At 32.3% G+C, this 72089-nt stretch overlaps 2 long non-coding RNA genes across 66 annotated transcripts in view; both read left to right on the top strand.

The window, feature by feature from the left end:
- The first annotated feature begins 16090 nt into the window (after window positions 1-16090).
- LOC127087353 (uncharacterized) lies at window positions 16091-47587 on the top strand. Of its 50 annotated transcripts, XR_007789911.1 has the most exons (13): window positions 16383-16797; window positions 16890-16940; window positions 17028-17221; window positions 17305-17450; window positions 17951-18011; window positions 18130-18182; window positions 18582-18642; window positions 18728-18830; window positions 18969-19197; window positions 19280-19358; window positions 19945-20028; window positions 20112-20157; window positions 20359-20776. It is a non-coding gene; the product is annotated as an uncharacterized LOC127087353 (long non-coding RNA). The 50 variants fall into 50 exon arrangements; XR_007789907.1 differs by lacking the exon at window positions 20359-20776 and adding an exon at window positions 46886-47296 and having other exon boundaries at window positions 18969-19358; XR_007789908.1 differs by lacking the exons at window positions 20112-20157; window positions 20359-20776 and adding exons at window positions 46639-46684; window positions 46886-47296 and having other exon boundaries at window positions 18969-19358.
- Window positions 47588-70426: 22839 nt separating this feature from the next.
- LOC127087355 (uncharacterized) overlaps window positions 70427-72089 on the top strand; it is a 4874-nt gene continuing 3211 nt past the window's right edge. For 8 of the 16 annotated variants that reach the window (XR_007789920.1, XR_007789917.1, XR_007789925.1 and 5 more), the window contains exons 1-4: window positions 70427-71127; window positions 71220-71270; window positions 71358-71551; window positions 71635-71780. This is a non-coding gene — a long non-coding RNA (uncharacterized LOC127087355). Of the gene's footprint in view, window positions 71128-71219; window positions 71552-71634; window positions 71781-72089 lie in introns of all 16 variants that reach the window. The other 8 variants (XR_007789922.1, XR_007789930.1, XR_007789919.1 and 5 more) reach the window with 8 other exon arrangements.

Here is a 72089-nt window from a genome sequence, read left to right on the forward strand (position 1 = left end):
TCCAAATTACTTTCCAAGTAATAGATATCCACCCGGCCTACAATGTTCTATTAGGAAGGCCATGGATTTATGAAGCATGAGCTATAACGTCTACTTTACACCAAAAGTTGAAATTTGTAAAGAACGATAAGCTTGTCGTTGTTGGTGGAGAGAAGGCATTATTGGTGAGCCATTTATCATCTTTTACCTATGTTGAAGCTGAGGAGGAGGTTGGAACGCCATTCCAAGCCTTGTCTATTGTCGAGGAGAGGAAAATTGGGGCACCCATGTCTTCTTTAAAAGATGCACAAAAGGCTATTGAGGCTGGCAACATTGATCAATGGGGTCGTATGATAGAGATTACTGAGAACAAGAATAGGGTTGGATTGGATTTCTACCAGGTCCATTCAATCTCAAAGCTTAAGTTATGCAACCAAGTTTCCGCAGTGGAGGGTTCATTTATGGGAATGATCAACACTCAACTTCTATGATCGAATACGGTGACAATGAAGACAAAGCTTACGCCGACTTTGTGACGCATGGCCAGATTTGCAACAATTGGGTTATTGTTGATGTTACTACTGTTATTCATCACTCTAAGTAATTTGTTTTTCATTTTTAAGAAAAATCATTCTCCTATGCCTAAAGGAGAAGTGAACATTCTTGAGCGTTTATATTATTATCATCAATAAAAGACAATTTTATTCATCCACATCTATGGTGTTTTATTTTTACTTTTTGCTTTTCTGAAAATGGTGATCACAAAGAACATAAATAAATAATAATCTTCCATCTGCATAATATTTGGTCACAATTCACTTCTCTAAAATCAAAATATCAAATCATTATGTAGGTTTTTACTTAAACCCATTAAATACAATGATCCTACTCCCTTTCCAAACTTTGATTTCCTTGTGTTTGAAGCTGAGGAAGAGAATGATGATGAAGAAGTATTTGATGAATTATCTCGTTTACTTGAGCACGAGGAAAAATCCATTCATCCGTTTGAAGAGCAGATTGAATTAGTCAATTTGGGTTCCGAAGATGATGTAAAGGAAGTCAAGATTGGGTCTCAATTGTGCCTAGAAGCTAAGAAGGGGTTGATTGATCTTCTTCGAGAGTATTCTGATGTGTTTACTTGGTCCTATCAAGACATGCCTAGTTTGGATTCTGAGATTGTGGAGCATGGATTATCGTTGAAGCCAAAATGCTCGTCGGTCAAACAGAAGTTGAGAAGAACGCATCCTGATATGGCAGTTAAGATCAAAGAGGAAGTGCAGAAGCAGATTGATGTTGGTTTCCTTGTTACCTCCGAGTATCCGCAGTGGGTGACCAATATTGTGCATGTTCCTAAGAAGGATGAAAAAGTCTGCATGTGTGTTGATTACAAAGATTTGAACAAGGCTAGTCCGAAAGATGATTTTCCTCTATCACACATTGATATGTTGGTAGAAAATACAACTAAATTCAAAGTCTTTTCGTTTATGGACAGATTTTCCGGTTATAATCAGATAAAGATGGAACCTGAAGATATAGGGAAGACCACGTTCATTACGCCCTGGGGAACATTCCGTTATAGAGCGATTCCTTTTGGCTTAAAGAATGCTGGTGCGACATACCAGAGAGCTATGACTACTCTTTGTCATGATATGATGCATAAAGAGATTGAAGTTTATGTTGATGATATGATTGCTAAATAAAGGTAATGAAGAAGAACACGTTGAAAATTTGTTGAAGTTATTCAAACGTTTGAGGAAGTACAAACTCCGCTTGAATCCCAATAAGTGCATGTTCGGTGTTCATTCTGGTAAGTTATTGGGTTTTATTGTCAGCAAGAAGGGTATTAAAGTTGATACTGCCAAGGTCAAAGAAATACAAGAGATGCATGTGAAGGAGAATTGCCATCCAAGGCGCAGTGGAATTCAAAATTTTCTCCTTTAATGATCCTTACGAATGGGCATGATCAGTGATAGAATCGTTACCTCTTGTGGCGATTCAAACCTTTGGTGCAGATTTCTTGTAACGATCAAAACCTTGGATACAAATCAACGGAGCGATCACGAACGTTGAACGATGACAACGTCTCTACTCAGTCCACACGAATGGATTCCTTCAATCGCAATGCTAGCTGTTATGAATGAAGGCTTTGAGTGAGAGAAAGAGAGATACAAAATTCCAAATCTTCATTTGTGTTGTATTCCCATACAATGCTTCTGCACAAGAGTTCTATTTATAGAACCACTTGTGTGGGCTTCAAGCCAAAAAGCCCACTTAAGTGCATTTTGCCCATATCTCATAATATGCCAAAATCACTTAAGTATTTGGTACCTTACCATATTTCGTATTCTACTTAAGGGCACCATACATTACGGTATTCCTTAATTACTCTATCTCTCATCAATCCGTCCTTTGTGTGTGACCCTGTAGGTTTTCGCGACGTTGGCAATTATATTAAATCACGCATTTAACATAATAAACACTGAGTGGTATCTAGCAACACATCACTGCTACCCAAGACACAAAAATGTCATGTGATCTGACAAAACCTCCTGTGATAATAATTATGTGTATAATTACCCCTTTGCCCTTATGTCTATATTGAACACAGGGTATAGACCGTGTGATCCTTGTCCAGTTCAATATTGGGCCCATAGACATTTATCCTGTTACGCAGGATGGGCAAATTCCATCTAGGACACTCATGTACCTCAGCATGCTTTGTGGAGTACCCATTAACTGTCTTTATGGTTATCCAGTTACGGACAATGTTGGATCAGCAATAAAGCACTCGACTCTACATCTAGGATCCATAGTGGTTTCAGGTCGAAGAGTGGTATACACCATTATCACCATGAGAATAACTTATGACACTTTGCATAACTTTCTATATAGTATTCTCATAGCGGGTCAATCCGGTATAAATATTACTCTTAATATTCATACCTATGTTTAAGACTTGATAACTCTTTATCCATGATCCCTGAGATGTGATCATCAGTCTACAAACATAATAGTCTCAATGCTTTAATGTTATCCCACTTCACAATAAAGCTCGACTACGGATACTTTAAGAATAGTGTCCTTATGTTTAATGTGGTCTCATGATCAAGTCACACTTGATGCATTAAACGGACTAGCTATTCTAGGGACTTTATTAAACAACTGTAATAAAGAAAAAGCCTTTTATTATTAATAAATAATTCGATACAAGTACCAAAAGTATTGGCCTCTAGGGCTTACACCAACAATCTCCCACTAGCAATAGAGCCAATCAGGCATTCCCCTAATGCCCATTGATCTAGTATGGCCATCATGCTTCTGCTGCACAAGAGGCTTTGTTAGTGGGTCAGCAATATTGTCAAGTGTAGGTACTCTACATATTTTCACATATCCTCTATCTATCATCTTTCGAATGAGGTGATAATGCCTAAGTATCTGTTTAGATCGTTGGTGAGATCTAGGCTCCTTAGCATGTGCGATAACACCATTGTTATCATAGTAGAGACCAATGGGATACACAATGATAGGGACTATGCCAAGTTCACTAATGAACTTATTGATCCAAACAGCTTCCTTTGCTGCACTTAAGGCAGCAATATACTCGGCCTTGGTTGTAGAATCAGCAACTGTATCTTGCTTTGAACTTTTCTAGCTCACAGTGCCACCATTTAAGCAAAAACACATAACTATTGGAATCATGCATATTAAAGTGTCTCAGCACTTTGTCTATGTATGTACTCTGACTTAGGCCAAGCAGTTTTGTGATCTATCTCTATAGATTCTGATTCCTAATTTATAGGCTGCTTCACCTAGGTCCTTCATAGAAAAGCATTTCCCCAACTAAGACTTTACTTGTTGCAGGGTAGGTATATCGTTTCCAATGAGTAATATGTCATCTACATATAATACCAGGAACACGATCATGCTCCCACTAACCTTCTTGTAGACACAAGGCTCATCTTCGTTTTTGATGAATCCATGAGTAATACATCACCTTGATTAGATATCCATATATCTCAGGTAGGTGACTTATCCTGCCTGACCTACGCTGGTCTTGTTCTACTTGAGCAGGTTGCTCTTACACAACTATTTGTGTTTCCTGCTCTTATTCATCCATAGGTGTATCAATGCCTTGTGATTCTTGAATTTCTTCAAGCTCTACTTTCCTCCCACTGATTCCTTTGGAAATAAAATCCTTTTCTAGGAAAACTCCAGTTCGAGCGACAAACACTTTGCCCTCAGAAGGATTGTAGAAGTGATACCCTCTTGTTTCTTTAGGATGCCTCACAAATAAGCATTTGTCAGATTTGGGCTCAAGCTTAGTTGAAATTTGTCGTTTCACATAAACTTCGCAACCCCAAATCTTCATGTAAGACATATGTGGTTTCTTACCACTTCATATCTCATATGGTGTCTTCTCAACCTTTTTGGATGGAACACGGTTAAGTGTGTAAGCTGATGTCAATAGTGCATGTCCTCAAAAGGAGTTTTGGAAGATTGGTGTGACTCATCATGGATCGGACCATGTCTAACAGGGTTGGATTTCTTCTCTCAGATACACCATTCCATTGGGGTGTTCCAGGAGGAGTAAGTTGGGATAGGATCCCACACTCTTTCAGATGGTCATCAAACTCTAGGCTTAAATACTCACCACCTCGATCTGATCGAAGAGTTTTAATATTCTTACCTAGTTGGTTTTGTACTTCATTCTTGAATTCCTTGAACTTTTCAAAGGAATCTGATTTGTGTTTCATTGAATACACATAACCATATCTACTGAAATCATCAGTGAATGTGATGAAGTACTGAAAACCTCCTCTGGCTGGCATGTTCAGTGGTCCACATACATCAGTATGTATGAGGGCCAAAAGATCATTATCTCTTTCACCTTTTCCTGTGAATGGAGACTTTGTCATTATTCCAATTAAACAAGATCTGCATGTCTCATATGATTCATAATCAAAAGAGTCAAACAATCCATCTTTATGGAGTTTGGAAATGCGTTTCTCATTTATGTGGCCTAATCGACAATGCCAAAGGTAAGTTGGATTTAACTCATTAGGTTTCATCCTTTTAGTATTAATGTTATAAATAGGCATTTCAAGATCAAGGACATATAGTCCATTTTTCATTTGTGCAGTAGCATAGAATATATCATTCAAATAAATTGAGCAACAGTTGTTCTTTATTATAAATGAAAAACCAAACTTGTCCAAACAAGAAACGGAAATAATATTCCTGCTAATTGCGGGTACATAATAACAGTTCTCTAACTGAATTATTAAACCACTAGGTAAAGTCAATACATAAGTTCCTACGGCTAAGGCAACAACCTTTGCTCCATTGCCAACTCGTAGGTCAACTTCACCTTTTGCCAAATCTCTACTTCTTTTTAGTCCATGCACATTTATACAAATGTGAGAACCGCATCCAGTATCTAATACCTATGATGCAAAAGTAGATAAATTTATTTCAATAACAAAAATACCTGAAGTTGGAGTCTCTACTCCATTCTTCCTATCTTCCAGGTACTTTGGGCAGTTCCTCTTCCAGTGTGCGGTCTTACCGCAATGGAAGCAGGTGTCTTCCTTTTCTATGCCTCCACTAGGCTTCAAAGCAGCAATAGTGGGTTTGGGTTTGACAACTTCCTTGCCTTTCCCTTTATCATGTTTGAGGACACTCCTCGTGTTTCAGTACCAATCTAGAAAATTTGTCCCAGACAATTTTTCCTTCTCAAGGATTGATCGCAAGATGTTGTTAGAGGTGTTTGTTGTCATGGTAATCTACATAAGGATTAATGAAAATATAAGTATATCATTGACATATTTAATTAGGCCTTTAATTAAATATGCTCCCACTATTTTATTCAAAACAAATGACCCTCATCATTTGATTCGGAAAATTCCGTTGGAAGATTTTCTAGTGGGTCGAGATCCATATTTCACTTTGTTCTAAGTCCGCGTAGGCGGATTACACAAAACTAGGTTATTTAGGTAGGAACTCCTTCCAATTGTATCTCATACAACTCTCGAAAATTTCAGTTGGGTGAATAACTCCTTATTCCAATCCATCATATGGATCATTCCCAACTCTTGCTTCTAAACATATATATAATCTTATTATAATTTGTTTAGTTAAGTTTGACCCATTGTTTTAACAGTTGGATATTACAATTATCCCATCGCACCTTACTAATATAGAACATGCACCTCGCGTAGGCGAAACCTACATTATCCGATACTAGTCTTGATGAGTGTTAAAACTTGGAAAGCACAAACTTAATATTTAATTTGAGGGAATTGCAATTATTCTGATCTCACTGGCTTATTTATCATATAAATCGCCTCTCACATGCATTAATATACATTCACATGCATCAACATACATACATACATAATGAAACAGTTATGGCCCCTAGCGCAATTGTTCTCCCAAGCCAATGAGAGAACCTAAGCTAACCTACAACGATTTAATTTTCTCCAAGCAAGATCTTCAAGGTTGTCCTCCTTTGGCACTGACTTCTTTGCTTTCTTCATATCATTACATTACAAAAATAAACTCGTTTTACATACGAGGGAGTGAGATGAGAAAAGAAGTTACATTTGGGAGATAAAGAGAGAGGCACGACACGCAGGTCGTATTTTAAAACCCAAAGCAAAATAAAGGAAAACTAAGGCCATAACCGATCACCACAAGATAATAATAAACACTTTATTATTATTATTATTAATTCCTTTAATTAATTAAAACCAAATTAAATTTCGACGACCGATCACACTACGCAAAGCTGAAATTTTTAATGAACAATTCATTTAAAATCGACGTCGTTTTTCGCATCAACACTTGATACTTTTAAAGCACTGAGTTAGCCGAACGGGTGAATTTTGCCTTGCGTTAACCGGTTAACCATATGCGTTAACCGGTTAACACTGTTTGAAAAACTGTTAGAAAATTCTTTTATGCCTTGCGTTAACCGGTTAACACTGTTTTAAAATCTCTTGGAAAACTGTTTTCCGTCTTGCGTTAACCGGTTAACCAAATGCGTTAACCGGTTAACACTGTTTGAAAAACTTAAAAAAATTATTTCGCATTGCGTTAACCGGTTAACCATACGCGTTAACCGGTTAACACTGTTCCAAAAAGTGTTCAGAAAGCACAACTCTTGTGCAGTCACAACCCCAATCGCATAACTCTCTGACAACACAACCCTTGTGCCGTCACTAACCCTGATGCACCAATTTCAGATCGTCAAACACATCTCGATTGTTAATTCAGTATGATTGATCAACACGTCATTGCTTCACCATACTAATGTCGGATCAAGAAGCAAACGACCATTGATCGCTCAAAGGAAAACAATCATTGAGGGTTTGAATGAACGAAACGAGAACACTATATCATATATAATGTATTTTGCATCAGGATTACATATATCATATATATATAACTTGATCGATGTCAATTTAATCTTTGATTCATTCTGTCTTTAATCATATTATTACATAACAAAAACAGTTATCAGATTCATGGTTTCGTAAGTGGCTCTGATACCACTGAAGGAGAATTGCCATCCAAGGCGCAGCGGAATTTAAAATTTTCTCCTTTAATGATCCTTACAAATGGGCATGATCAGTGATAGAATCGTTACCTCTTGTGGCGATTCAAACCTTTGGTGCAGATTTCTTGTAACGATCAAAACCTTGGATACAAATCCACGGAGCGATCACGAACGTTGAACGATGACAACGTCTCTACTCAGTCCACACGAACGGATTCCTTCAATCGCAGTGCTAGCTGTTATGAATGAAGGCTTTGAGTGAGAGAAAGAGAGATACGAAATTCCAACTCTTCAGTTGTGTTGTATTCCCATACAATGCTTCTGCACAAGAGTTCTATTTATAGAACCACTTGTGTGGGCTTAAAGTCAAAACGCCCACTTAAGTGCATTTTTCCCATATCTCATAATATGCCAAAATCACTTAAGTATTTGGTAACTTACCATATTTCGTATTCTACTTAAGGGCACCATACATTACGGTATTCCTTAATTACTCTATCTCTCATCAATCCGTCCTTTGTGTGTGACCCTGTAGGTTTTCGCGACGTTGGCAATTATATTAAATCACCATGAGAATAACTTATGACACTTTGCATAACTTTCTATATAGTATTCTCATAGCGGGTCAATCCGGTATAAATATTACTCTTAATATTCATACCTATGTTTAAGACTTGATAACTCTTTATCCATGACCCATGAGATGTGATCATCAGTCTACAAACATAATAGTCTCAATGCTTTAATGTTATCCCACTTCACAATAAAGCTCGACTACGGATACTTTAAGAATAGTGTCCTTATTTTTAATGTGATCTCATGATCAAGTCACACTTGATGCATTAAACGGACTAGCTATTCCAGGGACTTTATTAAACAACCGTAATAAAGAAAAAGCCTTTTATTATTAATAAATAATTCGATACAAGTACCAAAAGTATTGGCCTCTAGGGCTTACACCAACAACATACGCCTAAAATTGAGAAACAAGTAAGAGGATTTCTCGACCGCTTAAATTATATCTCAAGATTTATATCTCATATGACTGCCACATGTGCGCCTAAATTCAAGCTTCTTCGGAAAGATCAGTCTTGTGATTGGACCGAGGATTTCCAGAAAGCTTTTGATAGTATCAAAGAGTATTTGCTTAAGCCTCTAATTCTATCTCCGCCTGTTGAAGGAAGACCGTTGATCATGTATTTGACTATGCTTGATGAGAGTATGGGTTGTGTTCTTGGTTAGCAAGATGAATTTCGGAAGAAAGAGTATGCAATTTACTAACTCAGTAAGAAGTTCACTGACTGTGAGACTCGGTATTCTATGCTTGAAAAGGGATGTTGTGCATTGGCTTGGGCTACTAAGCGTCTGTGCCAATATATGTTGAATCATACTACTTGGTTGATATCCAAAATGGATCCAATCAAGTACATATTTTAGAAGCCTGCTCTAACTGGGAGGATTGCTCGTTGGCAGATGTTATTATCCGAGTATGATATTGAATACCAATCTCAAAACATTATCAAAGGTAGTGTCTTCGCTGACCATTTGGCTCACCAACCGATTGAAGACTATCAGACAATGCAATATAATTTTCCTGACAAAGAGATTATGTACTTGAAGATGAAAGATTATAATGAACCATTGCTTGAAGAAGGACCAAAACCTGGTTCCCGTTGGGGAATGGTATTTGATGGAGCTGTTAATTCATATGGTAATAGCAATGTTGAAGTGATTATTACTCCTCAAGGCACTCATTTTTCGTTTACATCTAGATTAACTTTCAAATGTATAAACAACATGGCTGAGTATAATGCTTGCATTATGGCGCTTGAAGAGACCATTGATCTCAGAATCAAATATTTTGACGTCTATGGAGATTCAACTTTGGTTGTGAACCATATCAAAGGTGATAGCGTATATAGATTATGAGAGGAGGAATTCAACTTTCTTTATAAAGGTTGAGTTTCATCATATCCCTCAAGATGAAAACCGGATGGCAGATGCTCTTGCAACATTGACTTCCATGATTGTGGTGAAATTTTGGAATGAAGTTCCCAATTTGACTATAATGCGTCTTAATAGGCCAGCTCATGTGTTTATTATTAAAGAGGTCAAAGATGAAAAGCCGTGGTATTTTGATATCAAGTGTTTCCTTCAAAGTCAAATTTACCCGCCCGGGGCATCTTTGAAAGATAAGAAGACTTTGAGGAGATTAGCTGGAAATTTTTACCTGAATGGTGATGTACTTTACAAGAGAGATTTTGATATGGTTCAGCTCAGATGCGTGGGTAGACACGAAGCAGACTTATTGATGACTGAAGTCCATGAAGGTTCCTTTGGTACTCATTCCAATGGACATGTTATGGCAAAGAAGATGTTGAGAGAAAGTTATTATTGGCTGACAATGGAATATGACTGTTGCAAGTTTGTGAAGAAATGCCACAAGTGTCAAATATATGCAGATAAGATTCATGTTTCCCCGACACTTTTGAATGTCATCTCTTCTCCGTGGCCCTTCTCCATGTGGGGAATTGATATGATGGCATGATTAAGCCCAAAGCTTCGAACGTACATCGTTTCATTCTAGTGGCTATTTACTACTTGACAAAGTGGGTTGAAGCGGCGTTGTATGCAAATGTAACCAAGCAAGTTATTGTGAGGTTTATCAAGAATCAGATTATATGTCATTATGGCGTGCCAAGTAAGATCATTACTGATAATGGATCTAACTTGAATAAAAATATGATGGAAGCTCTTTGCAAAGAATTCAAGATTGCACATCATAATTTTCCCCCCTACAGACCTAAGATGAATGGGGTTGTTAAAGCTGCAAATAAGAATACTAAGAAGATCATTCAAAAGATGGTAGTGACGTACAAGGATTGGCATGAGATGCTCCCATTGGCTTTGCATGGGTATCATACATCCATCTGCACTTCAACAAGGGCAACCCCTTTCTCTCTCGTTTATGGCATGGAAGTTGTGCTCCTAGTAGAGGTTTAGATCCCATCATTGTGTGTCTTGATGGAAGCCAAGTTGACATAAGCTGAATGGTGTCAGAATAGATATGATCAGTTGAATTTAATTGAAGAGAAAATATTGACTGCCATATATCATGGTCAGTTATATCAGCAAAGAATGAAGAGGGCATTTGATAAGAAGGTCAAGCCTCGTGTGTTTAGAGAAGGTGACCTCGTGCTCAAGAAGATTTTATCTTTCAAACCTGATGCCAGAGGCAAATCGACTCTTAATTATGAAGGCCCATATGTTGTTAAGAGAGCCTTTCAAGGAGGTGCTTTGATTCTTACAAGTATGGATGGTGAAGAGTTCACTCGTCCTATGAATGTCGATGTAGTCAAGAAATACTTCTCCTAAAAATAGAAAAAGAACAACTCACTAAGTTGAAAACCTGAAAGGGAGACTTAGGCAAAAATGAGCGTCTCAGTGGATTGAAAACCCGAAAGGGAGATCCAGGAAAAAGTTAGAGACATAAAAATAAAAATTTATCCCAATAGATTGAGTACCCCACCTTGGGGCAATCTAGGAAAAATTAGGGATTATGGCAAGTAAAGAGTAGGATGGTGTCCTTTAAGGGCAGAGCGCCTAATGTGAAAGCTAATCCATTTCCTGCTCATGGTAATGCTTCGGTAAATATGGTAGATGGTTGTCCTGGTGAGTTCAAGGTTTATGATGTTCGCCATATCATACAATCTTTGGTGGCAATTCATAAAGACATCTATTTGGTTAGTGAATGTGAGCATGACCATGATGGTTGTGTAATCTGCAGTGTGAACCCTCGTGGATGTGTTATTGTCAAGAGGGATATTCAGAGGTTGATGGATGAAAGACTTATTCGGATTTACCAGTCAAGAGATATAGATGATGTGAATATGATCGTGGCAGTATTCAAAACCCCTGAGCGGGTAGTTATCTAGTCAAAACTAGGGTTCCCTAGACCCTATCTCCTACAATTTTTATCATATGAAAATGATTCCCATAGAAAATTTACTCTGAATGACATTCCAAACAACTTTCATGTTGATGTCTAGAGCTAGTTTTGCTTGGAAAGTCATTTTTTATGGTGAAAGATTATAGGTCATTTTGTCTAAACCCTAATTTGAAGGTCAACTTCCCAAGCCATAACTTGCTCAATTTGTATGAGATGAAATATTTCCAAGTTTCGCAATAAAAGTCTTTTCAGGGGGAAGATATCAGTGTATGTGTTTGTTTAGCAAGTTTGATGTCATTATTTGATGAAAAAGGTACATATCTATATAGTTTTGATCTCTGGATTAGTAGTCTTATGTGGGTTAATAATGTTCTAGGTGTAGTAAAACCAAGCTGAAATAGTCATTGGTTGTGGTGGTGATGCCATCTCAGGAGACAAAGCATGATCCACCTACATTTAGTTGAAAAATTGTCATTTGAAGGTGACAAAATTTAGCTTTCTTTAAAGTTAACTACTTAGTTTCTTATTCTCTCTAAACCCTGAAATGATCCTTGTTGCTTTGTGATTTAAGTTGGAAAGCAAGCATGAAGCTGCCTTAGCTAATGTTGATGTTGCACATTACTATAAAAAGTTAATATAAATGCCATGTTTGTGAGTGTGCGGTTATTTATAGCCACAATGCATTTGTTAGAGTGGCATCACTTGTATTATGATTAAGAAAGTAGAAATTTCAATGCTAATTTTCTTCTATATTAAGGTTGAGAAAGTAGAAAATCAAATGGTAATAGATTGAATGTTTCTCTATTTTATATATATTTTTTCTATATTAGTGTTGGATTTCAAACATCAATACATGTTATATCACCTTTAAAATGGTTATTTATATTAAAAAATAAAAAGGTAAAAATGTTATGTTTTTAGACCCTAAGATCAAAATCAAAGGGAGAGAGAGATATTTGAAAAATATAAATATTTATTGGGAAGCATGAATGAAGATGGAATGATCGAAAAAAAGAATTGAATTTTGATGATTTGTCTCCACATTCCTTCTTCAAGACATTTATTTTGTTTAATTTCAGAAAATATTATATGACATTTATTTTGTTTGTTTATTCCTTTTATAAGAATGTGCTTTCACAACTTCACTACTCTTTCTTATTATTGGTTGATGTAACTTTTCTGGTTACCAGTCAACTTCGATGTTAAGAGGGAAACCCAACCTACAACAATTACACAACTATTGATTCTGATCATGATATAGGTCACTTCTATGGTACAAAAACCAATTTTTTATTTTATCAGAGAGAATGAACTGCTTGAAGTTTTCAGTGCTCATCATAAGTCTGGAGGGGTACTACTACATGGATTATTTTCTTATTAGTGCATTTGTGCTCGCCCCACTCACTAATTAACCTTAAATATTGGTTTTCTAGGACTTTCAACCATTGTTTATCTTGTTTCCCTTCAAGATCTTACGAACTCTCCATTTAGAGGTGTTGATGAGATCAACCAAGGTTTGTTATTGTTTAAAGTAATTTTTTTCCTGAATTAACTGCATTCAGCACTCAAAAGATCTTCTTTGACTCTATTTTTTTGACCTAATAAATGAAAGGAAGATGTTTGAGCAATTAGTGAGAGCGTAAAGCAAGCCAAATACACCACAGTGAGTACCAACTAATGTGTTCAGTTCCCCCATAACGTGAGAGTGACCATTAATCTTATGTAGGTGTTTCTTACTTACCCCAAAGTTGTTACCATATATGCAATATAGATGAGGCATGCCATATATTGAATGTAATGAATGGTCCTTGTATTGAGCCACCTTCAACGGGTAATCTATCATACCAACAAAAACTATATTTATCCTCTCTTTAACTGTTGATATTTTTCACATTACATTTTCTCTTTTGATAATGATTAGTCTGGACTACTGGTGATCCATGGAGTATTATCACCGAACATGTTGGAGAGATCATGTGTCAAACACCATGGAGTTGCAATGGGGATTCATAGCATTTGTTTAGCATTTTGTATAGTTTTTTGGGGAAAAAAAACAAAGTTTGCAAGGGAGGGAACTTGTTTTTTTCCCTTCATTAATTATATTGGATATACCTAACACTGTAAACATACCTTCTTTTTTTTTACTGTAATGATGAGGATTAATAAATATTCCTTGTATTGCTTGTATAACGGTAAGGTTTTAATGCATCTTATTTAATTTCGTATATACTCAATCATAGTAAAATATAAAACAAACCAATATAAGCACTTTAAGCTGAATTAAAAATAAAAATAAAAATCAAATGCAACAAACAAGTAAATAAGATTTTTTTTGGATTATTGAAATTTTTGAGTTATTTTATATTGAATGAATCTTTTTATACTGGTTTTCATACAAATTAATAACCACTATTATTTGCATATCACAAAAATAAAATGCATTAGAGGGATTTAGCAAATTCTTCAAATTAGTTTTCTCTTTTTATAATACTTCCAGTGCAATTATATATTTATGTAATGCAAATGATCATTTTATATCAATTCCCTCCCCTCTTTTAAATTTTCTCTCAAACAATGTGAAAAACTCACCTCCCTTTTCCTATTCTATACAAAGCCTCGTGATGTTAGCTAGATGATTATCACATTGGTAAGATTTTATCATGTTATTGATTTATTTTGTTTTTATGGCATATGAGATTAAATCAAAGAAAGTTACTATGACATCATTGCTTGCCAAGGCTTCAACACTCGCGCTGGCTAAACACCCTATTATAAACTCTAGTTGTACAATAACAGCTAATTATTTTAAAATTATAAAATAAAAATATAATTATTTATTGGGATAAAGATGGAATGATTGAAAAAAAGGGAATGAATTTCATGATTTGTCCTCATTTTCTCTCTCTTTAGTCCATATTAATTTCTTCTATTTTTGTTTGATTTTTGTTGGGTTTTAAAAATCACTACATGTTATATATAGGTGTGATTTCAAGTATAACCAGGGGTGTTCAGATCCAATCCAATCCAAAAAAAAAACCAAAAACCGAACCGAAAAAACCGAAATCCAAAAAAACCGATTTTTTTTGGATGTATTTGGATCACCATGTTGCATAACCGATCGGTTCGGTTCGGTTTACGGTTGGCTTCATGAAAACCGAACCGGTCCAAACCGAACCGGTATTACTTCCATTTACTCATCCTATTAAATTAATTATATTCACTTTAATGCAGCTTTGGTATGTTACTGTCATATATATTTGTCATATATTTAATTTATATTACAAGTCTCCCTATAAGCACTAAGTAAGCAGGTCTCCATATAAAATATTTATTACAGCAATGTCTATTTCGTTGGGATAGATATTGTCCATATATTATAATGAATCTTTGCAACAATGACATCAAATAGCCATATAATATGAAAATTAGATATTGTCTTAGTAGACGTTGGAGGCATAATTGTAACTGGTATTGAAATATATTCGTTTTAAATTTCACAGTGTTGATTTAAAAACCGAATAAAACCGATTCAACCGAACCGAAGTAAACCGTATAAATTGGATTGGATTGGATTTTTCTTGTTGTCATCCAAAAACCGAACCAAACCGTATGCTTTATATATTTTGGATCGGATGATATTTTGTCTCAAAACCGATCCAAACCGGACCGTGAACACCCCTAAGTATAACAACATGTTATATCACATGTGGTGTATTATATCATAGGTGTGATTTCAAGTATCACTGCATATTATACCACATGTGATGTATTTTTTCTTCTATATTAAGGTTGAGAAAGTAGAAAATCAAATGGTAATAGATTGAATGTTTCTCTATTTTATATATATTTTTTCTATATTAGTGTTGGATTTCAAACATCAGTACATGTTATATCACGTTTAAAATGGTTATTTATATTAAAAAATAAAAAGTTAAAAATGTTATGTTTTTAGACCCTAAGATCAAAATCAAAGGGAGAGAGAGATATTTGAAAAATATAAATATTTATTGGGAAGCGTGAATGAAGATGGAATGATCGAAAAAAAGAATTGAATTTTGATGATTTGTCTCCACATTCCTTCTTCAAGACATTTATTTTGTTTAATTTCAGAAAATATTATATGACATTTATTTTGTTTGTTTTCAAAAAACATCGCATGTTCTCTCAGGTTAGAAAACCAAATGCCATGTTTCTCTATTTGATATAGGTAGAATTTTGAGATGTTATATAAAGACGTGAAAGTATATTCTATAATCACACTCCATTCTTCTTTCTAAATTCACTATGAAATCTCAAACAATATCTTTTGTATTTTTATTTAATTTCATTGTAGTAAGACATTTTTCCCGTATAAGAATGACAAATGTTAGTCAATTTGCTATCAGTGGTTGAGATGATAGATTTTGGTGAAGTTGTTGGTTCTTCTGCTCCTGCTCTTCCAACTCCAACTCCTCTTTCCTTTGAATGAATTAGTAAATATATGATTTGAATTTTTATAATATATTAAATAAAAATAATCCATATCCATTTTATAAAATTATTATTTTAACATAAAATTATAAAATTATTATTTTCACTATAAAATTATTATCAATTGAAACTTAATTTTAATCACATTTTTTAAAAGTTTTTCGTTTCCTTTCATTTTCACTCATCCCCACTCTCGTTCCCGTTCGTTCTGATTCGCCTCCAACGTTCCATTCTCGACCTATCTTCGCTGTTCCATTCTCGATTCGCCTCCGTCATCACGTTCTCGATTCGCCTCCTTGGTTCCATTTCGATCCTCCTCCGTCGCTCCCGTTCTCAATCATCCATCATCGTTCTCGGTCCTCCATCGCCGTTCTTGGTCCTAAAGAACCATTGAATAGCAAGTTAGGGTTTATTGTTTATGTATGTTATGTTTCTTATTTCTCATTTGAATTTGACTTCTAAACGCTGAGCTAGGGTTTAGAGCTTTTGTATGTTTTGAATACTATTTTTCTTTTGAATTTACCTTCAGTAATAGTGAGTTAGGATTTATTGTTCTTGTGATCCTTGGGTTAATGTGTTAGTATGCTGGAAATTGAGATATTTGTGGCATTGGGCACATATAAACTTTTTATTCATTGAGTTGAGCTTTGAGAGTTTTAGCATAGTAGATATTAGTTTACAAAGCTAATATGAGGATAGACTTTTAGCATGTTTGGTTTTGCGGTGGAAAGCTCGTAGAGGTGCGTATGTCCAGAAGCTAAGAATTCTAGCTTCTTAAAATCATGTGGAAATCACATTGGAACACGCATTGAAGGGTTGTCATGGTTTTTTGATTATGATGGTGTGTATTTTGTTTAACATTTGTATGCTTTGTAAATTCCTGAGAATTTGTAGGGAGTTGTTTTTGATAACTTTTTTATATATTGTTGACAGGTGAAGTATAGTATTAATCATGTGCTTAGCAGTTTTCTGCGCATGTATCAGGTTTGAATACTTAAACACAAACATCAAATGCTTGTTCTTCACTCGTATGCTTCTGGAGTTCTGATTGGGTAGTTTTTACTTGAGCAGCTCGCCGAAGGTGGTACAGCTGTAGGAACTGGATTGAATACTGTTCTTGGCGTCTATCATCACATGCAGAAAAACATTGGCTTGTAATGTGCTCATATTCTCCTTTTGCAGGCTGCCCGTGATGCTTTTGTTGAAACTAGTAGAGTCCTCAACACAATTGCAGCTTCTTTAATGAAGATTGCTAATGATACTTTGTTAGTGTTTATAAAGACTGATGGAATTCAAATGCAATTAAGTCTAATGCAACTCTTAATTTGTGCTGTCTATTTTTTCGCAGTTATATGAAGGCATTGAGAGACGGTTGGGAGAGCCAATTTCAGTGGGTGTGGACGATCAACAGACTTTGATGCTGCAGCCAGTGCAGAAAAATCTCTTGAGACATGCTCACTTGTGGAGCATATATTACATTTGGAACCAACCAAGGTGCCCAATTACACACATGATATGTTCTAATTGAATTGGAGAATGAAAAAATATTGTCCTAGCTTATCTTTTATAATAAGTAGTATTAAGACTATAACTTTAATTAGTGGTAGGGTGTTTGTCAATCCATTTAGATACTCAAATGGAGGAGACTGTCTTTTTGTTTGTGGTGTCACTAAAGTGAAATAATGGTAGTGTCCTTTTCCATTACATCTTTCAAGAATTTGATTCTTTTTTTAGCAATACTTTCTTGTGTTTAAAAATGTTTAGACTTTGTCTTGTTATGTTAGAGATACGTGAATTTTCCGATTTTATCATGATTATAGATGGTTACTTTGTAAATGGATATGCTGCTTAGCACATTATCCATAGTGCTTTTACTTCACTTTGTATTGAAAGTTCTCATGTATCTAAAGCCAAAGAATATAAGAAATGGGCTTTAAGATTAATATTTTATGCATTTTAAATAGCCTGATATATAATTTTTCTTTGCTTTTCAGGGGGAAGATATTAGTGTATGTGTTTGTTTAGCAAGTTTGATGTCATTATTTGATGAAAAAGGTACATATCTATGTAGTTTTGATCTCTGGATTAGTAGTCTTAGGTGGGTTAATAATGTTCTAGGTGTAGTAAAACCAAGCTGAAATAGTCATTGGTTGTGGTGGTGATGCCATTTCAGGAGACAAAGCAGGATCCACCACCTACATTGCGTTGAAAAATTGTCATTTGAAGGTGACAAAATTTAGCTTTCTTTGAAGTTAACTACTTAGTTTCTTATTCTCTCTAAACCCTGAAATGATCCCTGTTGCCATGTGATTTAAGTTGGAAAGCAAGCATGAAGCTGCCTCGGCTAATGTTGATGTTGCACATTACTATAAAAAATTAATATAAATGCCATGTTTGTGAGTGTGCGGTTATTTATAGCCACAATGCATTTGTTAGAGTGGCATCACTTGTATTATGATTAAGAAAGTAGAAATTTCAATGCTAATTTTCATCTACTCTCTTTTAATGCAAAGGCTATATCTTGCTTAGACAATGCAGTAAATATTTCTGTGAAATTGGAAGAATTTCTATGGCTGCTAAATATATGTTGAAGTATTGAGTTCAAGGACATCTACTTAATGGCAGGATTTGCGAATTTTGTAAAGGAGATGTTGTTGCTATTACCAATGCATTAGAACGATATCAGGTTGAATATCTTTCAAGAAGTTGCGTCTACAGACGAGAAATATCTTTAATTACTAAATCTTTTAGATGTCTATTTGTTTTTGCAGGAATTGGATCCAACTTTTGGCAGATGTTGCTGCTGCAATTGATGAAGAAGACGTTGGAAAGTTCAATGAAGTTGTGAAGGAGTTTGATGGCATGATTCCTTTTGTAAGCTCTCAATTATGAAAAGACACTACTGTTTTTAAACATATAACTTGTTGTTCCAATCATTCCTCTATTATATTACTGAACAGCTCTATTATAATTTATTCATCTGCATTATTCTCTTGCATGAATATTATGCAGGATTCTTGGAAAACAAAACTTAATCTGAGGGAGCTTGAGGAGGATGATCTGACTTGAATTGTATCTTAGTTTTGTGATGGTTGCGCTTCAGGTTTGATTGTCTAAATGGGAACTCTAAAAGCATTCGGGTTTGTTCATGTAGATGCCTACTACAATTGAGGAGTTGGAAGCAGCAATCTTATTTGTCAATCGTAACATATTGGAACAATATGAGGATTGTCAAAGAGAAGTACTCTTCATTGTTGTAATTTATTGTTGTAATTTTTGTTTGGTTATTTCAGATGCCATCTATATTTACCGTGACTTTACAGATAGAAGATCTTGCAAAAAAAACTCGATGCAAACAAGAAGGAATCTAGAAAATGTCTAGCTGAATTGGATGATATTAAGGTCTGATAAGTATTTCTTTACATAATTGGAATATTATGATGTAGAGAATGCTTCTAGTAGCTCATATTTGGACTACCATGTCATCTTTTTCCATATGCACTCTCACTAATATTTCAGATTAGGTTAGAAAGTTCACTTCATATCTAAGTTTGAGCAATTTTTTTGTGTGTGAATGGCTTAATGTTATTGGATAGTATAGATTTCATCCGAACAAATTGTTTAACAATGTTTTTTTTTTTGCATTTATGTCTGAATGCAAAATTCTAAATTTGAAAAGTTCCAAATAATTACTTTTAATTAAATGTGTTTGGAATGGTAAAAAGAGAAAGGCAAAGAATAAACAGATATATATTTTCATTTTTAGTTGTTTGACAGAACACGTGTATGCTTCATATATAACTTTTATGTAGTTGAAGTACTAACATTAAGGAGAGATTCTATCATATTTCTTAATAAAATTGTTCTTTCTTTGAAATACAATTTTTTTTCCAGGTTCCTAACATTATGTGATTTGTAGTGTATGTATGCATACTCTTTTTTTTGTTGGGTTTCTAGAAAAGCTGAAATCTTTAAGTTGTTTTTGCAGGGAAAATGGCTTCCAACACTCAGATAAATGAAACTTTTAGTCAAAATTTTCAACAGATAGGTGTTGCCGGAGGGGTTTCACTAGGTATGTGAAATGATAACTGAATTATCATTTTTTATTTGGCCTTCTTATGCTTCCATCGTCAGCCACGTTTCTCCACTTCTCAGATGAGCATGATATGGACTTTTGATCAATTTGGAATTTATATAACAGGTGACGGTTGTTCTGAACCAGTTATTTTGTTTATTCCTTTTATAAGAATGTGCTTTCATAGCGTCACTACTCTTTCTTACTATTGGTTGATGTAACTTCTGGTTACCAGTCTGGAGGGGTACTACTACATGGATTATTTTCTTATTAGTGCATTTGTGCTCGCCCCACTCACTAATTAACCTTAAATATTGGTTTTTCCAGGACATTCAACCATTGTTTATCTTCTTTCCCTTCAAGATCTTACGAACTCTCCATTTAGAGTTGTTCATGAGATCCGTACATTTTTTTCTGAATTAACTGCATTCAGCACTCAAAAGATCTTCTTTGACTCTTTTTTTTACCCAATAAATGAAAGGAAGATTTTTGAGCAATTAGTGAGAGCGTCAAGCAAGCCAAATACACCACAGGGAGTACCAACTAATGTGCTCAGTTCCCCCATAACGTGAGAGTGACCATTAATCATATGTAGGTGTTTCTTTCTTAGCTCAAAGTTGTTACCAGATCTGCAATATAGCTGAGGCATGCCATATATTGAATGTAATGAATGGTCCTTGTAATAAGCAACCTTCAAAGGATAATCTATAATACCAACAAAAACTACATTTATCCTCTCTTTTAACTGTTGATATTTTTCACATTACATTTTCTCTTTTGATAATGATTAGTCTGGACTACTGGTGATCCGTGGAGTATTATCACCGGACATGTTGGAGAGATGATGTGTCAAGCACCATGGAGTTGCAATGGGGATTCATAGCATTTGTTTAGCATTTTGTATAGTTTTTTGGAAGGAAAAAAACAAAGTTTGCATTGGAGGGAACTTGTTTTTTTCCCTATATCCTAACAATGTAAACATACATTTTTTTTTTTACTGTAATGATGAGGATTAATAAGTATTTCTTGTACAACGGTAAGGTTTTAATGCATCTTATTTAATTTCGTATTTACTTAATCATAGTAAAATATAAAACAAACCTAATTTCGTATTTACTTAATCATAGTAAAATATAAAACAAACCAATATAAGCACTTTAAGCTGAATTAAAAATAAAAATAAAAATCAAATGCAACAAACAAGTAATTAATAATTTTTTTGGGTTACTGAAATTTTTGAGTTATTTTATATTGAATGAATTTTTTTATACTGGTTTTCATACAAATTAATAACCACTATTATTTGCCTATCATAAAAATAAAATGCATCAGAGGGACTTAGCAAATTCTTCAAATTATTTTTTTCTTTTTATAATATTTCCAATGCATTTATATATTTATGTAATGCAAATGATCATTTTATATCAATTCCCTCCTTTCTTTTAAATTTTCTCTCAAACAATGTGAAATACTCACCTCGCTTTTCCTGTTCTATACAAAGCCTCGTGATGTTAGCTAGACGATTATACAATAGCAGCTAATATATTATTTGTTGGGATAAAGATGGAAGGATTGGAAAAAAGGGATTGAATTTCATGATTTGTATTAATTTTCTCTCTCTTTAGTCCACTTTAATTTCTTCTATTTTTGTTTGACTTTTGTTGGGTTTTAAAAATCACTACATGTTATATATAAGTGTGATTTCAAGTATAACTGCATGTTATATCACATGTGGTGTATTATATCATAGGTGTGATTTCAAGTATCACTGCATGTTATATCACATGTGATGTATTTTTTCTTCTACATTAAGGTTCGGTGAGTAGAAAATCAAATGGTAATAGATTGAATGTTTCTCTATTTTATATATATATTTTCTATATTAGTGTTGGATTTCAAACATCAGTACATGTTATAACACGTTTAAAATGGTTATTTATATTAAAAAAATAAAAAGTTAAAGATGTTATGTTTTTAAACCCTAAGATCAAAATCAAAGGAAGAGAGATATATTATATGAATTGAGATTCGGTGCAGTCAAATATATAATATATTAAATAAAAATAATCCATATCCATTTTACTATTTCTCAAATATAAGATATGATTATGGTGTTGTGTCAAAAAATAAAGCAAGGGACATTGGTTAAGAAATTTTATGAGAAATTTGGTCGAAAGCTACGCACTTGAAACTTCATGCCTCTATAACCCATCAGAATGGAACTGTAATGTTTTAAACTTTTTATAAATATCTGACAATGGAACTGTAATGTTTTAAATTAATTGTTTCTATTTATTTTCTTGCAGCCTTAATGCAATATATGATTATGATGTGAGTTTTAGATACATAATTATTCCTAGTTTCATCCTGTCTTTTACGAGTTAAGGTTTATTAAAAGTTTGATGTTAATTATTTTGTTTCTAAGTCTATGATGTGGTTGATAATGTCAAAGTGTAAGTAACTAAGTTTTATATGCAATTATAATTAAATTTGTTTCTTTGGTACTTATACTGGATTTGTCACATCAGGAGAGACAATCATGTTGGAGAAGAAATATTTGGATTAGTTTATAGGAAACGAAATGATTGTGTCTGTTTCTCCTCACTTGCTAGACCAGTTTTAAATCCTCACCACTAACATTCGTCTCCAATTTTCACTTGGAAATCTTTCCTTTCCAATTCAATAGTATATCAAGTTTGTTACCTTTCTTTTATTAGTGTTTTGTTGATCTGGAAAATAGTGTATTAAAGTGAGTTTGTTCCCTTTCATGTTGATCATCTTAAGCTTCTTTAAACAAAAAATAATTTTTGTTGCAGCTTTTATCCTCTTCAATCATATGTATAGTACGAGTGAAATAAGTGACAAGAAAAGCTGCTACCAAAAGCCTATAAATCAATCTCCAATAGCATATTACATTTAATAAATATCAAATTTTGGTGTGTTTTTTTTCTCTACAACGCCATAGATGCAAAATTCAAAATTTCTAGTCCCTAAATCTACTTCCTTAGCATCTTTCAGAGTTACAAAATTTCATAATTTGAAGATGAAAATATAGAAATTTTTATTGAGATAATCACGTAAAGTTGCCGATGTTATTATTAGAGTAAATTGCAAATGCTATTATTTTGGTAGCTCATGATGTAGTATTATGAAGTTGTTATTGATATGTAAAATTATGTCATGAACCAAGATGTTAGACATGATTTGAAGCTGGATTTTGGAATTTTGTAAACCAAAATTCTGCATGTAATTATGCTTAGTTAAATTTTGCATTTAGACATGATTTGAAGAAGGATTTTGGAACTTTGTAAACCAAAATTCTGCATGTGATTATGCTTAGTTAAATTCTGCATTTAGACACAATTTTAAGCAATATTTTGGAACTTTGGAAATCAAAATTCTGCATGTGATTATGCTTAGTTAAATTCTGCATTTAGACATGATTTTAAGCAGAATTTTGGAACTTTGAAAGTATAATTTGAAGCAGGATTTCGTAACCAAAATGAACAACAACTTAAGATTTATATTAGTAGAGATCATAAATTGATCCTCTTACTTGAATTTGAAAAAACAAACTATCAATACATTATATCCTAAAAGTACATTATGGTCTAAAACTATTTTGTTTCTTCATCTTCTTTATGCTTCACAAGTGTATTATTTGAATAAAATTTGTCTTCTTTATGCTTCAAAAATTGTCTGAAATTATTTTGCTTGTTATACTTCACAAGTGTCTGCATAATAAGTGCGCCAAAATTTCTCCTTCATGCTTTGCCTGCATAATCCAAACATATCACACTCCATTCTTCACATACAATGTCTGCATAATACAAACCAAACATATCATAGTCCAATTTTGACATGATACAGGGGGAGAGTTTTATGTTTCATAAACATAATTAAGGTTGTGTGATTTGTTTTTTAGAGAAGCCCTAGTTTACAGTTGAATTCAACTTTTGACCAAACAAGAACCGTTGAATTCAACCCATAAATTTGAAATTCAACAAATTTTCAAACCTTACCTGATGTTTGAAAACAATTAAGACCGTAACATCGACAACGACGTAAAGAAGAAGATATCCAAATGAGCTAGCCGAAGGCAACAGGTGGCAGAGGCGGTAGGTGACAGTGACATAAGGAGGCGATGACAATAACTAGAACTCATTTGTGTCTGAAATCTTACCTTATTTGCATCCGAAGTCTTCCGATACAAAACGAAAAAAATAGCAATACTGGAATTCATTGTACAAGATATCCGATACATATAAGGAAAATTTGCAAACCGAAACTAAGTTACCCGTTTTATTAAACTCATTGGAACTCTTATGATTGTTGAATTGTAATTTCTTGTGTCGAAGCAGGTTGCTCAACATAAGTAAGGAAGTGCCGAATTGTGATAGTTGTCGAAATGCCGAAGGAGGGTACCTCAATATGAATTTTGTCTTAGGTTTAATTTTATAGTGTTAGTAGAATTAAGTATTTTGGGCTTTGCTTAAGGAGCAAGCAAGCCCAAAATCTATAAATATGCACTAACCCCTATCATTGTAATACATTGAGAAATTTCCGTTACAAAGAATAAAATTCTCAGGTTGAGAGCAAAGAGAAACTCTGTAGAAATTTCTTCTTCTTCTTCCTTACTCGAGAAACCCTAATCTTATTTTCTTCCCAATTCAATTTTGTTTCAACGAAAATCTTGCAACCAAAGTGTGGTTGATTAACTCGAGTAAAGAGTGAAGAATAAGAGGATTAATCAATTAGAAAGATTGATTCTTGATCATCAAGATTTGGTTCGGAATTCATCAAGTTTTGGTGAAGTTCTTGAAGGAAAATTGGAGAATTTCCAACATCTGGTATCTAGAGCATTGTTTTATACAAAGCCTCGTAATGTTAGCTAGATGATTATCACATTAGTAAGATTTTATCATGTTATTGATTTATTTTGTTTTTATGACATATCAGATTAAATCAAAGAAAGTTACTATGACATCATTGTTTGCCAAGGCTTCAACACTCGCTCTGGCTAAACACCCTATTATAAACTCTAGTTGTACAATAGCAGTTAATTATTTTAAAATTATAAAATAAAAATATAATTATTTGTTTGGATAAAGATGGAAGGATTGGAAAAAAGGGATTGAATTTCATGATTTGTACTCATTTTTTCTCCCTTTAGTCCACATTAATTTCTTCTATTTTTATTTGATTTTTGCTGGATTTTAAAAATCACTACATGTTATATATAGGTATTTCAAGTATAACTGCATGTTATATCACATGTGGTGTATTATATCATAGGTGTGATTTCAAGTATCATTGCATATTATATCACATGTGATGTATTTTTTCTTCTATATTAAGGTTGGGTGAGTAGAAAATCAAATGGTAATAGATTGAATGTTTCTCTATTTTATATATATTTTTTCTATATTAGTGTTGGATTTCAAACATTAATACATGTTATATCACGTTTAAAATGGTTATTTATATTAAAAAATAAAAAGTTAAAGATGTTATGTTTTTAAACCCTAAGATCAAAATCAAAGGGATGGAGATATATTATATGAAATGAGATTTGGTGCAGTCAAATATTTTATAAAATCACACGCTAAAATCTGGATAACCGTGTGATTAAGATCACACGAATATATTTTTCAAAAATATAAATATTTATTGGGAAGCGTGTGATGAAGATGGAATGATCGAAAAAAAAGAATTGAATTTTGATGGTTTGTCTCCACATTCCTTCTTCAAGACATTTATTTTGTTTGGTTTCAGAAAATATTATATGACATTTATTTTGTTTGGTTTCAAAAAACATCGCATGTTCTATCAGGTTAGAAAACCAAATGCTATGTTTGTCTATTTAATATAGTTAGGTTATAGGTAGAATTTTGAGATGTTATATAAAGCTGTGAAAGTATATTCTATAATCGCACTTCATTCTTCTTTCTATATTCACTATGAAATCTCAAACAATATCTTTTGTATTTTTATTTATTTTCATTGTAGTAACGCATTATTCCCGTATAAGAATGACAAATGTTGGTCAAGTTGCTGAGAAGGTAGATTTTGGTGAGAATTTTGGTCCAGTTGCTGAGATGATAGATTTTGGTGAAGTTGTTGGTCCAGTAGTTGATGTTTCTGAAGCTACACGAAATGTTTCTTTTGCTGCATTGGGAAAAATTGGGGGAAGTGTATACTTTTCATTCCTATTCTTGCTCCTCCAACTCCAACTCCTCCTTCCTTTGAATGAATTAGTAAATATAGGATTTGGATTTTTATAATATATTAAATAAAAATAATCCATATCCATTTTACTATTTCTCAAATATAAGATATGATTATGGTGTTGTGTCAAAAAATATAGCAAGGACTTGGGTTAAGAAATTTTATGAAAAATTTGGTCGAAAGCTATGAACTTGAAACTTCATGCCTCCATATAGAAGGGTAAAAAATGCCATAAATGAGAAAGCCCCAACAATTAGGCCCCCTATTCGGTCCAATTTTTTCAGGCCCCCTACTAAGACAATAATTTTTTGACCCCTTATTTTTAAGCCCCATCTTATTTTTGGTTTTTAAGGGGCCTAAGTGAGGGGAGTATTTCTCTCAAACAATGTGAAATACTCACCTCGCTTTTCCTGTTCTATACAAAGCCTCGTGATGTTAGCTAGACGATTATACAATAGCAACTAATATATTATTTGTTGGGATAAAGATGGAAGGATTGGAAAAAAGGGATTGAATTTCATGATTTGTATTAATTTTCTCTCTCTTTAGTCCACTTTAATTTCTTCTATTTTTGTTTGACTTTTGTTGGGTTTTAAAAATCACTACATGTTTAAAATAAAGGCGATTTGTTTTTAAAATAAGAAATTTATTTTTTTTCAAAAAAATAAGTCGATTTTTTTCCGAAACATAAAAAGTCATTTTTTTTAAATAAAAGAAGTCGATATTTTTGAAAATAATAAACAAATGTGATTTTTTTAAAACGGCTTTTTTGGAAGAAAAAAAAACTGACTTTTTTCTAAAAAATTAAATCGATTTTTTTTAATAAAAAAAGTAAATTTTATTTGAAACAAAATTGATTTTTTATGAAAATAAAAAGTCGTTTTTTTTCGAAATAAAAAAAAATCTTTAAAAAAAATCAATTTTTTCTTTAAAATATCAATTTTAAAAAGTGATGGGCCTTAAGGCCTCACTAGAATTTTATGGGCCTTTAGTTTAGGGGGGCCATATATTTTAGGGCTCATTTATTTTTAAAATTTTGGGCCCCCTATATTTTTGGGGCCTTAAAAATTAGGCCACGGCCCCCTAAATTGACCGCTCTACCTCCATAACCCATTAGAATGGAACTGTAATGTTTTAAATTTTTTATAAATTGAGATATATTAGAGGGAGAGAGATATATTATCTGAATTGAGATTTGGTGCAGTGAAATATGTTATAAAATCACACGTTTAAATGTGGATAACCGTGTGATTAAGATCAGACGAATATATTTTTAAAAGATATAAATATTTATTGGAAAACGTGTGATGAAGATGGAATGATCGAAAAAAAGAATTGAATTTTGATGGTTTGTCTCCACATTCCTTCTTCAAGACATTTATTTTGTTTGGTTTCAGAAAACATTATATGACATTTATTTTGTTTGGTTTCAGAAAACATTAAATGACATTTATTTTGTTAGGTTTCAAAAAACATCGCATGTTCTATCAGGTTAGAAAACCAAATGCTATGTTTCTCTATTTAATATAGTTAGGTTATAGGTAAAATTTTGAGATGTTATATAAAACTGTAAAAGTATATTCTATAATAGCACTTCATTCTTCTTTCTATATTCACTATGAAATTTCAAACAATAACTTTTGTATATTTATTTATTTTCATTGTAGTAACGCATTCTTCCCGTATAAAAATGACAAATGTTGGTCAAGTTGCTGAGATGGTAGATTTTGGTGAGGCTTTTGGTCCAGTTGCTGAGATGATAGATTTTGGTGAAGTTGTTGGTCCAGCAGTTGATGTTTCTGAAGCTACTGCCATTCAGGGAAACAATAAATGTTTCTTTTACTGCATTGGGAAAAATTGGGGGAAGTGTATACTTTTTATTCCTATTCCTGCTCCTCCAACTCCAACTTCAACTCTTCCTTCCTTTGAATGAATTAGTAAATATAGGATTTAGATTTTTATAATATATTAAATAAAAATAATCAATATCCATTTTACTATTTCTCAAATATAAGATACGATTATGGTGCTATGTCAAAAAATAAAGCAAGGGACTTGGGTTTAGAAATTTTATGAAAAATTTGGTCGAAAGCTATGTACTTGAAACTTCATGCCCCTATAACCCATTAGAATGGAACTGTAATATTTTAATTTTTTTATAAATTGAGATATATTAAAGGGAGAGAGATATATTATATGAATTGAGATTTGGTGGAGTGAAATATGTTATAAAATCACACGTTAAAATATGGATAACCGTGTGATTAAGATCAGACGAATATATTTTTAAAAAATATAAATATTTATTGGAAAACGTGTGATGAAGATGGAATGATCGAAAAAAAGAATTGAATTTTAATGGTTTGTCTCCACATTCCTTCTTCAAGACATTTATTTTGTTTGGTTTCAGAAAACATTATATTACATTTATTTTGTTTCGTTTCAGAAAACATTATATGACATTTATTTTGTTTGGTTTCAAAAAACATCACATGTTCTATCAGGTTAGAAAACCAAATTCTATGTTTCTCTATTTCATATAGTTAGGTTATAGGTAACATTTTGAGATGTTATATAAAGATGTGAAAGTATATTCTATAATCGCACTTCATTCTTCTTTCTATATTCACTATGAAATCTCAAACAATAACTTTTGTATATTTATTTATTTTCATTGTAGTAACGCATTCTTCCCGTATAAGAATGACAAATGTTGGTCAAGTTGCTCAGAAGGTAGATTTTGGTGAGGCTTTTGGTCCAGTTGCTGAGATGATAGATTTTGGTGAAGTTGTTGGTCCAGCCGTTGATGTTTCTGAAGCTATTGCCACTCAGCAAAACAATAAATGTTTCTTTTGCTGCATTGGGAAAAATTGGGGGAAGTGTATACTTTTTCTTCAGTTGAAGTCATGATCATTTGGAATGATTTATTCCCCAGGAAACCCAGATCCATTGGAATTTGCAAACTGAAGTTGTAATCTTTTCCTCGGTGGAATTTCCTTTTGTCTGTCCCCATAGTGGTGTTCCTTTATCTCTTTATGTGTTTTATTAACTAATATTATTCCCCTGTGATATTGTTCCTCACAAAATTCCTGAGTCCTGCATGCATATCATATCATAAGCATTTGGTGGGCTCTTAGGACCAAAAATCGTGCATGTTTGTATTTAAATCTCTTCAACCACGTCGAGATGAAAATTCTAATATTCATATCTCCAGATTGAAGAAACGTAAATAGGGGCATCTGTCATACCCCAATTTTAAACTCTAAGATTCCACCATCATTTGTATCATTTGCATGACATCTAGCATCTTTGCATTACTAACCTATTGAAAATACAAAAAGATCTTCTACTTTGTTTGTCTTAAGCTAGGGTTTTACACCAAGAGCTTTCAAAGATTGATCAATCAAGACTTGACATGAGTTTTAACATTTCAAACTTCTCATCCTTCTCAAGTAATCAAGTGACTTCCATCAATAAGAATCGATTTCAAGATCATTCCATCTCAAGTTTATCAAGCCACGACTCATCTAACACTCAAAATTAGGGTTTTGGTCAAAGTCAGTTTAATGTTGGCTCTTTGACCAAAGCATGATATTATGGCTTGAGGCATGATCCAAGGTATTAAAATGTGTACTCATAACCCACTCATACAATTCATATGGCTCAAGAGGTTAGGTTCATAAGCAGATGAAAGTTTGAACACAACTAATGAAAAAGTCTACAAATGCTTAAAGTCAAAGTTTGACTTTTAAGTTTTTTGGTCAACTATGGACTTTTCAAGTCAAGGATTATGAAAATATGATCATTGAATTCATTTGATCAAGAGTAAACAAGAAATTTGAGGTTACTTGCAAAAAGGGCAAGATTTGGTTTTGAAATTTTTTCTAAGTTATGAAAAAATACATGTCCAAGTACCCAACTTTCCAAGGCCATAACTTATGATCCAAACCACCATTTTCTTTGCTCCAACGATCATATTAAAGACCTTTCTTCATAATTCAGTTTTGTCCTAGGTGATAAAACCTCAAAAAAAATGCACGAATAAGGAGATATGGGGCCATGAAGTGGATGATTCATTTGTTTGTCAAGTCGTAAAACACTTGGTGAAATTTTCAGCATGCTGACCTAGTCAAATGACCAACTTTATGCCAGTGTTTCACCCAGATCCCAACTGGTTCAAGAAAAGTGATAAACATAAAAGTTGTAGAGCATGGTCTTAGATTTCCAAAGAGTCCAAAAGCATGAAATTATCATATTTGAAGTAGGAGTTTCGAAGAGTTGAAGTTGGCTCTCCAAATCTGAATTTTGGGTCATTTTCATGACAAATTCATCATGTAACCTTGAGCCAAAGTTACATGATCTTGATTTACAGGCTATCTTGCTTCTAAATCTCACCTTAATCAGAAGATTACACAAACATTTGATGCATTACACAAGGGATTGAGTCATTAACCAAGTCTTGATGCCATATTTGGAAGGTTTTGCAAAAAGCTTCATATCCATTTTGATAAAGGCCAACTTTTCCAACCACTCTTGCATTGAGCTTCTAACTTGTTTCTTCTAATCACACTTAACCTCTAAACCAGAAGCAACATCCTAAAAGTACCTATAAGCTCCTTCTTTCACTCCACCTTTTCATCATGATCCATTATATTTTTTTGTGCAAAATGAAACCAAGTGATCAAACTAGCATTCCAATTGAACTAAGATTGTTTTCTGCAAGTTACATGAACCATATGGAGCCCCTATAAATAGAGAGACAAGTCTCATAACTCAACACACCAGAATTGGCACAAAAACTCCATTATAGCAAATTCTCCAAACCTCAAACTTCCAAATTCCATTGTGCTTGTGTTTTCTCCAAACCAACACTTCAAACAACTCCTGAACATCCATTAGGAGTTGTCCAAACACTTGAACAACTTTTGTAACAGCCCTACCATCATCTTTCAAATCACATTTTAATAACTTGCAACTTGATTTGGAAAGGAAGAATCAAGCACTCTCAGCTCAAGTCAGGCATTCAAACACCTTCCTAAAGGTGTAAGGAAGTTGTTCAAATCATAAAATCACATCTGGAACACCCCTACTCCAAAGGATGATTTTCATTTTTGAGGTATGTATTCATTTCTGCAACTTATGATTTAAGACACCATTTTGCATCATTCTTGTTACCATTACACTTGCCAAGATGTCAGAAACAAAACCCCTATGATCATTGGTCTTAATCGGTGATGTTTGGAATATAATTTTAAATTCAATTTTTAGGGCTCATATGCATTTTGTTTGATTTCTGGATATTTATGAAAAATAAATGAAATTGGTGAGTACCATTAGATTCCTTGTGAAATTCTAAGCAGTTTTGGTCTTTACAACTTTTGATTTCGTTAAGAATTGAGAGAGTTAGAGCTTTGACAATATGTGAAAATGGTGGAAACTATGGACTACGGGATGAATGAGGAAGATGAAGTTGGGAGCCATTTTTAAAATTTTAAAAGTCACTTTAATATATATTTTAATTGATGTAATTGAAGACATGAATTGGCATTGCGCCCTAGTGGTAAAACATTGGTTTGTTAAGTTATTGTGTGTGGGTTCGAATTTGGGTTGTGTAATGATATTTTATTTTCACTTGTTAAATGTTAATTTTTCTTCATAACTTCAAATATCCATAAGTTCTTGATCCCTTAACATTTTTGACCCATTCTTTTTGCCATGTGTTCATGAGAATGTCTATTTCAAAGGTGACACCAAAAAATCCCAAAAAGTATTATTTATTTCACCACTTTTGGTTGGATAGAAAAACATGTGTTTTAAGTGTTTTTTAAGGCTCCTAATTGATTCTTTTGGCTTATGTCTTATTTGTTCTTGATGTTGGAAGTTTGTATGATTAAAGCATACTCTTTTAAATGTTGATTGTTATCCTTAACATGTTTGAACTCGATTATCTTCATACAATGTATCAATTGATTCACCTTAAAAAACATGCTTGATTGAATGGTTAGGAGGTGATTAGGTTTCCACTTAAGTTTGGTCTTATCATGAACTTTGATTCAAGTCTAATGTTTATTTTGTAAAGACTTATAATGTGATGTATGTTTGACCTAATTTTATCCATGTTATGTTTACCATGTACCAATGAATGCTTTTACCATGTTAAGTATGATTTTGTCTTCACCATCAATATGTTGTGTCTTGTGATGTTGTGTGAAACTTCGTCATGTCTTGTTTATGCTTATCTCAATGCCTAAAAAAACCATGTTTAATATTGTCATCCATACCTTGTGATTGTCATTGTATTTAGACATATTTTATGCCTTAATGTTAATGCATGTTCAACCTTGTTATTATTTATATCCAAGGGAAATGAATCATGACATTTTTGTCATTTTGCATGTGTCTGTTCATTTGCATTCTATACAACTTTGCTTCCCCTTAATCCAAAAACTTCTAGATACAATCTTAGGTTCCCCTAAATTTAAACCTTAGGATTTTATCTCTCTCTCCTTCTTATAACCACTTTCATAATAAACTTTAACTTAGGTCATTGTTTCCCCTTTTATTTCTTAATCAAATGATTCAAAACACTTAAGCATATTCAAAGATCTTTTCATAAGACCTAAAAAACACAAACTTAATTCAAACCATTTTTCCCCTTTGGCTTTTCCATGTTTAAAACCTTTTCATAAAAGGATTAGACAAGAGTCATCCCTAGTTGAGATTTAAATATCCTACCCCATAACATTGTTGAGATTGATATTGATTCTTTTCCATTTGGAAGAGGTGTGTGGCATACTTGTTGATTTTATATCCAAGTGAAAGCCCTTCTTTCAATTTGATGCAAATATTTATCTTCCACGTGTTTATGGTGGTTTAAATGTGAGTTTTCTCCTTAAGATGACAATTTGTCTATTTCTCATAAAACCAACCTCAACAAATCTCTTCTTACTTTTGAACCCAAACTACGAGGTTTTGATCCCTCATGGGTACGTAGGCATAAGACTCGGTGTCTTTCCAAATCATCAAACAATAAAAAATGTTCTTTTTCTCATCTCCCCAATCAAATAGCAAACAATTTAAAACCAAATACATATATTTAAAAGGTTCCTGTAGAGTACTACATATGATTAGGATGCTAATACCTTCCCTTTTCATAACACACCCCCGTACCTTTAGAATCTCCCCCCTTTTTTGCTTAGCTTAAGTTTAATCTTCTAGCTTTGCATATACATATTGGGTTTATTTTTGAATCTTTTCCCCCTCCCTTGGATAAACTAAAGTTCGGTGGTGATATTTTGATTCATGAGTCAAGTCTAATCAATAGCTTGGTCTCCGATTCTTCACCGCGACAAAAATAAAGAGGGGGTGTGGAAGAGAAATAAAGAGGGCTAAAGCCGACTAGGGGTGTGGAAGAAAAATAAATAGGGTTAAAGCCCAAGTAACAAGTTATAGGGGGCCCCCAAAAAAATTAAATCAGTAAATAAAAAGAAATGGGTCCAGAATCACATAAGTTTGCTAAGCCCAAAAAGTATTGGGGAAGACCAACGGATGACTGTACAGTCATCCACCGCGTGGCAAATGGTCCGAAAATGCCCAATGGGCAGCGGTTGGACACGCGAGAGCTTTCACGTGGGAATACCAAAAGTAAATGCATTTTATTGTCGCTTTAATCAAAATAAATTACAATTAACAGATGCTTCCTACCCCTATGTTCTATCATCAATTACCAATTAAGAGAAATAAAACACATTTATCAGTAATATCAACAAACCTCGGGGAAATGAATTTGATTCGATTCTCATCATCAAAGCAAACAAAATCTCTTTCTCTCCTTCTCAAAACGTCACTCTCTTCCTCTACATGTTCCGGTTTCCTTTCTCCCTCTCCAATGTATTTAAACAACAACACAACAACAAAAACCCTCATATGTAACCGATCCGAATGATTGGAGACGGATGGCGGCCGGAGGTGGTGTAACATCCCGAATTTTTTTCAAGATATTATTTAATGGATGCTATTAAAGTGCAGCTATTATATTATATATATATATATATATATATATATATATATATATATATATATATATATATATATATATATATAATAGAATAATTATAACGATAACTGAAACAAAATTTAAAGAATAATAGAATTAATAAAATTTAGAGATAGTTGGAAAATTCCTAATAGAATAAAATCAATATTCATATTTCTAAACGAGTTCGGATGCTAGCAATAAGTCAAATAAAGTGGCGTTCTTCTCTTATTAAATAAAATGCTAATTTTGCAAAACCATGTTTTCTTCCCCGCACGCGATTCAAGCAACACATTCAATCATGTCTCTCTCCTTGAGTACCTAAAATATTAATTGTAAAGGTCAAATTCCATATCCATATTGAATCACACTCACCATAAGAAAATATCATAAACCAATAATAAAACTTCAACAATCAAAATATAATTAATATTTTCTTTTTATGTGATTACTTATTTTATATGAAATGCAATGTGACTGAAACTACTATATGAGACACAAATGATCCGGATAAATAAAATAATCCCATTCCAATGGAGACTGCCACAAAGGCTCATGCCACAAAGGCCCGAAAGCGTCAACCTTGCCACAAAGGCTCAAAAGCGTCAACCTTGCCACAATGGCATACCGCAACAACTCATCTATACATATCTTATATGATGTATGTCTCAATAATTTAAGAAAGTCATTTTCTAAAATTAACCACGTGTTGTCAAAAGACTCAGAAAATAGTCATATGCATATAATCTTTTATATAATAGTCAACCAAAAATTCATATGTCATTTATGTATCATTTTCTATTACTCACTCAAATGGAAACTTTATGATCATGAATATTCCAAACACATAACAGTACCAAAATATAAATTATTTATTAATAGTATGTTCATAGCAGGAACATAATATAACTCCAATTTATTATTTATGTGTGTCTAATAGTAACAATGACGTAGGTACCGAATTGCCGGACCAAATAATAACATTGGATTTCCTTCTTTTTACTGGTACTATCTGAAACTTGTGGTGCATAATTGATGGTGCACAATTGAAACCACCTCATTAATTCACACATAAATATATATATCAAAATCATGATAGGAGTACCTATCAGCTAATAACTACAATTATAATTGTTGACTACTAAGGAAGGAATATTCGGTCAGTACATAATCACTAATATGATTAAATTAAAGATGAAATTAATAACAAAATTTATATATGAATCAAACAAATAAATATTAATTATTATTATTTATTTATTTTTACACAGATTCTACCATTAGTTCACAAAAGTATCCTATGTAGCATGAATATATGGGAAAAAAGCTTTTACCTTACTAGCCGTCTCTACTAATATTGACTTTTAATCTCCTACGATTGATTAACGCACCGAGTGCTTGGTATTTCTTTAATGTGTAGAAATTTTGTGGTGTCTTTTATGAAATTGTAATGGTATAGGTTGATTTTTTTTTGTGAAAGAGAACAATTGAATTAATAGATTTTTAGAAAGCTGGAAGTTGAGGGAAAAGAGAGACATAAGTGACACCGGTTAAAACAAACAAAGGAGAAATTTGTGGAAGTGGAAGACCGGAATTTTGGATAAGAATAAACTGAATTTTATTAATTTGATCTATCCACTCCAACCTAGTTTACTACCCTCCATTATTTTTAGGAACTACCTCACTTAGTCAAAATTGAATTCTCAATTTTGAATTAAATATCTCCACTTTGTGTGTTTTACATAACTCACTTACTTCCTGTATTTTCCAACCAAGACTAGCATGATGCATCCATATTACTTCCATACCCACATTCATCCATTTATATTAATAAATTAAAATTAAAAAAATAACAACAACACATACCATTAAGTGTTAAATTCATTTACTATATTTATTTAAATTTGGTTTAAAAGGAAAACAACAACACATATTATCATTAAGTATTAAATTAATTTAATATATATTTAAACTTAGTTTTATAAAATGATAATCACACACTATATTTTATATTTTATATTATTTAATATATTCATAATTAATTTATTTAAGTTTTCTTTAGATTACTTATTTATTTATTTAAGCTTTATTTAATTAATATAACGATCACACAAAATTTTATATTTAAAATTATATAAATATCATTTTAATGGGTTTTTTTCCTTAATATTTAACTATTATAGTCACGCTAATTTAGCTACTTCTAATAATTAATAAAAAAATGAGTTCTACGCAATCCATTAAAATTAAGGACGTTACATGTGGCGCCTTTAATCTTTTTACTCTGAACTCACGAAAAAGAAACAATCATCTCTTATACAATAGATCAGACTCTACTTATTTCTAAATCATTACCCATTTTATTCGTTTTTGAACCTTAAACTTAATATCTCTCGAACCCTAGAAATACGATTTACCCCTTGAACAACATGAAATAAGATTTGGAATTTGGTACATAAAACAGGGAGCATCACGCAACAGATTTACATGGTGGACAAAAGGTTCTTCGTACATCCTGCATTCGATTTGTCCGGGATTTGGCTAGGTTAGCTCAAACTTCAACCGAGGGAGCTCTGAACTGTCTTTTGTATTTTCGAGTTGCGATAGGGTTTGCAGAAGAATTTTTCAGGGTAACGATGCCTCTCCTTCACGATTGGGATGCGTTCCTCTTTATAGATCCAGACGTGTGGTCCCTTTGGCAGAATCTATAAGTTGTTAAAGAAGATTTTTCTCAGATCTTACGTATCTTTCGAGTCCGTTAGGAATGAAGTCATTTCTTTTTGTCTGTAGTGGATGAGGCTTCGGATCCTCTCAATTCCAGTGGTCCCCACTTTGGTATATTATCATCTGAATTCAATTTTCTTATGCGCGTATTTTTGATAAACTTGTCTATGTGCTTTGGTTTTCATTTTTTTATTGTTCAGATCTAATTTCCCACGCATAGCCAGTATTATTCCTGTGCGTGAATCATTCATGCTATAATTCTAACCACACATTTTGATTTCTACAGGTTGTAATTGTGAACTCATGTTGCCTTATTGCGTCTTTTACCGCGAACTGTGGGTTCGTTCTGTTTTGTGGAAAAAACTAGTTACTGCTGTGAATTCTAATTTTAACTTATGTACGTCCTTAACCTCTTTTGTTTTAAAATAACGCACCATCAGGCTCCAGCTATGTTGGCGAGTATGAATACTGGAATAATGACTACGCTTTCTGGACTTTATATGTTGTAACTTGAGTAACACAAATTGCTATTGCTGCTTTGTATTTGGGAGTTGCTGCATTTCACAAGTTGCCTTTGGAATTCTTATTTTTGACTCTTTTTGACATGTTCTTGGAATGCAGGTTTTGATTGGGTGCGCACGACAAACGCGTCTTCGCTGACCTAAGGTTCGTTTTGCTTGCGATTTTGATATAAGAGAGAAGATTGTTTCTAGAAGCTTGAATTGTAAGTAATCCAGATTTTCAACAATTAATAAGCCATTCTGCTTTTCAGTTGCATAACCCCGCCTGATATGATTTCTCCCAATCAACATATATTGGTAAGGTAAGGAGATAGTCTGTATTCAATGCAGATGTCAACATTAGATCTCGAGTTGATAGTTCTTCGAATTGTGCCTCAGAAAGAAGTTGCATGAAAGAACATTGGAAACGAGTAGCAATGGTAACTCTGGAGGCCCTGTGATAATCATTGTTGGGAGTAGGGTCGAGAGAACGCAAAAGAGTCCCAAGGTTGAAAGCATAATCAGAAAGCATAGAGTTTTGTGGTTGAAGCTACTGCATGTCCGCCTGATAGACATTCTCGTTCCCATTATTGGCATAGTCTGAAGTGTGTTCGTTAATTGCTTAGGACTTAGAAAACGACTAAGGAAATATGCAATAGATGTATGGATTTTGAACAGAATGTTGTTAATGTACATGGAATTTCGAAACAAGTACTTTGTATATTGTAATGTTGGTTTGTAAATGCAAATGTGATTTTTGAGTATGTAAACATGTTTTAACAATTGGCCTGCACTCAACGATTTCAACACTAATCATAATGAAACAAGGATGGATTAGGAAGGGATGAAAAGTGGGATTGGGGTTCTTGGATTGTAGTACGATATAAGTTGAATTTGGTCAAAGTTGACCAAAAAGTCAACCATTGACCAAAGTCAACCATTGACCAAAGTCAACCTTTGGTCTTAACTCATTTCTTTTTATGTGTGGATATTTGTAAACAGATGGCGTTGGTATCCTGAACGAAACAAGTTATGCATGGAACTTTCTATAATTGAACTTGATTTTAAATGAATTGATGAATTTAATCCTTTTGCGAGTATTGTGTGAATCTGAATTTTGAAATGGTGCAGGTTTAATATGAACTAAATGATAAGTGGATATCTTAATGGTCTTGGTGAATGGATGTACCTTTCAAATTAGGCATCTTTAAGATTTGAAGTGTGTTGATGTTCAAATGAGTCATCAACATAATTCAAAGGATGCAAACATAACTCGAACAATCTTGAGGAGAAGATTTTGGTGAGGGCTAGGTGGCATAGCGAACTAGGAAATACTTGGACATTTATGGGTCAAGAACTAACGGTAGTAACGATGACATGGGACATGATTAGGATTCATGGACAATTTGATCGAGCGGGGATCCCTTTACTGGAGTCTACACATCATAACCTCTGGTCGTGATTGCTTGCCAAAAATTTTGATGTGTCCGAACGAAATTGGGGTATGATAAAAGGTTGCACACAAAGAATTGAAGAAGAAAGATTATAAAGCTCTCTTTAAAGTTCATCAATGTATTAATTTCGATAATTTTGAAAAGGTCAGTGATGTTGAATCAACGAAATAAGCGTGGGAAATTCTTGAAAAATCTTTTGGAGGAGCTGAGAAGGTGAAAGATGTGTGGTTACAAACTCACAAAAGAACGTATGAATTGCTTCAGATGGAAAACAATGAAAGCATAACTGAGTTTTTCACTAGGGTTACAAAATTGGTGAATCAAATCAAGGTATGTGGATATGTTTTGACATGAAGATCAGTTGTTGCAAGGATCTTGAGGTCACTGGCTCCAAAGTTGACCACGTGGTAGTAAACATAGAAGAGTCAAAAGATTTGTCAAAATTGACAAATGAGGAGCTTCAAGGAACGATTGAATCTCATGAACAAAGAATGACTGAAAGATCTATAGGGAATTCGAAGAGTGATGTGACTTTGCAGGCATAATCAATAAGAGAAAAGAAAGGCAAAAGGAAGTGGCTCGACAAAAAAGGTAGACGAGGCTACAACAATTCGACTAGTCTAAATCAGCAAGAAGAAGGGTTTCACTAGGTATGTGAAATGATAACTGAATTATCATTTTTTATTTGGTCTTCTTATACTTCCATCGTCAGCCACATTTCTCCACTTCTCAAATGAGCATGATATGGACTTTTGATCAATTTAGAATACATGTAACAATTAAATCCAGGTGATGGTTGTTCTGAACCAATTATTTTGTTTATTCCTTTTATAAGAATGTGCTTTCACAACTTCACTACTCTTTCTTATTATTGGTTGATGTAACTTTTCTGGTTACCAGTCAACTTCGATGTTAAGAGGGAAACCCAACCTACAACAATTACACAACTATTGATTCTGATCATGATATAGGTCACTTCTATGGTACAAAAACCAATTTTCTATTTTATCAGAGAGAATGAACTGCTTGAAGTTTTCAGTGCTCATCATAAGTCTAGAGGGGTACTACTACATGGATTATTTTCTTATTAGTGCATTTGTGCTCGCCCCACTCACTAATTAACCTTAAATATTGGTTTTCCAGGTCTTTCAACCATTGTTTATCTTGTTTCCCTTCAAGATCTTACGAACTCTCCATTTAGAGGTGTTGATGAGATCAACCAAGGTTTGTTATTGTTTAAAGTAATTTTTTTTCTGAATTAACTGCATTCAGCACTCAAAAGATCTTCTTTGACTCTATTTTTTTGACCTAATAAATGAAAGGAAGATGTTTGAACAATTAGTGAGAGCGTAAAGTAAGCCAAATACACCACAGTGAGTACCAACTAATATGCTCAGTTCCCCCATAACGTGAGAGTGACCATTAATCTTATGTAGGTGTTTCTTACTTACCCCAAAGTTGTTACCATATATGCAATATAGATGAGGCATGCCATATATTGAATGTAATGAATGGTCCTTGTATTGAGCCACCTTCAACGGGTAATCTATCATACCGACAAAACCTATATTTATCCTCTCTTTAACTGTTGATATTTTTCACATTACATTTTCTCTTTTGATAATGATTAGTCTGGACTACTGGTGATCCATGGAGTATTATCACCGGACATGTTATCATGTGTCAAACGCCATGGTGTTGCAATGGGGATTCATAGCATTTGTTTAGCATTTTGTATAGTTTTTTTGAAGAAAAAAAACAAAGTTTGCATTTGAGGGAACTTGTTTTTTTTCCCATCATTAATTATATTGGATATACCTAAAAATATAAACATACTTTTTTTTTGTTACTGTAATGGTGATGATTAATAAATATTCCTTGTATTGCTTTTACAACTCTAAGATTTTAATGCATGTTATTTAATTTCGTATTTACTCAATCATGGTAAAATATAAAACAAATCAATATAAGCACTTTAAGCTTTATTAAAAGTAAAAATAAATATAAAATGAAACAAACAAGTAAATAAGAATTTTTTTGGATTACTAAAATTTTTGAGTTATTTTATATTGAATGAATCTTTTTATACTGGTTTTCATACAAATTAATAACCACTATTATTTGCCTATCACAAAAATAAAATGCATTAGAGGGATTTAGCAAATTCTTCAAATTAGTTTTCTCTTTTTATAATACTTCTAGTGCATTTATATATTTATGTAATGCAAATGATCATTTTATATCAATTCCCTCCCCTCTTTTAAATTTTCTCTCAAACAATGTGAAAAACTCATCTCCCTTTTCCTATTCTATACAAAGCCTCGTGATGTTAGCTAGATGATTATCACATTGGTAAGATTTTATCATGTTATTGATTTATTTTATTTTTATGGCATATGAGATTAAATCAAAGAAAGTTACTATGACATCATTGATTGCCAAGGCTTCAACACTCGCGTTGGCTAAACACCCTATTATAAACTCTAGTTGTACAATAGCAGCTAACTATTTTAAAATTATAAAATAAAAATATAATTATTTATTGGGATAAAGATGGAATGATTGAAAAAAAGGGAATGAATTTCATGATTTGTCCTCATTTTCTCTCTCTTTAGTCCACATTAATTTCTTCTATTTTTGTTTGATTTTTGTTGGGTTTTAAAAATCACTACATGTTATATATAGGTGTGATTTCAAGTATAACAACATGTTATATCACATGTGGTGTATTATATCATAGGTGTGATTTCAAGTATCACTGCATATTATACGACATGTGATGTATTTTTTCTTCTATATTAAGGTTGAGAAAGTAGAAAATCAAATGGTAATAGATTGAATGTTTCTCTATTTTATATATATTTTTCCTATATTAGTGTTGGATTTCAAACATCAGTACATGTTATATCACGTTTAAAATGGTTATTTATATTAAAAAATAAAAAGTTAAAAATGTTATGTTTTTAGACCCTAAGATCAAAATCAAAGGGAGAGAGAGATATTTGAAAAATATAAATATTTATTGGGAAGCGTGAATGAAGATGGAATGATCGAAAAAAAGAATTGAATTTTGATGATTTGTCTCGACATTCCTTCTTCAAGACATTTATTTTGTTTAATTTCAGAAAATATTATATGACATTTATTTTGTTTGTTTTCAAAAAACATCGCATGTTCTATCCGGTTAGTAAACCAAATGCCATGTTTCTCTATTTGATATAGGTAGAATTTTGAGATATTATATAAAGATGTGAAAGTATATTCTATAATCGCACTCCATTCTTCTTTCTAAATTCACTATGAAATCTCAAACAATATCTTTTGTATTTTTATTTATTTTCATTGTAGTAAGACATTCTTCCCGTATAAGAATGACAAATGTTGGTCAAGTAGTTGAGAAGGTAGATTTTGGTGAGACTTTTGATCCAGTTGCTGAGATGATAGATTTTGGTGAAGTTGTTGGTCTTTCCTCCTGCTCTTCCAACTCCAACTCCTCTTTCCTTTGAATGAATTAGTAAATATATGATTTGAATTTTTATAATATATTAAATAAAAATAATCCATATCCATTTTATAAAATTATTATTTTAACATAAAATTATAAAATTATTATTTTCACTATAAAATTATTATCAATTGAAACTTAATTTTAATCACATTTTTTAAAAGTTTTTCGTTTCCTTTCATTTTCACTCATCCCCACTCTCGTTCCCGTTCGTTCTGATTCGCCTCCAACGTTCCATTCTCGACCTATCTTCGCTGTTCCATTCTCGATTCGCCTCCGTCATCACGTTCTCGATTCGCCTCCTTGGTTCCATTTCGATCCTCCTCCGTCGCTCCCGTTCTCAATCATCCATCATCGTTCTCGGTCCTCCATCGCCGTTCTTGGTCCTAAAGAACCATTGAATAGCAAGTTAGGGTTTATTGTTTATGTATGTTATGTTTCTTATTTCTCATTTGAATTTGACTTCTAAACGCTGAGCTAGGGTTTAGAGCTTTTGTATGTTTTGAATACTATTTTTCTTTTGAATTTACCTTCAGTAATAGTGAGTTAGGATTTATTGTTCTTGTGATCCTTGGGTTAATGTGTTAGTATGCTGGAAATTGAGATATTTGTGGCATTGGGCACATATAAACTTTTTATTCATTGAGTTGAGCTTTGAGAGTTTTAGCATAGTAGATATTAGTTTACAAAGCTAATATGAGGATAGACTTTTAGCATGTTTGGTTTTGCGGTGGAAAGCTCGTAGAGGTGCGTATGTCCAGAAGCTAAGAATTCTAGCTTCTTAAAATCATGTGGAAATCACATTGGAACACGCATTGAAGGGTTGTCATGGTTTTTTGATTATGATGGTGTGTATTTTGTTTAACATTTGTATGCTTTGTAAATTCCTGAGAATTTGTAGGGAGTTGTTTTTGATAACTTTTTTATATATTGTTGACAGGTGAAGTATAGTATTAATCATGTGCTTAGCAGTTTTCTGCGCATGTATCAGGTTTGAATACTTAAACACAAACATCAAATGCTTGTTCTTCACTCGTATGCTTCTGGAGTTCTGATTGGGTAGTTTTTACTTGAGCAGCTCGCCGAAGGTGGTACAGCTGTAGGAACTGGATTGAATACTGTTCTTGGCGTCTATCATCACATGCAGAAAAACATTGGCTTGTAATGTGCTCATATTCTCCTTTTGCAGGCTGCCCGTGATGCTTTTGTTGAAACTAGTAGAGTCCTCAACACAATTGCAGCTTCTTTAATGAAGATTGCTAATGATACTTTGTTAGTGTTTATAAAGACTGATGGAATTCAAATGCAATTAAGTCTAATGCAACTCTTAATTTGTGCTGTCTATTTTTTCGCAGTTATATGAAGGCATTGAGAGACGGTTGGGAGAGCCAATTTCAGTGGGTGTGGACGATCAACAGACTTTGATGCTGCAGCCAGTGCAGAAAAATCTCTTGAGACATGCTCACTTGTGGAGCATATATTACATTTGGAACCAACCGAGGTGCCCAATTACACACATGATATGTTCTAATTGAATTGGAGAATGAAAAAATATTGTCCTAGCTTATCTTTTATAATAAGTAGTATTAAGACTATAACTTTAATTAGTGGTAGGGTGTTTGTCAATCCATTTAGATACTCAAATGGAGGAGACTGTCTTTTTGTTTGTGGTGTCACTAAAGTGAAATAATGGTAGTGTCCTTTTCCATTACATCTTTCAAGAATTTGATTCTTTTTTTAGCAATACTTTCTTGTGTTTAAAAATGTTTAGACTTTGTCTTGTTATGTTAGAGATACGTGAATTTTCCGATTTTATCATGATTATAGATGGTTACTTTGTAAATGGATATGCTGCTTAGCACATTATCCATAGTGCTTTTACTTCACTTTGTATTGAAAGTTCTCATGTATCTAAAGCCAAAGAATATAAGAAATGGGCTTTAAGATTAATATTTTATGCATTTTAAATAGCCTGATATATAATTTTTCTTTGCTTTTCAGGGGGAAGATATTAGTGTATGTGTTTGTTTAGCAAGTTTGATGTCATTATTTGATGAAAAAGGTACATATCTATGTAGTTTTGATCTCTGGATTAGTAGTCTTAGGTGGGTTAATAATGTTCTAGGTGTAGTAAAACCAAGCTGAAATAGTCATTGGTTGTGGTGGTGATGCCATTTCAGGAGACAAAGCAGGATCCACCACCTACATTGCGTTGAAAAATTGTCATTTGAAGGTGACAAAATTTAGCTTTCTTTGAAGTTAACTACTTAGTTTCTTATTCTCTCTAAACCCTGAAATGATCCCTGTTGCCATGTGATTTAAGTTGGAAAGCAAGCATGAAGCTGCCTCGGCTAATGTTGATGTTGCACATTACTATAAAAAATTAATATAAATGCCATGTTTGTGAGTGTGCGGTTATTTATAGCCACAATGCATTTGTTAGAGTGGCATCACTTGTATTATGATTAAGAAAGTAGAAATTTCAATGCTAATTTTCATCTACTCTCTTTTAATGCAAAGGCTATATCTTGCTTAGACAATGCAGTAAATATTTCTGTGAAATTGGAAGAATTTCTATGGCTGCTAAATATATGTTGAAGTATTGAGTTCAAGGACATCTACTTAATGGCAGGATTTGCGAATTTTGTAAAGGAGATGTTGTTGCTATTACCAATGCATTAGAACGATATCAGGTTGAATATCTTTCAAGAAGTTGCGTCTACAGACGAGAAATATCTTTAATTACTAAATCTTTTAGATGTCTATTTGTTTTTGCAGGAATTGGATCCAACTTTTGGCAGATGTTGCTGCTGCAATTGATGAAGAAGACGTTGGAAAGTTCAATGAAGTTGTGAAGGAGTTTGATGGCATGATTCCTTTTGTAAGCTCTCAATTATGAAAAGACACTACTGTTTTTAAACATATAACTTGTTGTTCCAATCATTCCTCTATTATATTACTGAACAGCTCTATTATAATTTATTCATCTGCATTATTCTCTTGCATGAATATTATGCAGGATTCTTGGAAAACAAAACTTAATCTGAGGGAGCTTGAGGAGGATGATCTGACTTGAATTGTATCTTAGTTTTGTGATGGTTGCGCTTCAGGTTTGATTGTCTAAATGGGAACTCTAAAAGCATTCGGGTTTGTTCATGTAGATGCCTACTACAATTGAGGAGTTGGAAGCAGCAATCTTATTTGTCAATCGTAACATATTGGAACAATATGAGGATTGTCAAAGAGAAGTACTCTTCATTGTTGTAATTTATTGTTGTAATTTTTGTTTGGTTATTTCAGATGCCATCTATATTTACCGTGACTTTACAGATAGAAGATCTTGCAAAAAAAACTCGATGCAAACAAGAAGGAATCTAGAAAGTGTCTAGCTGAATTGGATGATATTAAGGTCTGATAAGTATTTCTTTACATAATTGGAATATTATGATGTAGAGAATGCTTCCAGTAGCTCATATTTGGACTACCATGTCATCTTTTTCCATATGCACTCTCACTAATATTTCAGATTAGGTTAGAAAGTTCCCTTCATATCTAAGTTTGAGCAATTTTTTTGTGTGAATGGCTTAATGTTATTGGATAGTATAGATTTCATCCGAACAAATTGTTTAACAATGTTTTTTTTTTTTGCATTTATGTCTGAATGCAAAATTCTAAATTTGAAAAGTTCCAAATAATTACTTTTAATTAAATGTGTTTGGAATGGTAAAAAGAGAAAGGCAAAGAATAAACAGATATTTATTTTCATTTTTAGTTGTTTGACAGAACACGTGTATGCTTCATATATAACTTTTATGTAGTTGAAGTACTAACATTAAGGAGAGATTCTATCATATTTCTTAATAAAATTGTTCTTTCTTTGAAATACAATTTTTTTTCCAGGTTCCTAACATTATGTGATTTGTAGTGTATGTATGCATACTCTTTTTTTTGTTGGGTTTCTAGAAAAGCTGAAATCTTTAAGTTGTTTTTGCAGGGAAAATGGCTTCGAACACTCAGATAAATGAAACTTTTAGTCGAAATTTTCAACAGATAGGTGTTGCCGGAGGGGTTTCACTAGGTATGTGAAATGATAACTGAATTATCATTTTTTATTTGGTCTTCTTATGCTTCCATCGTCAGCCACGTTTCTCCACTTCTCAGATGAGCATGATATGGACTTTTGATCAATTTGGAATTTATATAACAGGTGACGGTTGTTCTGAACCAGTTATTTTGTTTATTCCTTTTATAAGAATGTGCTTTCATAGCGTCACTACTCTTTCTTATTATTGGTTGATGTAACTTCTGGTTACCAGTCTGGAGGGGTACTACTACATGGATTATTTTCTTATTAGTGCATTTGTGCTCGCCCCACTCACTAATTAACCTTAAATATTGGTTTTTCCAGGACATTCAACCATTGTTTATCTTCTTTCCCTTCAAGATCTTACGAACTCTCCATTTAGAGTTGTTCATGAGATCCGTACATTTTTTTCTGAATTAACTGCATTCAGCACTCAAAAGATCTTCTTTGACTCTTTTTTTTACCCAATAAATGAAAGGAAGATTTTTGAGCAATTAGTGAGAGCGTCAAGCAAGCCAAATACACCACAGGGAGTACCAACTAATGTGCTCAGTTCCCCCATAACGTGAGAGTGACCATTAATCATATGTAGGTGTTTCTTTCTTAGCTCAAAGTTGTTACCAGATCTGCAATATAGCTGAGGCATGCCATATATTGAATGTAATGAATGGTCCTTGTAATCAGCAACCTTCAAAGGATAATCTATAATACCAACAAAAACTACATTTATCCTCTCTTTTAACTGTTGATATTTTTCACATTACATTTTCTCTTTTGATAATGATTAGTCTGGACTACTGGTGATCCGTGGAGTATTATCACCGGACATGTTGGAGAGATGATGTGTCAAGCACCATGGAGTTGCAATGGGGATTCATAGCATTTGTTTAGCATTTTGTATAGTTTTTTGGTAGGAAAAAAACAAAGTTTGCATTGGAGGGAACTTGTTTTTTCCCTATATCCTAACAATGTAAACATACATTTTTTTTTTTTTACTGTAATGATGAGGATTAATAAGTATTCCTTGTATTTCTTGTACAACGGTAAGGTTTTAATGCATCTTATTTAATTTCGTATTTACTTAATCATAGTAAAATATAAAACAAACCAATATAAGCACTTTAAGCTGAATTAAAAATAAAAATAAAAATCAAATGCAACAAACAAGTAATTAATAATTTTTTTGGGTTACTGAAACTTTTGAGTTATTTTATATTGAATGAATTTTTTTATACTGGTTTTCATACAAATTAATAACCACTATTATTTGCCTATCATAAAAATAAAATGCATTAGAGGGACTTAGCAAATTCTTCAAATTATTTTTTTTTTTATAATATTTCCAATGCATTTATATATTTATGTAATGCAAATGATCATTTTATATCAATTCCCTCCTCTCTTTTAAATTTTCTCTCAAACAATGTGAAATACTCACCTCGCTTTTCCTGTTCTATACAAAGCCTCGTGATGTTAGCTAGACGATTATCAAAAAAAGTTACTGTGACATAATTGCTTGCCAAGGCTTCAACACTCGTGCTGGCTAAACACCCTATTATAAACTTTAGTTGTACAATAGCAGCTAATTATTTTAAAATTATAAAATAAAAATATAATTATTTGTTGGGATAAAGATGGAAGGATTGGAAAAAAGGGATTGAATTTCATGATTTGTATTAATTTTCTCTCTCTTTAGTCCACTTTAATTTCTTCTATTTTTGTTTGACTTTTGTTGGGTTTTAAGAATCACTACATGTTATATATAAGTGTGATTTCAAGTATAACTGTATGTTATATCACATGTGGTGTATTATATCATAGGTGTGATTTCAAGTATCACTACATGTTATATCACATGTGATGTATTTTTTCTTCTACATTAAGGTTGGGTGAGTAGAAAATCAAATGGTAATAGATTGAATATTTCTCTATTATATATATATATATATATATATATATATATATATATATATATATATATATATATATATATATATATATATATATATATATATATATATTTTCTATATTAGTGTTGGATTTCAAACATCAGTACATGTTATAACACGTTTAAAATGATTATTTATATTAAAAAAATAAAAAGTTAAAGATGTTATGTTTTTAAACCCTAAGATCAAAATCAAAGGAAGAGAGATACATTATATGAATTGAGATTCGGTGCAGTCAAATATATAATATATTAAATAAAAATAATCCATATCCATTTTAGTATTTCTCAAATATAAGATATGATTATGGTGTTGTGTCAAAAAATAAAGCAAGGGACATTGGTTAAGAAATTTTATGAAAAATTTGGTCGAAAGCTATGCACTTGAAACTTCATGCCTCTATAACCCATCAGAATGGAACTGTAATGTTCTAAGCTTTTTATAAATATCTGACAATGGAACTGTAATGTTTTAAATTAATTGTTTCTATTTATTTTCTTGCAGCCTTAATGCAATATATGATTATGATGTGAGCTTTAGATACATAATTATTCCTAGTTTCATCCTGTCTTTTACGAGTTAAGGTTTATTAAAAGTTTGATGTTAATTATTTTGTTTCTAAGTCTATGATGTGGTTGATAATGTCAAAGTGTAAGTAACTAAGTTTTATATACAATTATAATTAAATTTGTTTCTTTGGTTCTTATACTGGATTTGTCACATCATGAGAGACAATCATGTTGGAGAAGAAATATTTGTATTAGTTTATAGGAAACGAAATGATTGTGTCTGTTTCTCCTCACTTGCTAGACCAGTTTTAAATCCTCACCACTAACATTCGTCTCCAATTTTCACTTGGAAATCTTTCCTTTCCAATTCAATAGTATATCAAGTTTGTTACCTTTCTTTTATTAGTGTTTTGTTGATCTGGAAAATAGTGTATTCAAGTGAGTTTGTTCCCTTTCATGTTGATCATCTTAAGCTTCTTTAAACAAAAAATAATTTTTGTTGCAGCTTTTATCCTCTTCAATCATATGTATAGTACGGGTGAAATAAGTGACAAGAAAAGCTGCTACCAAAAGCCTATAAATCAATCTCCAATAGCATATTACATTTAATAAATATCAAATTTTGGTGTGTTTTTTTTCTCTACAACGCCATAGATGCAAAATTCAAATTTTCTAGTCCCTAAATCTACTTCCTTAGCATCTTTCAGAGTTACAAATTTTCATAATTTGAAGATGAAAATATAGAAATTTTTATTGAGATAATCACATAAAGTTGCCGATGTTATTATTAGAGTAAATTGCAAATGCTACTATTTTGGTAGTTCATGATGTAGTATTATGAAGTTGTTATTGATATGTAGAATTATGTCATGAACCAAGATGTTAGACATGATTTGAAGCTGGATTTTGGAATTTTGTAAACCAAAATTCTGCATGTAATTATGCTTAGTTAAATTTTGCATTTAGACATGATTTGAAGAAGGATTTTGGAACTTTGTAAACCAAAATTCTGCACGTGATTATGCTTAGTTAAATTCTGCATTTAGACACAATTTTAAGCAAGATTTTGGAACTTTGGAAATCAAAATTCTGCATGTGATTATGCTTAGTTAAATTCTGCATTTAGACATGATTTTAAGCAGAATTTTGGAACTTTGAAAGTATAATTTGAAGCAGGATTTCGTAACCAAAATGAACAACAACTTAAGATTTATATTAGTAGAGATCATAAATTGATCCTCTTACTTGAACTTGAAAAACCAAACTATCAATACATTATATCCTAAAAGTACATTATGGTCTAAAACTATTTTGTTTCTTCATCTTCTTTATGCTTCACAAGTGTATTATTTGAATAAAATTTGTCTTCTTTATGCTTCAAAAATTGTCTGAAATTATTTTGCTTGTTATACTTCACAAGTGTCTGCATAATAAGTGCGCCAAAATTTCTCCTTCATGCTTTGCCTGCATAATCCAAACATATCACACTCCAATCTTCACATGCAATGTCTGCATAATACAAACCAAACATATCATAGTCCAATTTTGACATGATACAGGGGGAGAGTTTTATGTTTCATAAACATAATTAAGGTTGTGTGATTTGTTTTTTAGAGAAGCCCTAGTTTACAGTTGAATTCAACTTTTGACCAAACAAGAACCGTTGAATTCAACCCATAAATTTGAAATTCAACAAATTTCCAAACCTTACCTGATGTTTGAAAACAATTAAGACCGTAACATCGACAACGACGTAAAGAAGAAGATATCCAAATGAGCTAGCCGAAGGCAACAGGTGGCAGAGGCGGTAGGTGACAGTGACATAAGGAGGCGATGACAATAACTAGAACTCATTTGTGTCTGAAATCTTACCTTATTTGCATCCGAAGTCTTCCGATACAAAACGAAAAAAATAGCAATACTGGAATTCATTGTACAAGATATCCGATACATATAAGGAAAATTTGCAAACCGAAACTCTCAAAGTAAGTTACCCGTTTTATTAAACTCATTGGAACTCTTATGATTGTTGAATTGTAATTTCTTGTGTCGAAGCAGGTTGCTCAACATAAGTAAGGAAGTGCCGAATTGTGATAGTTGTCGAAATGCCGAAGGAGGGTACCTCAACATGAATTTTGTCTTAGGTTTAATTTTATAGTGTTAGTAGAATTAAGTATTTTGGGCTTTGCTTAAGGAGCAAGCAAGCCCAAAATCTATAAATATGCACTAACCCCTATCATTGTAATACATTGAGAAATTTCCGTTACAAAGAATAAAATTCTCAGGTTGAGAGCAAAGAGAAACTCTGCAGAAATTTCTTCTTTTTCTTCCTTACTCGAGAAACCCTAATCTTATTTTCTTCCCAATTCAATTTTGTTTCAACGAAAATCTTGCAACCAAAGTGTGGTTGATTAACTCGAGTAAAGAGTAAAGAACAAGAGGATTAATCAATTAGAAAGATTGATTCTTGATCATCAAGATTTGGTTCGGAATTCATCAAGTTTTGGTGAAGTTCTTGAAGGAAAATTGGAGAATATCCAACATCTGGTATCTAGAGCATTGTTTTATACAAAGCCTCGTGATGTTAGCTAGATGATTATCACATTAGTAAGATTTTATCATGTTATTGATTTATTTTGTTTTTATGACATATCAGATTAAATCAAAGAAAGTTACTATGACATCATTGTTTGTCAAGGCTTCAACACTCGCGCTGGCTAAACCCCTATTATAAACTCTAGTTGTACAATAGCAGTTAATTATTTTAAAATTATAAAATAAAAATATAATTATTTGTTTGGATAAAGATGGAAGGATTGGAAAAAAGGGATTGAATTTCATGATTTGTACTCATTTTTTCTCCCTTTAGTCCACATTAATTTCTTCTATTTTTATTTGATTTTTGCTGGGTTTTAAAAATCACTACATGTTATATATAGGTGTAATTTCAAGTATAACTGCATGTTATATCACATGTGGTGTATTATATCATAGGTGTAATTTCAAGTATCATTGCATGTTATATCACATGTGATGTATTTTTTCTTCTATATTAAGGTTGGGTGAGTAGAAAATCAAATGGTAATAGATTGAATGTTTCTCTATTTTATATATATTTTTTCTATATTAGTGTTGGATTTCAAACATCAATACATGTTATATCACGTTTAAAATGGTTATTTATATTAAAAAATAAAAAGTTAAAGATGTTATGTTTTTAAACCCTAAGATCAAAATCAAAGGGAGAGAGATATATTATATGAAATGAGATTTGGTGCAGTCAAATATTTTATAAAATCACACGCTAAAATCTGGATAACCGTGTGATTAAGATCAGACGAATATATTTTTCAAAAATATAAATATTTATTGGGAAGCGTGTGATGAAGATGGAATGATCGAAAAAAAAGAATTGAATTTTGATGGTTTGTCTCCACATTCCTTCTTCAAGACATTTATTTTGTTTGGTTTCAGAAAACATTATATGACATTTATTTTGTTTGGTTTCAAAAAACATCGCATGTTCTATCAGGTTAGAAAACCAAATGTTATATTTCTCTATTTAATATAGTTAGGTTATAGGTAGAATTTTGAGATGTTATATAAAGCTGTGAAAGTATATTCTATAATCGCACTTCATTCTTCTTTCTATATTCACTATGAAATCTCAAACAATATCTTTTGTATTTTTATTTATTTTCATTGTAGTAACGCATTATTCCCGTATAAGAATGACAAATGTTGGTCAAGTTGCTGAGAAGGTAGATTTTGGTGAGACTTTTGGTCCAGTTGCTGAGATGATAGATTTTGGTGAAGTTGTTGGTCCAGCAGTTGATGTTTCTGAAGCTACTGCCACTCAGGGAAACACGAAATGTTTCTTTTGCTGCATTGGGAAAAATTGGGGGAAGTGTATACTTTTCATTCCTATTCTTGCTCCTCCAACTCCAACTCCTCCTTCCTTTGAATGAATTAGTAAATATAGGATTTGGATTTTTATAATATATTAAATAAAAATAATCCATATCCATTTTACTATTTCTCAAATATAAGATATGATTATGGTGTTGTGTCAAAAAATATAGCAAAGACTTGGGTTAAGAAATTTTATGAAAAATTTGGTCGAAAGCTATGGACTTGAAACTTCATGCCTCCATATAGAAGGGTAAAAAATGTCATAAATGAGAAAGGCCCAACAATTAGGCCCCCTATTCGGCCCAATTTTTTCAGGCCCCCTACTAAGACAATAACTTTTTGACCCCTTATTTTTAAGCCCCATCTTATTTTTGGTTTTTAAGGGGCCTAAGTGAGAGGCTCAAAATATAATTTATTTGAAACAAAATATTTTATTTTTAAAAGTATATATTTTAAAAATTAAAAAAAAAATAGAAAATTAAGTTTTTTTCAAAAAAAAAAAGGAAAAACTATTTTCAAAAATTAAAAAAAAAAGATGATTTTTTTTTAAAAAACATTATTTTTTTTTCAAAAAAAAAAATGTCTGAATAATAAAAAAATCATTTTAAAAAAAAAATAACATAGTCGATTTTTTTAAAATTATTTAAATTTTTTATTCTTTTTAAAAAATTGATATTTATGGAAAAAAATATTTTTTCAAAAATAGAAAAAAAATGATTTTTTCGAAAATACAAAAAAAAACTGATTTCTTTCTAAAATGATAAAGGCGATTTGTTTTTAAAATAAGAAATTTATTTTTTTTCAAAAAAATAAGTTGATTTTTTTCCGAAACATAAAAAGTCATTTTTTTTAAATAAAAGAAGTCGATATTTTTGAAAATAATAAACAAATGTGATTTTTTTAAAACGGCTTTTTTGGAAGAAAAAAAAAGTGATTTTTTTCTAAAAAATTAAATCGATTTTTTTTAATAAAAAAAGTAAATTTTATTTGAAACCAAATTGATTTTTTATGAAAATAAAAAGTCGTTTGTTTTCGAAATAAAAAAGAAAATCTTTAAAAAAAATCAATTTTTTCTTTAAAATATCAATTTTAAAAAGTGATGGGCCTTAAGGCCTCACTAGAATTTTATGGGCCTTTAGTTTAGGGGGGCCATATATTTTTGGGCTCATTTATTTTTAAAATTTTGGGGGGCCTATATTTTTGGGGCCTTAAAAATTAGGCCCCGACCCCCTAAATTGACAGCTCTACCTCCATAACCCATTAGAATGGAACTGTAATGTTTTAAATTTTTTATAAATTGAGATATATTATAGGGAGAGAGATATATTATCTGAATTGAGATTTGGTGCAGTGAAATATGTTATAAAATCACACGTTTAAATGTAGATAACCGTGTGATTAAGATCAGACGAATATATTTTTAAAAAATATAAATATTTATTGGAAAACGTGTGATGAAGATGGAATAATCCAAAAAAAGAATTGAATTTTGATGGTTTGTCTCCACATTCCTTCTTCAAGACATTTATTTTGTTTGGTTTCAGAAAACATTATATGACATTTATTTTGTTTGGTTTCATAAAATATTAAATGACATTTATTTTGTTTGGTTTCAAAAAACATCGCATGTTCTATCAGGTTAGAAAATCAAATCCTATGTTTCTCTATTTAATATAGTTAGGTTATAGGTAAAATTTTGAGATGTTATATAAAGCTGTGAAAGTATATTCTATAATAGCACTTCATTCTTCTTTCTATATTCACTATGAAATCTCAAACAATAACTTTTGTATATTTATTTATTTTCATTGTAGTAACTCATTCTTCCCGTATAAGAATGACAAATGTTGGTCAAGTTGCTGAGAAGGTAGATTTTGGTGAGGCTTTTGGTCCAGTTGCTGAGATGATAGATTTTGGTGAAGTTGTTGATCCAGCAGTTGATGTTTCTGAAGCTACTGCCACTCAGGGAAACAATAAATGTTTCTTTTGCTGCATTGGGAAAAATTGGGGGAAGTGTATACTTTTTATTCCTATTCCTGCTCCTCCAACTCCAACTCCAACTCTTCCTTCCTTTGAATGAATTAGTAAATATAGGATTTGGATTTTTATAATATATTAAATAAAAATAATCAATATCCATTTTACTATTTCTCAAATATAAGATATGATTATGGTGCTATGTCAAAAAATAAAGCAAGGGACTTGGGTTTAGAAATTGTATGAAAAATTTGGTCGAAAGCTATGTACTTGAAACTTCATGCCTCTATAACCCATTAGAATGGAACTGTAATGTTTTAAATTTTTTATAAATTGAGATATACTAAAGGGAGAGAGATATATTATATGAATTGAGATTTGGTGCAGTGAAATATGTTATAAAATCACACGTTAAAATATGGATAACCGTGTGATTAAGATCAGACGAATATATTTTTAAAAAATATAAATATTTATTGGAAAACGTGTGATGAAGATGGAATGATCGAAAAAAAAATTGAATTTTAATGGTTTGTCTCCACATTCCTTCTTCAAGACATTTATTTTGTTTGGTTTCAGAAAACATTATATTACATTTATTTTGTTTGGTTTCAGAAAACATTATATGACATTTATTTTGTTTGGTTTCAAAAAACATCGCATGTTCTATCAGGTTAAAAAACCAAATGTTATGTTTCTCTATTTCATATAGTTAGGTTATAGGTAACATTTTGAAATGTTATATAAAGATGTGAAAGTATATTCTATAATCGCACTTCATTCTTCTTTCTATATTCACTATGAAATCTCGAACAATAACTTTTGTATATTTATTTATTTTCATTGTAGTAACGCATTCTTCCCGTATAAGAATGACAAATGTTGGTCAAGTTGCTGAGAAGGTAGATTTTGGTGAGACTTTTGGTCCAGTTGCTGAGATGATAGATTTTGGTGAAGTTGTTGGTCCAGCAGTTGATGTTTCTGAAGCTACTTCCCATCAGGGAAACAATAAATGTTTCTTTTGCTGTATTGGAAAAATTGGGGGAAGTGTATACTTTTTATTCCTATTCCTGCTCCTCGAACTCCAACTCTTCCTTCCTTTGAATGAATTAGTAAATATAGGATTTGGATTTTTATAATATATTAAATAAAAATAATCCATATCCATTTTACTATTTCTCAAATATAAGATATGATTATGGTATGTGTCAAAAAATAAAGCAAGGGACTTGGGTTAAGAAATTTTATGAAAAATTCGGTCGAAAGCTATGTACTTGAAACTTCATGCCTCCATAACCCATTACAATGGAACTGTAATGTTTTAAATTTTTTATAAATTGAGATATATTAAAGGGAGAGAGATATATTATATGAATTGAGATTTGGTGCAGTGAAATATGTTATAAAATCGCACGTTAAAATATGGATAACCGTGTGATTAAGATCAGACGAATATATTTTTAAAAAATATAAATATTTATTGGAAAACGTGTGATGAAGATGGAATGATCAAAAAAAAGAATTGAATTTTAATGGTTTGTCTCCACATTCCTTCTTCAAGACATTTATTTTGTTTGTTTCAGAAAACATTATATGACATTTATTTTGTTTGGTTTCAGAAAACATTATATGACATTTATTTTGTTTGGTTTCAAAAAACATCGCATGTTCTATCAGGTTAGAAAACCAAATGCTATGTTTCTCTATTTAATATAGTTAGGTTATAGGTAACATTTTGAGATGTTATATAAAGATGTGAAAGTATATTCTATAATCGCACTTCATTCTTCTTTCTATATTCACTATGAAATCTCAAACAATAACTTTTGTATATTTATTTATTTTCATTGTAGTAATGCATTCTTCCCGTATAAGAATGACAAATGTTGGTCAAGTTGCTCAGAAGGTAGATTTTGGCGAGGCTTTTGGTCCAGTTGCTGAGATGATAGATTTTGGTGAAGTTGTTGGTCCAGCCGTTGATGTTTCTGAAGCTACTGCCACTAAGGAAAACAATAAATGTTTCTTTTGCTGCATTGGGAAAAATTGGAGGAAGTGTATACTTTTTCTTCAGTTGAAGTCATGATCATTTGGAATGATTTATTCCCCAGGAAGCCCAAATCCATTGGAATTTGCAAACTGAAGTTGTAATCTTTTCCTCGGTGGAATTTCCTTTTGTCTGTCCCCATAGTGGTGTTCCTTTATCCCTATGTGTTTTATTAACTAATATTACTCCCCTGTGATATTGTTCCTCACAAAATTCCTGAGTCCTGCATGCATATCATATCATAAGCATTTGGTGGGCTCTTAGGACCAAAAATCGTGCATGTTTGTATTTAAATCTCTTCAACCACGTCGAGATGAAAATTCTAATATTCATATCTCCAGATTGAAGAAACTTAAATAGGGGCATCTGTCATACCCCAATTTTAGACTCTAAGATTCCACCATCATTTGTATCATTTGCATGACATCTAGCATCTTTGCATTACTAACCTATTGAAAATACAAAAAGATCTTCTACTTTGTTTGTCTTAAGCTAGGGTTTTACACCAAGAGCTTTCAAAGATTGATCAATCAAGACTTGACATGAGTTTTAACATTTCAAACTTCTCATCCTTCTCAAGTAATCAAGTGACTTCCATCAATAAGAATCGATTTCAAGATCATTCCATCTCAAGTTTATCAAGCCACGACTCATCTAACACTCAAAATTAGGGTTTTGGTCAAAGTCAGTTTAATGTTGGCTCTTTGACCAAAGCATGATATTATGGCTTGAGGCATGATCCAAGGTATTAAAATGTGTACTCATAACCCACTCATACAATTCATATGGCTCAAGAGGTTAGGTTCATAAGCAGATGAAAGTTTGAACACAACTAATGAAAAAGTCTACAAATGCTTAAAGTCAAAGTTTGACTTTTAAGTTTTTTGGTCAACTATGGACTTTTCAAGTCAAGGATTATGAAAATATGATCATTGAATTCATTTGATCAAGAGTAAACAAGAAATTTGAGGTTACTTGCAAAAAGGGCAAGATTTGGTTTTGAAATTTTTTCTAAGTTATGAAAAAATACATGTCCAAGTACCCAACTTTCCAAGGCCATAACTTATGATCCAAACCACCATTTTCTTTGCTCCAACGATCATATTAAAGACCTTTCTTCATAATTCAGTTTTGTCCTAGGTGATAAAACCTCAAAAAAAATGCACGAATAAGGAGATATGGGGCCATGAAGTGGATGATTCATTTGTTTGTCAAGTCGTAAAACACTTGGTGAAATTTTCAGCATGCTGACCTAGTCAAATGACCAACTTTATGCCAGTGTTTCACCCAGATCCTAACTGGTTCAAGAAAAGTGATAAACATAAAAGTTGTAGAGCATGGTCTTAGATTTCCAAAGAGTCCAAAAGCATGAAATTATCATATTTGAAGTAGGAGTTTCGAAGAGTTGAAGTTGGCTCTCCAAATCTGAATTTTGGGTCATTTTCATGACAAATTCATCATGTAACCTTGAGCCAAAGTTACATGATCTTGATTTACAGGCTATCTTGCTTCTAAATCTCACCTTAATCAGAAGATTACACAAACATTTGATGCATTACACAAGGGATTGAGTCATTAACCAAGTCTTGATGCCATATTTGGAAGGTTTTGCAAAAAGCTTCATATCCATTTTGATAAAGGCCAACTTTTCCAACCACTCTTGCATTGAGCTTCTAACTTGTTTCTTCTAATCACACTTAACCTCTAAACCAGAAGCAACATCCTAAAAGTACCTATAAGCTCCTTCTTTCACTCCACCTTTTCATCATGATCCATTATATTTTTTTGTGCAAAATGAAACCAAGTGATCAAACTAGCATTCCAATTGAACTAAGATTGATTTCTGCAAGTTACATGAACCATATGGAGCCCCTATAAATAGAGAGACAAGTCTCATAACTCAACACACCAGAATTGGCACAAAAACTCCATTATAGCAAATTCTCCAAACCTCAAACTTCCAAATTCCATTGTGCTTGTGTTTTCTCCAAACCAACACTTCAAACAACTCCTGAACATCCATTAGGAGTTGTCCAAACACTTGAACAACTTTTGTAACAGCCCTACCATCATCTTTCAAATCACATTTTAATAACTTGCAACTTGATTTGGAAAGGAAGAATCAAGCACTCTCAGCTCAAGTCAGGCATTCAAACACCTTCCTAAAGGTGTAAGGAAGTTGTTCAAATCATAAAATCACATCTGGAACACCCCTACTCCAAAGGATGATTTTCATTTTTGAGGTATGTATTCATTTCTGCAACTTATGATTTAAGGCACCATTTTGCATCATTCTTGTTACCATTACACTTGCCAAGATGTCAGAAACAAAACCCCTATGATCATTGGTCTTAATCGGTGATGTTTGGAATATAATTTTAAATTCAATTTTTAGGGCTCATATGCATTTTGTTTGATTTCTGGATATTTATGAAAAATAAATGAAATTGGTGAGTACCATTAGATTCCTTGTGAAATTCTAAGCAGTTTTGGTCTTTACAACTTTTGATTTCGTTAAGAATTGAGAGAGTTAGAGCTTTGACAATATGTGAAAATGGTGGAAACTATGGACTACGGGATGAATGAGGAAGATGAAGTTGGGAGCCATTTTTAAAATTTTAAAAGTCACTTTAATATATATTTTAATTGATGTAATTGAAGACATGAATTGGCATTGCGCCCTAGTGGTAAAACACTGGTTTGTTAAGTTATTGTGTGTGGGTTCGAATTTGGGTTGTGTAATGATATTTTATTTTCACTTGTTAAATGTTAATTTTTCTTCATAACTTCAAATATCCATAAGTTCTTGATCCCTTAACATTTTTGACCCATTCTTTTTGCCATGTGTTCATGAGAATGTCTATTTCAAAGGTGACACCAAAAAATCCCAAAAAGTATTATTTATTTCACCACTTTTGGTTGGATAGAAAAGCATGTGTTTTAAGTGTTTTTTAAGGCTCCTAATTGATTCTTTTGGCTTATGTCTTATTTGTTCTTGATGTTGGAAGTTTGTATGATTAAAGCATACTCTTTTAAATGTTGATTGTTATCCTTAACATGTTTGAATTTGATTATCTTCATACAATGTATCAATTGATTCACCTTAAAAAACATGCTTGATTGAATGGTTAGGAGGTGATTAGGTTTCCACTTAAGTTTGGTCTTATCATGAACTTTGATTCAAGTCTAATGTTTATTTTGTGAAGACTTATAATGTGATGTATGTTTGACCTAATTTTATCCATGTTATGTTTACCATGTACCAATGAATGCTTTTACCATGTTAAGTATGATTTTGTCTTCACCATCAATATGTTGTGTCTTGTGATGTTGTGTGAAACTTCGTCATGTCTTGTTTATGCTTATCTCAATGCCTAAAAAAACCATGTTTAATATTGTCATCCATACCTTGTGATTGTCATTGTATTTAGACATATTTTATGCCTTAATGTTAATGCATGTTCAACCTTGTTATTATTTATATCCAAGGGAAATGAATCATGACATTTTTGTCATTTTGCATGTGTCTGTTCATTTGCATTCTATACAACTTTGCTTCCCCTTAATCCAAAAACTTCTAGATACAATCTTAGGTTCCCCTAAATTTAAACCTTAGGATTCTATCTCTCTCTCCTTCTTATAACCACTTTCATAATAAACTTTAACTTAGGTCATTGTTTCCCCTTTTATTTCTTAATCAAATGATTCAAAACACTTAAGCATATTCAAAGATCTTTTCATAAGACCTAAAAAACACAAACTTAATTCAAACCCTTTTTCCCCTTTGGCTTTTCCATGTTTAAAACCTTTTCATAAAAGGATTAGACAAGAGTCATCCCTAGTTGAGATTTAAATCTCCTACCCCATAACATTGTTGAGATTGATATTGATTCTTTTCCATTTGGAAGAGGTGTGTGGCATACTTGTTGATTTTATATCCAAGTGAAAGCCCTTCTTTCAATTTGATGCAAATATTTATCTTCCACGTGTTTATGGTGGTTTAAATGTGAGTTTTCTCCTTAAGATGACAATTTGTCTATTTCTCATAAAACCAACCTCAACAAATCTCTTCTTACTTTTGAACCCAAACTACGAGGTTTTGATCCCTCATGGGTACGTAGGCATAAGACTCGATGTCTTTCCAAATCATCAAACAATAAAAAATGTTCTTTTTCTCATCTCCCCAATCAAATAACAAACAATTTAAAACCAAATACATATATTTAAAAGGTTCCTGTAGAGTACTACATATGATTAGGATGCTAATACCTTCCCTTTTCATAACACACCCCCGTACCTTTAGAATCTCCTCCCTTTTTTGCTTAGCTTAAGTTTAATCTTCTAGCTTTGCATATATATATTGGGTTTATTTTTGAATCTTTTCCCCCTCCCTTGGATAAACTAAAGTTCGGTGGTGATATTTTGATTCATGAGTCAAGTCTAATCAATAGCTTGGTCTCCGATTCTTCACCGCGACAAAAATAAAGAGGGTGTGTGGAAGAGAAATAAAGAGGGCTAAAGCCGACTAGGGGTGTGGAAGAAAAATAAATAGGGTTAAAGCCCAAGTAACAAGTTATAGGGGCCCCCCAAAAAATTAAATCAGCAAATAAAAAGAAATGGGTCCAGAATCACATAAGTTTGCTAAGCCCAAAAAGTATTGGGGAAGACCAACGGATGACTGTACAGTCATCCACCGCGTGGCAAATGGTCTGAAAATGCCCAATGGGCAGCGGTTGGACACGCGAGAGCTTTCACGTGGGAATACCAAAAGTAAATGCATTTTATTGTCGCTTTAATCAAAATAAATTACAATTAACAGATGCTTCCTACCCCTATGTTCTATCATCAATTACCAATTAAGAGAAATAAAGCACATTTATCAGTAATATCAACAAACCTCGGGGAAATGAATTTGATTCGATTCTCATCATCAAAGCAAACAAAATCTCTTTCTCTCCTTCTCAAAACGTCACTCTCTTCCTCTACATGTTCTGGTTTCCTTTCTCCCTCTCCAATGTATTTAAACAACAACATAACAACAAAAACCCTCATATGTAACCGATCTGAATGATTGGAGACGGATGGCGGCCAGAGGTGGTGTAACATCCCGAATTTTTTTCAAGATATTATTTAATGGATGCTATTAAAGTGCAGCTATTATTTTTTATATATATATATATATATATATATATATATATATATATATATATATATATATATATATATATATATATATATATATATATATATATATAAAAAAAATAGAATAATTATAAAGATAACTGAAACAAAATTTAGAGAATAATAGAATTAATAAAATTTAGAGATAGTTGGAAAATTCCTAATAGAATAAAATCAATATTCATATTTCTAAACGAGTTCGGATGCTAGCAATAAGTCAAATAAAGTGACGTTCTTCTCTTATTAAATAAAATGCTAATTTTGCAAAACCATGTTTTCTTCCCCGCACGCGATTCAAGCAACACATTCAATCATGTCTCTCTCCTTGAGTACCTAAAATATTAATTGTAAAGGTCAAATTCCATATCCATATTGAATCACACTCACCATAAGAAAATATCATAAACCAATAATAAAACTTCAACAATCAAAATATAATTAATATTTTCTTTTTATGTGATTACTTATTTTATATGAAATGCAATGTGACTGAAACTACTATATGAGACACAAATGATCCGGATAAATAAAATAATCCTATTCCAATGGAGACTGCCACAAAGGCTCATGCCACAAAGGCCCGAAAGCGTCAACCTTGCCACAAAGGCTGCTGCCACAAAGGCTCAAAAGCGTCAACCTTGCCACAATGGCATACCGCAACAACTTATCTATACATATCTTATATGATGTATGTCTCAATAATTTAAGAAAGTCATTTTCTAAAATTAACCACGTGTTGTCAAAAGACTCAGAAAGTAGTCATATGCATATAATCTTTTCTATAATACTCAACCAAAAATTCATATGTCATTTATGTATCATTTTCTATTACTCACTCAAATGGAAACTTTATGATCATGAATATTCTAAACACATAACAATACCAAAATATAAATTATTTATTAATAGTATGTTCATAGCAGGAACATAATATAACTCCAATTTATTATTTATATGTGCCTAATAGTAACAATGACGTAGGTACCGAATTGCCGGACCAAATAATAACATTGGATTTCCTTCTTTTTACTGGTACTATCTGAAACTTGTGGTGCATAATTGATGGTGCACAATTGAAACCACCTCATTAATTCACACATAAATATATATATCAAAATCATGATAGGAGTACCTATCAGCTAATAACTACAATTATAATTGTTGACTACTAAGGAAGGAATATTCGGTCAGTACATAATCACTAATATGATTAAATTAAAGATGAAATTAATAACAAAATTTCTATATGAATCAAACGAATAAATATTAATTATTATTATTTATTTATTTTTACACAGATTCTACCATTAGTTCACAAAAGTATCCTATGTAGCATGAATATATGGGAAAAAAGCTTTTACCTTACGAGCCGTCTCTACTAATATTGACTTTTAATCTCCTATGATTGATTAACCCACCGAGTGCTTGGTATTTCTTTAATGTGTAGAAATTTTGTGGTGTCTTTTATGAAATTGTAATGGTATAGGTTGATTTTTTTTTTGTGAAAGATTTTTAGAAAGTTGGAAGTTGAGGGAAAAGAGAGACATAAATGACACCGGTTAAAACAAACAAAGGAGAAATTTGTGGAAGTGGAAGACCGGAATTTTGGATAAGAATAAACTGAATTTTATTAATTTGATCTATCCACTCCAACCTAGTTTACTACCCTCCATTATTTTTAGGAACTACCTCACTTAATCAAAATTGAATTCTCAATTTTGAATTAAATATCTCCACTTTGTGTGTTTTACATAACTCACTTACTTCCTGTATTTTCCAACCAAGACTAGCATGATGCATCCATATTACTTCCATACCCACATTCATCCATTTATATTAATAAATTAAAATTAAAAAAATAACAACAACACATACCATTAAGTGTTAAATTCATTTACTATATTTATTTAAATTTGGTTTAAAAGGAAAACAACAACACATATTATCATTAAGTATTAAATTAATTTAATATATATTTAAACTTAGTTTTATAAAATGATAATCACACACTATATTTTATATTTTATATTATTTAATATATTCATAATTAATTTATTTAAGTTTTCTTTAGATTACTTATTTATTTATTTAAGCTTTATTTAATTAATATAACGATCACACAAAATTTTATATTTAAAATTATATAAATATCATTTTAATGGGTTTTTTTCCTTAATATTTAACTATTATAGTCACGCTAATTTAGCTACTTCTAATAATTAATAAAAAAATGAGTTCTACACAATCCATTAAAATTAAGGACGTTACATGTGGCGCCTTTAATCTTTTTACTCTCAACTCACGAAAAGGAAACAATCATCTCTTATACAATAGATCAGACTCTACTTCTTTCTAAATCATTACCCATTTTATTCGTTTTTGAACCTTAAACTTAATATCTCTCGAACCCTAGAAATACGATTTACCCCTTGAACAACATGAAATAAGATTTGTAATTTGGTACATAAAACAGGGAGCATCACGCAACAGATTTACATGGTGGACAAAAGGTTCTTCGTACATCCTGCATTCGATTTGTCCGGGATTTGGCTAGGTTAGCTCAAACTTCAATCGAGGGAGCTCTGAACTGTCTTTTGTATTTTCGAGTTGCGATAGGGTTTGCAGAAGAATTTTTCAGGGTAACGATGCCTCTCCTTCACGATTGGGATGCGTTCCTCTTTATAGATCCAGACGTGTGGTCCCTTTGGCAGAATCTATAAGTTGTTAAAGAAGATTTTTCTCAGATCTTACGTATCTTTCGAGTCCGTTAGGAATGAAGTCATTTCTTTTTGTCTGTAGTGGATGAGGCTTTGGATCCTCTCAATTCCAGTGGTTCCCACTTTGGTGTATTATCATCCGAATTCAATTTTCTTATGCGCGTATTTTTGATAAACTTGTCTATGTGCTTTGGTTTTCATTTTTTTATTGTTCTGATCTAATTTCCCACGCATAGCCAGTATTATTCCTGTGCGTGAATCATTCATGCTATAATTCTAACCACACATTTTGATTTCACAGGTTGTAATTGTGAACTCATGTTGCCTTATTGCGTCTTTTACCGCGAACTGTGGGTTCGTTCTGTTTTGTGGAAAAATCTAGTTACTGCTGTGAATTCTAATTTTAACTTATGTACGTCCTTAACCTCTTTTGTTTTAAAATAACGCACCATCAGGCTCCAGCTATGTTGGCGAGTATGAAGACTGGAATAATGACTACACTTTCTGGACTTTATATGTTGTAACTTGAGTAACACAAATTGCTATTGCTGCTTTGTATTTGGGAGTTGCTGCATTTCACAAGTTGCCTTCGGAATTCTTATTTTTGACTCTTTTTGACATGTTCTTGGAATGCAGGTTTTGATTGGGTGCGCACGACAAACGCGTCTTCGCTGACCTAAGGTTCGTTTTGCTTGCGATTTTGATATAAGAGAGAAGATTGTTTCTAGAAGCTTGAATTATAAGTAATCCAGATTTTCAACAATTAATAGGCCATTCTGCTTTTCAGTTGCATAACCCCGCCTGATATGATTTCTCCCAATCAACATATATTGGTAAGGTAAGGAGATAGTCTGTATTCAATGCAGATGTCAACATTAGATCTCGAGTTGATAGTTCTTCGAATTGTGCCTCAGAAAGAAGTTGCATGAAAGAACGTTGGAAACGAGTAGCAATGGTAACTCTGGAGGCCCTGTAATAATCATTGTTGGGAGTAGGGTCGAGAGAACGCAAAAGAGTCCCAAGGTTGAAAGCATAATCAGAAAGCATAGAGTTTTGTGGTTGAAGCTACTGCATGTCCGCCTGATAGACATTCTCGTTCCCATTATTGGCATAATCTGAAGTGTGTTCGTTAATTGCTTAGGACTTAGAAAATGACTAAGGAAATATGCAATAGATGTATGGATTTTGAACAGAATGTTGTTAATGTACATGGAATTTCGAAACAAGTACTTTGTATATTGTAATGTTGATTTGTAAATGCAAATGTGATTTTTGAGTATGTAAACATGTTTTAACAATTGGCCTGCACTCAACGATTTCAACACTAATCATAATGAACCAAGGATGGATTAGGAAGGGATGAAAAGTGGGATTGGGGTTCTTGGATTGTAGTGCGATATAAGTTGACTTTGGTCAAAGTTGACCAAAAAGTCAACCATTGACCAAAGTCAACCTTTGGTCTTAACTCATTTCTTTTTATGTGTGGATATTTGTAAACAGATGGCGTTGGTATCCTGAACGAAACAAGTTATGCATGGAACTTTCTATAATTGGACTTGATTTTAAATGAATTGATGAATTTAATTCTTTTGCGAGTATTGTGCGAATCTGAATTTTGAAATGGTGCAGGTTTAATATGAACTAAATGATAAGTGGATATCTTAATGGTCTTGGTGAATGGATGTACCTTTCAAATTAGGCATCCTTAAGATTTGAAGTGTGTTGATATTCAAATGAGTCATCAATATAATTCAAAGGATGCAAACATAACTCGAACAATCTTGAGGAGAAGATTTTGGTGAGGGCTAGGTGGCATAGCGAACTAGGAAATACTTGGACATTTATGGGTCAAGAACTAACGGTAGTAACGATGGCATGGGACATGATTAGGATTCATGGACAATTTAATCGAGCGGGGATCCCTTTACTGGAGTCTACACATCATAACCTCTGGTCGTGATTGCTTGCCAAAAATTTTGATTTGTCGAACGAAATTAGGGTATGATAAAAGGTTGCACACAAAGAATTGAAGAAGAAAGATTATAAAGCTCTCTTTAAAGTTCATCAATGTATTAATTTCGATAATTTTGAAAAGGTCAGTGATGTTGAATCAACGAAATAAGCGTGGGAAATTCTTGAAAAATCTTTTGGAGGAGCTGAGAAGGTGAAAGATGTGTGGTTACAAACTCACAAAAGAACGTATGAATCGCTTCAGATGGAAAAGAATGAAAGCATAACTGAGTTTTTCACTAGGGTTACAAAATTGGTGAATCAAATCAAGGTATGTGGATATTTTTTGACATGAAGATCAGTTGTTGCAAGGATCTTGAGGTCACTGGCTCCAAAGTTGACCACGTGGTAGTAAACATAGAAGAGTCAAAAGATTTGTCAAAATTGACAAATGAGGAGCTTCAAGGAACGATTGAATCTCATGAACAAAGAATGACTGAAAGATCTATAGGAAATTCGAAGAGTGATGTGACTTTGCAGGCATAATCAATAAGAGAAAAGAAAGGCAAAAGGAAGTGGCTCGACAAAAAAGGTAGACGAGGCTACAACAATTCGACTAGTCTAAATCAGCAAGAAGAAGGGTTTCACTAGGTATGTGAAATGATAACTGAATTATCATTTTTTATTTGCTCTTCTTATACTTCCATCGTCAGCCACGTTTCTCCACTTCTCAAATGAGCATGATATGGACTTTTGATCAATTTAGAATACATATAACAATCAAATCCAGGTGATGGTTGTTCTGAACCAATTATTTTGTTTATTCCTTTTATAAGAATGTGCTTTCACAACTTCACTACTCTTTCTTATTATTGGTTGATGTAACTTTTCTGGTTACCAGTTAACTTCGATGTTAAGAGGGAAACCCAACCTATAACAATTACATAACTATTGATTCTGATCATGATATAGGTCACTTCTATGGTACAAAAACCAATTTTTTATTTTATCAGAGAGAATGATCTGCTTGAAGTTTTCAGTGCTCATCATAAGTCTGAAGGGGTACTACTACATGGATTATTTTCTTATTAGTGCATTTCTGCTCGCCCCACTCACTAATTAACCTTAAATATTGGCTTTCCAGGACTTTCAACCATTGTTTATCTTGTTTCCCTTCAAGATCTTACGAACTCTCCATTTAGAGGTGTTGATGAGATCAACCAAGGTTTGTTATTGTTTAAAGTAATTTTTTTTTCTGAATTAACTGCATTCAGCACTCAAAAGATCTTCTTTGACTCTATTTTTTTGACCTAATAAATGAAAGGAAGATGTTTGAGCAATTAGTGAGAGCGTAAAGCAAGCCAAATACACCACAGTGAGTAGCAACTAATGTGCTCAGTTCCCCCATAACGTGAGAGTGACCATTAATCTTATGTAGGTGTTTCTTACTTACCCCAAAGTTGTTACCATATATGCAATATAGATGAGGCATGCCATATATTGAATGTGATGAATGGTCCTTGTATTGAGCCACCTTCAACGGGTAATCTATCATACCAACAAAAACTATATTTATCCTCTCTTTAACTGTTGATATTTTTCACATTACATTTTCTCTTTTGATAATGATTAGTCTGGACTACTGGTGATCCATGGAGTATTATCACCGGACATGTTATCATGTGTCAAACGCCATGGTGTTGCAATGGGGATTCATAGCATTTGTTTAGCATTTTGTATAGTTTTTTTGAAGAAAAAAAACAAAGTTTGCATTGGAGGGAACTTGTTTTTTTTCCATCATTAATTATATTGGATATACCTAAAAATATAAACATACTTTTTTTTTTGTTACTGTAATGGTGATGATTAATAAATATTCCTTGTATTGCTTTTACAACTCTAAGATTTTAATGCATGTTATTTAATTTCGTATTTACTCAATCATAGTAAAATATAAAACAAATCAATATAAGCACTTTAAGCTTAATTAGAAGTAAAAATAAAAATAAAATGAAACAAACAAGTAAATAAGAATATTTTTGGATTACTGAAATTTTTGAGTTATTTTATATTGAATGAATCTTTTTATACTGGTTTTCATACAAATTAATAACCACTATTATTTGCCTATCACAAAAATAAAATGCATTAGAGGGATTTAGCAAATTCTTCAAATTAGTTTTCTCTTTTTATAATACTTCCAGTGCATTTATATATTTATGTAATGCAAATGATCATTTTATATCAATTCCCTCCCCTCTTTTAAATTTTCTCTCAAACAATGTGAAAAACTCACCTCCCTTTTCCTATTCTATACAAAGCCTCGTGATGTTAGCTAGATCATTATCACATTGGTAAGATTTTATCATGTTATTGATTTATTTTGTTTTTATGGCATATGAGATTAAATCAAAGAAAGTCACTATGACATCATTGATTGCCAAGGCTTCAATACTCGCCCTGGCTAAACACCCTGTTATAAACTCTAGTTGTACAATAGCAGCTAATTATTTTAAAATTATAAAATAAAAATATAATTATTTATTGGGATAAAGATGGAATGATTGAAAAAAAGGGAATGAATTTCATGATTTGTCCTCATTTTCTCTCTCTTTAGTCCACATTAATTTCTTCTATTTTTGTTTGATTTTTGTTGGGTTTTAAAAATCACTACATGTTATATATAGGTGTGATTTCAAGTATAACAACATGTTATATCACATGTGGTGTATTATATCATAGGTGTGATTTCAAGTATCACTGCATATTATATCACATGTGATGTATTTTTTCTTCTATATTAAGGTTGAGAAAGTAGAAAATCAAATGGTAATAGATTGAATGTTTCTCTATTTTATATATATTTTTTCTATATAAGTGTCTGATTTCAAACATCAGTACATGTTATATCACGTTTAAAATGGTTATTTATATTAAAAAATAAAAAGTTAAAAATGTTATGTTTTTAGACCCTAAGATCAAAATCAAAGGGAGAGAGATATATTTGAAAAATATAAATATTTATTGGGAAGCGTGAATGAAGATGGAATGATCGAAAAAAAGAATTGAATTTTGATGATTTGTCTCCACATTCCTTCTTCAAGACATTTATTTTGTTTAATTTCAGAAAATATTATATGACATTTATTTTGTTTGTTTTCAAAAAACATCGCATGTTCTATCAGGTTAGAAAACCAAATGCCATGTTTCTCTATTTGATATAGGTAGAATTTTGAGATGTTATATAAAGATGTGAAAGTATATTCTATAATCGCACTCCATTCTTCTTTCTATATTCACTATGAAATCTCAAACAATATCTTTTGTATTTTTATTTAATTTCATTGTAGTAAGACATTTTTCCCGTATAAGAATGACAAATGTTAGTCAATTTGCTATCAGTGGTTGAGATGATAGATTTTGGTGAAGTTGTTGGTTCTTCTGCTCCTGCTCTTCCAACTCCAACTCCTCTTTCTTTTGAATGAATTAGTAAATATATGATTTGAATTTTTATAATATATTAAATAAAAATAATCCATATCCATTTTATAAAATTATTATTTTAACATAAAATTATAAAATTATTATTTTCACTAAAAATTATTATCAATTGAAACTTAATTTTAATCACATTTTTTAAAAGTTTTTCGTTTCCTTTCATTTTCACTCATCCCCACTCTCGTTCCCGTTCGTTCTGATTCGCCTCCAACGTTCCATTCTCGACCTATCTTCGCTGTTCCATTCTCGATTCGCCTCCGTCATCACGTTCTCGATTCGCCTCCTTGGTTCCATTTCGATCCTCCTCCGTCGCTCCCGTTCTCAATCATCCATCATCGTTCTCGGTCCTCCATCGCCGTTCTTGGTCCTAAAGAACCATTGAATAGCAAGTTAGGGTTTATTGTTTATGTATGTTATGTTTCTTATTTCTCATTTGAATTTGACTTCTAAACGCTGAGCTAGGGTTTAGAGCTTTTGTATGTTTTGAATACGATTTTTCTTTTGAATTTACCTTCAGTAATAGTGAGTTAGGATTTATTGTTCTTGTGATCCTTGGGTTAATGTGTTAGTATGCTGGAAATTGAGATATTTGTGGCATTGGGCACATATAAACTTTTTATTCATTGAGTTGAGCTTTGAGAGTTTTAGCATAGTAGATATTAGTTTACAAAGCTAATATGAGGATAGACTTTTAGCATGTTTGGTTTTGCGGTGGAAAGCTCGTAGAGGTGCGTATGTCCAGAAGCTAAGAATTCTAGCTTCTTAAAATCATGTGGAAATCACATTGGAACACGCATTGAAGGGTTGTCATGGTTTTTTGATTATGATGGTGTGTATTTTGTTTAACATTTGTATGCTTTGTAAATTCCTGAGAATTTGTAGGGAGTTGTTTTTGATAACTTTTTTATATATTGTTGACAGGTGAAGTATAGTATTAATCATGTGCTTAGCAGTTTTCTGCGCATGTATCAGGTTTGAATACTTAAACACAAACATCAAATGCTTGTTCTTCACTCGTATGCTTCTGGAGTTCTGATTGGGTAGTTTTTACTTGAGCAGCTCGCCGAAGGTGGTACAGCTGTAGGAACTGGATTGAATACTGTTCTTGGCGTCTATCATCACATGCAGAAAAACATTGGCTTGTAATGTGCTCATATTCTCCTTTTGCAGGCTGCCCGTGATGCTTTTGTTGAAACTAGTAGAGTCCTCAACACAATTGCAGCTTCTTTAATGAAGATTGCTAATGATACTTTGTTAGTGTTTATAAAGACTGATGGAATTCAAATGCAATTAAGTCTAATGCAACTCTTAATTTGTGCTGTCTATTTTTTCGCAGTTATATGAAGGCATTGAGAGACGGTTGGGAGAGCCAATTTCAGTGGGTGTGGACGATCAACAGACTTTGATGCTGCAGCCAGTGCAGAAAAATCTCTTGAGACATGCTCACTTGTGGAGCATATATTACATTTGGAACCAACCGAGGTGCCCAATTACACACATGATATGTTCTAATTGAATTGGAGAATGAAAAAATATTGTCCTAGCTTATCTTTTATAATAAGTAGTATTAAGACTATAACTTTAATTAGTGGTAGGGTGTTTGTCAATCCATTTAGATACTCAAATGGAGGAGACTGTCTTTTTGTTTGTGGTGTCACTAAAGTGAAATAATGGTAGTGTCCTTTTCCATTACATCTTTCAAGAATTTGATTCTTTTTTTAGCAATACTTTCTTGTGTTTAAAAATGTTTAGACTTTGTCTTGTTATGTTAGAGATACGTGAATTTTCCGA

Source organism: Lathyrus oleraceus, chromosome 5 (genome assembly GCF_024323335.1).
Source record: "Lathyrus oleraceus cultivar Zhongwan6 chromosome 5, CAAS_Psat_ZW6_1.0, whole genome shotgun sequence".
NCBI classification, from domain to species: Eukaryota; Viridiplantae; Streptophyta; class Magnoliopsida; order Fabales; family Fabaceae; genus Lathyrus; species Lathyrus oleraceus.